The sequence below is a fragment of the Rosa rugosa genome, chromosome 4 (genome assembly GCF_958449725.1).
Source record: "Rosa rugosa chromosome 4, drRosRugo1.1, whole genome shotgun sequence".
Lineage (NCBI taxonomy): Eukaryota > Viridiplantae > Streptophyta > Magnoliopsida > Rosales > Rosaceae > Rosa > Rosa rugosa.
In genome coordinates this window covers 24,655,670-24,726,792 of record NC_084823.1, presented here as the reverse complement: position 1 = coordinate 24,726,792, position 71,123 = coordinate 24,655,670, and the positions used below count along the sequence as shown (strand labels likewise).

Below are 71,123 nucleotides of genomic sequence, written 5' to 3'. Positions count from 1 at the left end.
TACTGTACTCCATTGCTGGTATGAAATGCTTTACCCAGAAGAACATCGTGAGTAATCAAGGCTGGAGTCTCAAAAGGGCTCTATTTTTACCAGAACCCTTGTTGGTTTTGGAAAGAAATACCAAGGAGCCCGAGAATTGGCATTCTTTTGGTGCCATAGGCCTTTGGTCACGGGGGATCATTTCATGCTATCTACAGGAGTAGGTGGTTGCATTCTACCCTTCTCAACATTTTTTTTTTTGGATGGGGGTTATAATCATCAGTTGGGTAATGATGTAACTTGACCAGCATATGATATTTGTATGAGCTTTGCCTCTCTGTCTGCGCTATGTTTTCATTTATCGTATCCAATATTTTTTACTTATTTGAGACAGATGCTTGAACTTATTGCCACCATCATAGGAATTTTGAGGTTTTTGAGTTTTGTAGAGCTTAATTCAAGAAGGAAACATGTCCCATCGCAAGTTTGAACACCCAAGGCATGGCTCTCTCGGATTTCTTCCAAGGAAAAGAGCATCCCGCCACAGAGGAAAAGGTTTTCTACTGCAACTTCAGTCCTGATGTGATATTCAATTGTTTCTATGTTAGATGTTGCAATCTTTTGCTCTTTAATCTGTAAATCATATTTAGCTAATCAATTAGATATATGTGGGTGACATGCTAAGTAGATAAATATGGTTAGATTAGTACAAATTCTCGGCCCTTTACTGCTCTTCCTTTTGATATGTTAGTATATTGTGAGTAGTTTTTTGTATGGTAATTATTTGTGATTTCAAAGATCAATTTAAACCTTTTTTTTTTTTTTTTGGAAAAAAATTCTCAGTTTTGGTTCTGTTGTAAGAAAAGGTGAGCAAGAAGATTTTATGACTTATTTTTGGTTGTCTAGGTTCATTTACTTTTTCCGCCTCTAAACGATTGATCATGGCATGCAAATTCTTGTCGTAACCAGATAGTTGGTTGTGTGCTTCTGAGTTGTATTTATTCTGTCTGAATTATAGATTTTCGCGTGACAAATGGTGCAATTGGTGTTGAGTTTTGGATCTGATGAGTTGGTTTGGTTCCTCTCTTACGGGTGTTAGTGGGTGTTTATATTTAGACATAACATGAATGTCTGAAGGTGTCATATGTGAAGTGTTCCATATGTGTAAGGATTGGTTATGGGCCTTCCAGATGCACTTGTTACAGTGAGCGGATGCTCTTTTTATTTCAATGATGTGCCAAATGATAAATTCAAAAATCTGGTTTATGAACAAATTTCAAATTTATGTTTCAAGCATTGATGTTGCAGTACATGTCTGAAAGTTATATGAAAGTATTACCTACACTTTGATTAATTATACACTTGGGGTGTTATTGCAGTGAAGGCATTCCCCAGAGATAATCCAATGACATCTTGCAGATTGACTGCTTTCCTGGGATACAAAGCAGGAATGACCCATATTGTTAGAGATGTTGAAAAGCCAGGATCAAGTGAGTTCCCCTACCATATATGCATGTCATGTATGAAAAGATCAATTGGTGAAACTGGATTGCTGCAGTTTTTTGCTTTATTTGCATATGCAAAGATATATGCATGTCATGTATGAAAAGATCAATTGGTGAAACTGGATTACTGCAGTTTTTTGCTTTATTTGCATATGTAAAGATGTTTAGGGCCAATTATTTGTTTGGTTTAACTATACCTTCTTTTTTATTCTAGAGCTACACAAAAAGGAAACATGTGAAGCAGTTACAGTTATTGAAACACCACCCATGGTGGTTGTTGGGGTTGTGGGTTATGTGAAGACACCCCGTGGTCTCCGTTCTTTGGACACAGTTTGGGCCCAGCACCTGAGTGAGGAGGTGAAGAGAAGATTCTACAAGAACTGGTGTAAGTCTAAGAAGAAGGCATTCACTAAGCACTCGAACAAATACGAGAGTGAAAATGGGAAAAGGGACATCCACGCCCAATTGGAGAAAATGAAAAAGTACTGCTCTGTGATTCGTGTTTTAGCCCACACTCAGGTAATAAGATATCATGTACATCTTTTTGCATATGTATATATATTAGGGTTTAATATGTTTTTGTTTCAGACTAGATCAACTTGAATGCAACTTACTAGAGCTTAATGCAAATGCTTAAACCAACTGCTACTTTAACTAGATTAATCTTTGATGGCTTATTCTTTGTAGATTAGAAAAATGAAGGGACTGAAGCAGAAGAAAGCCCATTTGATGGAGATTCAGGTGAATGGTGGAGATATTGCAAAGAAGGTTGACTATGCTTACAGCTTCTTTGAGAAGCAGATTCCTGTTGATGCTGTTTTCCAGAAAGATGAGATGATTGACATTATTGGGGTGACAAAGGGAAAAGGCTATGAGGGTGTGGTCACTCGCTGGGGTGTCACTCGTCTTCCCCGTAAGACCCATCGTGGGCTTAGAAAAGTAGCCTGCATTGGTGCTTGGCATCCAGCTAGGGTTTCGTTTACTGTTGCCAGGGCTGGGCAGAATGGCTACCATCATCGTACTGAGATGAACAAGAAGATATACAAGCTTGGAAAGTCTGGGCAGGAGTCTCACTCTGCAATGACCGAGTTTGACAGGTTGGTGCCTCCGTTGCATCTTTCTTCCCTGTTGATATCTTGATGTTTGGTGACTTCTCATTTTACTCTTTGTATTCTCAGGACGGAGAAGGATATTACGCCCATGGGTGGTTTCCCACATTATGGTGGGGTGAAAGAGGATTATCTTGTCATAAAGGGCTGCTGTGTAGGTCCGAAAAAGCGAGTTGTTACCTTGAGGCAGTCACTTTTGAAGCAGACATCACGGGTTGCCATGGAGGAGATAAAGCTCAAGTTCATTGATACGTCATCCAAATTTGGCCATGGTCGTTTCCAAACTACACAAGAGAAGGCAAGGTTCTATGGCCGGCTCAAGGCTTGATCTACCTGTAGTGATAGAGATCCAGAATGATCTCTTTCAGTAATTTATCATGATTTTTGTTTTCGGATTGGATCATTAATTTCTTGAACTTGTTTGGATTCTTATATTTATGATTATTTTGGTCAGTCTTACCTTTTGAGTAAGCTCGGGTTTGCACTGGTGTAGTTCAAATAAAGATACAATTCAAGTTAACCAAAAAAGACACTTTTCTGGTAGATAGGGGCAGGAGTGAAATCTTTTAATCTTCTTTTTTGAAAAAGAAAAAAAAAAAATGTATGCGTGCCTCCATAGCTGAGCTATCAGCTATGATAGCTCCTCCCACAACCATCGCTGCTCACTGGTAACACCATTATTGCCGCCATGACAGTGTTTTTCAAGGCTCTGTCATCCACGATCTTCACTAGAGTACTTTAGTAGGAAAGTTTGATCTGTTCCGTCCTAGCTGCGACAACCTCACAGTCAAGATACCGCGACATCAACAAATCCTACCTGGTGCCACGACTCATAACCTTTACTAGTTGCTGTTACTTATATGCAAGCCACTAGGAGTGAGTTTTCTAAGCAGCGGAAAAAATTGCATTGCAGAGTATGAATAACAATGGAGGAAAATCAACAACCTGTAGGTCGTAAATGGGTTTATAACCAAAGAAAATTCAGATGGCAGTATAGAAAGGCATAAGCTAGGGTAAGAGCAAGTTCACAAGTTGGGTCACCAGGTCACCCACTATTCACTGCTTTTTAGTGTTAATTTCCACACTCTGGGTCACGGGCATAGTTTTCATGGTGACCTGGGTCACCAGATTACTTTGCAGGTCACGATGGTGACCCAAAAAGTGACTCCGGGTGACCCAGGGCACGAAATACAGCTCGTAACCCAAATGATGAAATTAACATTAAAAAGTAGTGAATAGTGAGTGACCTGGTGACCCAACGGGTGAACTTACTCTAATAGCTAAGGATTTTTACATAACAAGAAAGACTCTAGTCTCAATTCTCAACAAAAAGATTCTTTTAAAATGGTTATGGCTTTAGTAACTCATTTTGATCTAGAACCACTAAATGAATGTCAAAGACTCGAGACAACTTTCTTAAATGGAGAACTTTAAGAACATATATATAGTCTTTCTATGCTAAGGACCTCCTTAGATTTTAAAATCTAAGGATTTCCTTGAATAGACTCACTTTTCGATCACATATTTACATCTTAATCATTCAGTTTTTAGGTATATATGAGTAGATCATCTTTGCAAATTTTCAGCCAAAGTGATAATCATAAGGCATTCAAAACTGTAATTTACAATTATGAACATGAATAGCTCAGGTTGGACAGATTCGGTTCGTTCATTGATTTAATCTAATTTGATACCTCAACAATCATCAATTTGGCTGAAAATTTGCAGAAGGGATCTATACATTATGACCTAAAAACTGAACGGTCGAGATGTAGATATGCGATCAAAAAGTGAGTCTATTCAAGGAAATTCTTAGATTTTAAAATCTAAGGAGGTCCGATTGTGTGTGTGTGTGTGTAGCTTCAGGGTTTCATTAAGTCTAGAAGTGAACACATGGTCCATGAATTAAAGAAATCAATTTATGGACTTAACCGAGCATCTAGACAATGATTTAAAAAATTTGATATTGTTGTTATCTCGTTTGAATTCACTGTGTTTAATTGAAAATTGTAGGCAAGCATTTTATATTCTTATATTCTTGATTTTGTATGTTTTACGACATATTTCTTGCTAGCAGTGATCTGGACTTGTTCAAATCAACCAAGACTTTTCTATCTAAGAATTTTTATGTGAAAAATCTTGGTGAGACTTCTTTTGTATTGGGAATTGAAATGAAAAGAGATAGGAAGAATGGTTTGTTGGGTTTATCTTAGCAAACTTACATAAAAAAAGTCAAAGTCTTCACTAAGTTTGATATGCAGAAGCATGCATTTGGAGGGGTTCCCATTTTGAATGGAGACAAATTAAACGAGGATCAGTGTCCTAGACACGACTTGGAAAGAGAGGATAAGCAGACCCTATGCTAGACCCTTGTTGGTACCTTAATGTATGCATAGTGTGCAAGAGACCAAATTTTCAGCATATGCAGTGGGAGTTTTATCAAAGGTTTCAGTTAAATTCTGGTCGTCAACATTAGGTTAGAGGGAAAAATGTGCTTAGATACTCGCAAAAAACAAAGTAATGGGAACTTAAAAAATTAAAAGTACTTCCAGAATTATAAAATCTACTTTTGGATATATTTATATAATAGAGAGAGACTCTAATGATGAATTTTAAAATGAGAATTTCATGAGAACTTTCTAATCAATGGTTGTGAGACTCACTTTTTAATTATATTATGACAAATCAACCGTTAAATGTTTAGATATATATGCTGTTATTTTTTTAAGAAATTTAGAAATGGACACATGATCTTCCATTCCACTCATGCAGACATATCACAATTTAATAGTTTCTCATCGTTCTGCAAATGTTTGATCCCCCAATCACTTCCCTGTATTAGGCTCTCAGTATAAATGGAATGAAATTGGAAGGTTTAGAGAAAAGTGATGGATTATATGTCCCCTCTTGGACTTTACTTACAAGTTACGATAACATGAGTGTACTCCCAATTATATATAGGCCACACTGAGATTTGAGTGATCACATGATGATTTAGTAGGCAAGCCATTTATATGAATCACGTAGTAAAGGCCACAAAGACAGTGACCCTTCCGAAGTGTAGCAGGCAGGCAGGCAGGCAGGCCGGGCTGCCCCGGCCCTCAATAAGACAGATAGAGACACCTCAAAAAGAGCACGCTAGCTACCTCTTCCTTCTGCACATTGGCTTTGAGAGAGAGAGAGAGAGAGAGGTTTCATATACAAGTGCACTCTTTCCCACGTCTGAGGTGGTCATGGATTTTTCTTTCTTATGAGAGAGAAAGGAAAAGAGCTCGGAATGAGTTGTGAATTATGAATGAGATCGAGATCGAGATCATGATCATCAAGTTAATACAAGAGCGCTCTTTTCCATGTGAATATTGGAGGAGATAGCAGAATTAAGAAGAATGGTCGTGGCATGGACCGATTTGCATCTTTTTCTTTAATTTTGCTTTTTCTTTTTTATCAAAAGCAAGCATCCTAATTTGCATTTCTATCTCAGCTTTTACTTTTGAGCCCCCTCTTTAAGACTATCCCATCTTCTCCTATTAAAGAAAAAAAAAAATCCATATTTTACATGAGACTCATAGAGAGTTGGTCCCTGCTGCGCTCTCTACTGTATCTGTAGGGCAAAGGAGGAGAAGGAATAAAGCTGCATGCAGAGATCGATATCTCAAAAACCTAGATATCTAGCTATGCAACCTATTCAACAACATAATTATATATTGATGCATCATTCAACCACGACATAGTAATCATATATTAATAATCATCTTCTTTTACTTCTACTTACAACCACAGAATGTTGCAGGCACACGTATCCAACAATAACAGACCAGACCAGACCACATTAGATCGCAAATTACCCCCTTCTTTTTGTTCTTTTGTTAGTTTTCTTTTTTTGTCTGTGTGCTTAATTGCTTATGATGGATGTTACATCGATTAACAAACCTTAGACACGCAGCATTTCAGGTCTGGATCTTTAGCTTCTGCGCGCGGTAACTAAATTTTCACATGCTTTCATGAATTACTTTGCATTTCACTTCAAATACGTACAAATGCCCCACCCCCAGCACTAAAGTTCCTAGCATGACGTATTACATAGCAGTAAAGGAGGGAAAAGAAAAAAAAAACATAGTATTTCATCGATCAATGAGCTTCTATAGATTTGATTTACAAGTACACTTTTCTATAATACTAATCAACGTTTCATTGTTCAAAAGTTGCCGCGGGGAATTTCTTCTTTTGGCTATTGCTACTATCACACTGGCATCCTAATTAATCAGATGATCACGATCGATGAAGAATACAACAAGAGTTAGAGGGTACAGCAAGATTAATTATTGACAATATTAAACAGCAATGTTTGACTGCAGTAAAGTTAGTGCACAATTTAAAACCCATTAATGTAGTAAGAGTAAGTAGGGTATCGTTCTGGCCGGAGATTAAGAGATTATTTATTCCTAAAAAATAAAATGTTAGATAAGGAAAACAAAAATATATATTTACAAGGTATTTACGATTTTACAAAGAAAGGGATTTTAAGATTTTAATTTTAATCTAACAACTAAATAATATACAAGTGACTCACCAAAACACAAAATCAAGTGGATAATTATGAATGGAATGAAAATTGGATGAAGTCAACCATTACTAACACATTGGCAAGGTTTCAAAATTCAAATCATGTTATAGCAAGAAATCGATCAAGAACAGAGATGAACGCATACAAAGTTCTTCTTACTTCCCTTAATTAAATTAACTAGATGAACGCCCCATAGTTAACCCTATTAAGCATGCAATTACTAGTGGTAGCTAATCACTAACAAAAATATTTTCAAAGCATTAAGCACATATGGAAGTTTGATAAATTCAAGTAAAGATAACATGTTAGAACGCTAATCTCATCATGCAAAACTCATTGTTGATTTACCTAAGGAACTATATGTTTTTCATTTGAATTATTAAGACCTAGAACGCTAGCAAATCTTAATATAGATTCAATTACATGCTCATCAATCAAAGTATGCATCCAAAGATCAATTAACACATAACGATGGGATTGAAGCCAGTGGCGGATCCAGGATCGAATTGTTGTCTAGGCTAAATAGAAGTGCACAATAAATTTTTTTTTTTAAGGTTTGGAACCCAGTGGGAAGCTCATCCTCACGCCTTTATTATTTTGAATCAAAACATACAACGGAGAGGACATAAAACCAAACCCCGTAAATTAAAAACTACAAGCATACATTTGTTGTAAAACAACAATAAACTAAGTAAATCGTACCCTCTGAGGCCCACTCACTTCAAACTCAGCAATCGCAGAATCATTATCAATGCTATCGGCAAATTCTTTTTCGATGTAGAGTAAACAACAATCTCAGTATTGTGCATAAACCCAGACACTATCACCAAAACTCAAAATTCTCCAATCTGCAACACAAAATGCACATCTTTAAATAAAAAATAATCACAAGATAATCAGAAGCCAAAGAAAGCATCAAGAAATCCCAAAACCCAACAAAAGCTCATTCACTTATTGTTACTTTTTTTTTTCTTTTTTTTTAGCCAGTAATTTATCATCAAAGACATCAGTCGGTAATTCTAACTAAAAATACAATCATGAATCATCATAGCCTCATAGGCTATCCACCGACCATGATCAAGATCCTCAGCTAATTATCATCAAAGACATCACTACATCAGTCGGTAATTCTAACTAAAAAGGTAAAAATACAAATATACAATCATGATTCATGAATCATCATAGCCTATGAGGCGGCTATCCTCCGAGTGACCGACCATGATCAAGAATCAAGATCCTCGGCTAACATGGAATCTCTCTCTCTCTTAGTCTCTCAGTCTCTCTCTCTCTCTCCCCCAAACCTCAACTTATACACAAAAGCCCAACTCAGAACCAGTGGTAGCAAGCAGAATCGGCAAGAGGAGATCTGGGATTTATTTGAGGAAACCCCATCAGGAAGAAGAAGTGAAGAACAGAGATGTTTATAAAAAATTCAAAACAGGGGAGACCGCTAGAGCTTCATACCTTGTTTCAATCGATAAGTCGATAACCTCCATCGAAACACTAGAGACAGTGAGGCAGTGAGGCTGTGAGGTGCTGTGGGAGACTGGGAGCTAGGAATACACGCGAATCAAACATATATATATTTTTTTATTCTTTGGGCTGGTATGGGCTGAAGGTAGAGATATATATATACTTAAGGGTTTTTGGCCCAAAATGTTGTCTAGGCTTGAGCCCATAGAGCCTTCTACTTCGTTCCGCCACTGATTGAAGCAGAAAATCAACAAACATGCATAACATATATGAAATCACAATTTATCTTTTTGAAAACCTAAAACCTAAAACATGCTTCATAGTATTCTAAAATTAAACATCTAAAATCAAAACTTCATCCTCACATGAAATCACAACAACCAAAGAACAAAAACAAAAACCAAAATTGATGTTTTACAAAGTATCAAAGCTGAAAACACAATAGAGGTGTTCATGGTTATACTTTTGAATTATTCAAGGATGCAAGAAGCTTCAAAGGTGGTGGAGCTTGGATGGTAGCTATGGCAAGGATGCTTGAATGGAGGAGAGGATGCTTCACGACCTTGAACTTTGGACTTGGAAGATTGACGAAAACTTGATAGAAGGAAGGGGATTTGTTTGCATTTATGATTTTGAATTTTGTGGTGGTGAAAACGTCTCACAATGCTCCCTATATATAGTGCACGGCCAAGCCAAGAATCTTGATTAATTTCTACTTCAATGACATCATTCAACCAATCAAAATATTCCGTGAGAAGTAGAGAAGAATATTGATTCTTCATTGTAATCTTCTTTACCGAATTCATTATGCACTTTCCCTCAATTTGGTCTTCATTCAACTCGTATGCAATCTGAAAAAGTAAATTGATATTTATTCTCTTTTATTTTCTTTTCCATAATTCACACGAGATAGATATTCTTCCAAACTCCCTTTTTGTATTTGCCGAAATTCCCTTGGTATTTTCCATATAATTCTCACGGCAAAAAGCAAATATGGGATTAGGATTTCGCAATGACGCCAAGACTCTTCTAGAAGGTCACATGGAAGTCACATGCTTCAATATTTGGGCCAGACTTCTCCACTTGGATGTTTCAAAGCCTATCTTTATGTTTGTGACGCCATCTTTGTGTTCTGGAACATTCTTGCACATTCTTGAGTTATATTGAAGCCACAACATCTCCTAGCCGTCCCAGGTATCCTAGTATCATCAGGACTCCTAATGCCAACAGGTTTCCTAATCCACTTAGGACCTTCATTTCCGAGATATTTTGGAACCTTCCTGTGCTCTCCTTGTGTAATAAGGATTCCTAGTTATGTTACGTTTCCTTTCCTGGTAGGAATGAGTTTCCTTGTCCAACTGGAATTCTGTCATTTGTCATTTCTGTCATCATTTCCACGAGCTCACTTCTAGTTGACTCAAGATTCCTACTTCAACTGGAATTCCTTCTCCTAGTAGGATTGGGAAAACTTCATTTCTCCATTTCTGCGCTATTTAGGCCATCCAGTTGTTTGGGTAGCGGGGGGGGGGGGGGCTAAAATAAATAGTAAGGGCTATAATTTCTACTATCTCCAACCCTTAGGGCTATAAGTTTAAATGTCATGTTATTTTATTATTTTTTAATATATAGTATTTTATACTTATGCTACTATTTCTATCTATTCTTATATAATTATTTTTTCTGATCAAATCTTATTAATTTTGCCCAGTACCATTTGGTCTAGTGGCATAGTCTCCCCTTTGTAAATGGGAGGTTATGAGTTCGACTCACGAAAGACTAGTTGTACGTACGTAACATTTGAGTTGTTTATCTGATACAAAAAAAAAAATCTTAATAATTTTTTGGATATGATTTTATAGTACCACGTGTCAACTATGGGAGTGAGGAGGTAGAACAGAAATATGAAAGAATGTAAGATATGAAAATGAGGTGATATAGGTATTTATAGGATTTTGTCTTTTTCTTTATTATTATTTTTTAAAACTGTCATTCCATTTTAAAAATGAAAAAAAAAAAAAAAACCAATAGATACTTGTTTGTAACAGCTAGCTGACATCATGTAGCTGTATATTTGCTTCAATCTCAGCCATTGATCTGTTCAGCCATATTCATTTCATTTATTTGGGCCACCAATGTGGGCCCCACGAAAAAATAGTCCAAGGGCTATACGAAGGGCCACTTTTAGCCCAGCTTTTGGCCCTATAGCCCCTCAAATATCATTTTTGGTTTAGCTTAACTCCCAATTGGAGATGGAAATCTTCATTTTTTGGGCTATATCCACCCCTTAGCCCAAGATTGGAGATGACTTTACTCCTTGCCTTGCCTGCCATTTTAGACTCAAAAGTACCTAACACACTAAACTAAGTTAGAAATGATAATGTTAAGGAAATAATTAAGTAAAGGGAGCTTCTATTCATACCTCCAAAATTGGTATTTGGACCTCTCTCTTTTTCCAATTTATAGTTGACTTTGTCAACTCATGTCAAATTACTAATAAGGACACAAAAGAGGGAAAACAATCTCTCTTTTTTCTGAAAATATTTTTTTTTAACCATACCCCACCCCTCCATTTTCATGATGTCAGTGAGGTTTGAACCTGTGACTTCCACGATATCGGGTATCCTATATAACTAACAAGCCACAGCTCACTGACAAAAAAAAAAAAAAAATTCTCTTCTTACCTCTACAAACAGTATGTTTCGATGAGGCAATTCGCAAAATTCTAAGCTATGCATTGCCTATTATATTGTTGCTTGCGCTTTTTACCCAACTCGAAGCAATTAGTAAATATGTGTCTCTCCCCAAGCTAAGGAGCATTATGTTGGACCGGCTTTGGAACACCATGACCACTTTCAGTATGCGTACCTGCAATACGTAAACCATAATTAAGTGATGAAAACTTTGTATCCAAAAACTCAATTTAATTAAAAATTTTGAGAATTGGGAGTAATATCTAAACATCTCAGATAGTAGTATACTAACATGCTTCTATATGCAATTGATTTAATGAAAAAAAAAAAACTGTATTGACTACCAACTGGAGATTTTTTTTTTTTTTTTGGGTGCAGCTTAATTGTATCAATGGTAAAATAGGATTGTGAAATCTTCAAAAAATTGAATGAGGTTCAACTACCGATTTTGGAGGTATGAATAGAACGTAAAAAAAAAAGTTTTTATTGATTTTATTGGACGATGGGCGTTGTGGGAAAATTAGGGAGGTTTAGATAACAAATTGGTTATTTATAAAAGTAAGTTGGAGGTCTATTAAGTTGGGAGGTCCAAATGCCAACTTTAGAGGTATGAATAGAACCTCCCTTAAGTAAAATATAGAGAGAATAACATTAAAAACATAGCAAATATTGCTCTCATCAATGTTATACAAGGAAATGTATATATACATTGTGGAGATAGATGCACAAGTCTAGTGCTAGTCCTTCTTGTTAGTTGTTACGAACCAGGCTTTATGGCACATTCTTGATCGAGGCTAGGGGATAGAGAGCTGCATTCCTTGAAGAAGCTTTGAATAACGATCGTCGTATTCTCTCTCTCAAAGAAAAAAAAGATGGTATTCGTTATCCAAAAATAAATAACAAAGAGCTAAATTTCCAGACAATGGAACCATTTTTAATGATTGAAAGTGCAGCTCCATCGCCACTCTCATTCAAAGCAAAGCAATAAAGAGAACCCATCCTTTAATTAAAGCTAAAGGGCATTTTTGTCATACGATTAAAGGAAGAGGTAGAGCATCTGAGCATCATCAACTTTACTTTTCCTACCACAATCTAAACTTTAAATTTCTGTTATCGTAGGGCTTTGTTGATTTTCATTTTCTTTTCCTTCATATTCTTCTACTTCTTCTTCTCTAGTTTTTAAAATATTTCCAGCAACCTTCTTCTCTTCTTTTTCTTGTGCTTTTCTCACCTTTGCTTTTCTAAAGAAGGCCAACTGGGAGAGAGGGAGAGAGAGAAAGAAAGCAAGCTCATACACCAGTTCTCCTGGCTAGCAGAATTTCAGTCTCCTCTTCTCTCACAGAAAAGAGTGAGAAAGGAAAAAAAAAGAGAGAAAAAGCAGAGGCTTAGCTCTTCTTCCTGACTTGTATTTCAAGACTCTTTCTTTCTTTGAACTAATTGAAGAAAGATGTTTGATTCCTTCTCCTCATCCTCAGCCCACCCATACTCCTCACTTGAAGTTTCTCAGATTCCTCTCACTTTTCCTTGCACTATTACCACCCAAGTGCTTAAAACCCTTCAATCTATCTTCTCTCATACTACTTCCACACTCACTCAAATTAGCTAGCTTAATTCATCTCCAAGAAAATGGTGGTGCCTTTCATTTTCTTGACACTTTTCTCTGTTCTAGGAACCCCCTGTTTTGCTTCTTCTTTGGTCAGTGATTTTCATGTCTTACTCGCACTCAAGCAAGGCTTCAAATTCTCCGAACCAGCTTTAAGTAGTTGGAATTCTTCGTCTCCAAGATCAGTTTGTTCCAGCTGGGTTGGAATTCGATGCTCTAGAGGACGAGTTGTTGCAGTGGACTTGACAGGTTTCAGTCTCGCTGGTTCTGTTTCGCCTATCATTTCAGGCCTTGACCGGCTTTCCGACCTCTCTCTAGCCGGAAACAACTTGTCAGGAAGCATTGAGATTGCAAATTTGGGCAGCCTCCGATCCCTCAACATCTCCGACAACCAGTTCAGTGGGGGCTTAGACTGGAACTACTCCAGCATTGCCAACTTGGAGGTTTTTGATGTCTATGATAACAACTTGACTGCTTCACTTCCACTTGGGATTTTGAGCTTGAATAAGCTCAGGTACTTGGATCTCGGAGGCAACTTCTTCTATGGGAAAGTCCCACCATTATACGGCAAACTAGTCAGCTTGGAGTACTTGTCACTTTCAGGCAATGATCTTAACGGTGAAATTCCAGGTGCGTTGGGCAATCTCACTAACCTGAGACAACTTTACTTGGGCTACTACAATGTTTTCGAAGGTGGGATTCCGAAGCAGTTTGGGAAATTGGTGAATCTTGTTCACATGGATCTTTCAAGTTGCGAATTGGACGGACAAATCCCTCATGAGTTGGGGAATTTGAAGTCCCTTGACACGCTTTATTTGCATATCAATCTGCTCTCAGGCTCAATTCCAAGGCAGTTGGGCAACTTGACAAACTTGCTGTATTTCGACCTCTCCAACAATGCACTTACTGGTGAAATTCCATCCGAGTTTTCCAATCTCAAACAGCTCAAGCTCTTTAACCTCTTCATGAACAGATTGCACGGGTCTATTCCAGACTACGTCGCGGATTTGCCCGATTTGGACACCCTGGGGCTGTGGATGAACAACTTCACCGGCATAATTCCTCAGAAACTCGGCCAAAATGGGAAGCTGCAGCTGCTCGATTTGTCCTCAAATAAGCTCACCGGTAAAATCCCGCCAAACTTGTGTTCATCCAATCAGCTACGGATACTAATTCTGTTAAAAAACTTTCTGTTTGGACCAATCCCTTTAGGCTTGGGGACTTGTTCTAGTCTGACTAGAGTCAGACTGGGGCAGAATTACCTGAATGGTAGCATTCCAAATGGCTTAATTTACTTGCCTCTGCTCAATTTAGCAGAGTTGCAAGATAATTATCTTTCCGGCACCTTGTCGGAGAATGCCAATAGTTCATCACAGCCTGCCCTATTAGGCCAGCTTAATCTGTCAAACAATCTCTTATCCGGTCCTATACCATATTCGATTTCAAATTTCTCTTCCCTCCAAATCCTCTCACTCAGTGGAAATCAGCTCTCGGGTCCAATCCCAACATCTATAGGCCAACTCCATCAAGTACTAAACCTTGATCTTAGCCGGAATTCACTCTCGGGTGAAGTTCCTCCGGAAATTGGAAACTGTTTCCATCTGACTTACCTTGACATGAGTCAGAACAACCTCTCTGGCTCAATCCCATCCGAAATCTCCAACATTCATATACTGAATTACATCAACATGTCAAGAAACCACTTGAACCAGAGCATACCCAAATCCTTGGGAACCATGAAGAGCCTCACAACTGCTGATTTTTCCTTCAATGACTTGTCGGGTAAACTACCCGAATCCGGGCAGTTTGCCTTCTTCAATGCTTCCTCTTTCGCTGGGAACCCCCATCTTTGCGGTTCCCTCCTAAACAATCCTTGCAATTTCACCACAATCACAAACACACCCGGAAAACCTCGGGCAGATTTCAAGCTAATCTTCGCATTAGGCTTGCTCATATGCTCCCTAGTATTTGCTGCTGCAGCCATAATGAAGGCCAAATCGTTCACAAGAAAGGGCCCAGAATCATGGAAAATGACAGCATTTCAGAAGGTGGAATTCACAATGTCGGACGTGCTGGAATGCGTGAAAGATGGAAATGTGATTGGAAGAGGAGGAGCAGGAATTGTTTACCACGGGAAAATGCCAAACGGGGTTGAAATTGCAGTGAAAAAGCTTCTTGGTTTTGGGCTTGGTCTAGCTCCGAACAGCACCCATGACGACCACGGATTCAGAGCCGAAATCCAAACACTGGGCAACATTCGTCATAGAAACATTGTGAGATTGCTGGCATTTTGCTCAAACAAGGACACCAATCTGCTTGTTTACGAGTACATGAGAAATGGAAGCTTGGGAGAGGCATTGCATGTCAACAACAAAAAAGGCGGGTTATTCTTGAGTTGGAATTTGAGGTACAAAATTGCAATTGAAGCTGCCAAAGGCTTGTGCTATCTCCACCACGACTGCTCCCCATTGATCCTTCACCGAGACGTCAAATCCAACAACATTTTGCTCAATTCCAGCTTCGAAGCACACGTGGCGGATTTCGGGCTCGCCAAGTTCTTGATAGACGGCGGCGGAGCATCCCAGTGCATGTCAGCAATTGCAGGCTCTTATGGCTACATTGCGCCTGGTATGTCACTTAATAAATATTTATTTTTTGTTTGTCAATTTTGAATTGCATAAGCATTCCTTTTTCTTCTTTCATATTTGCTTAATGCGTTTGGCATTCATCATTAGTATAAGGAATATGCATGGCCGAATAATCATGACGGATTCGTTTTCCAGAGAATATTTATTAAAAAAATGACGCATTCTTTTTTTGTTGCTGGAGTAATCATTTTTTTTTATATTAGTTTTTGTTAAATAGAATGATGTTTGGGTCCCATGAGATGGTGGGTAAATTGATTTTAGGCATATTGTTAATTTTAAAATAGGGAGTATGGATGGGTTCCATATTATATACGAAGCATATATACTATAGGAGGTTGATGACATTGATTCTCTTTTAGTTCATCCGATTTTGTTAAATTAGCTAGCTAGTAGAAGAAACAAACCCGACCTTGAAACCAAAACAAAAACAAAACCCGACCCATCGACCCAATGAATGTAGATTGGAATTTTTTGGGGAACCAAAGAAACAGATGAACAGTGCCACGGGGGGCCATGCAATGCATGAATTGTTGTCTTGCAGCACGATCGAGTGATATGAATATGATAGTGGTACGTCGTCTTCGTCTCATATCAGAAGAATTTGAGAGGTCAATATCTTCTGACACGCAGGCAGGCACACTTAACTACACAGAGAGTGAGAGAGCTGCTGCTGCATTGGGTGTCGTGAAAGCTTAGCTAGCCTGACAGATACTCGTCCTCACTCTAATATATACTTAGGAAATCGATCAACGTTGATTTCGACGCTTGGATTTTTCTTGTGAAATGGTCACTTTCTTGATCAAAAGAGAAGAAAAAAATTACATTAATTCCTCTTGCGCTTTTCTTGTTTACTCTTTCATTGGGACTTGCTTATGGTTTAGCATTCTAACATTGGTGTTTAATAGACCCAATAGCATTACGTACTAATTAATTTATATTTGTTACTTTTTTGGCTGCAGAGTATGCGTACACACTGAGGGTGGACGAGAAGAGCGACGTATATAGTTTCGGTGTTGTCTTGTTAGAGCTTCTAACAGGGCGTCGGCCGGTCGGTGAGTTTGGCGAAGGCGTCGACATAGTCCAATGGTGTAAAAAAGTGACCAATTGTCGCAAACAAGACGCCGCAAACATTGTTGATCCAAGGCTGGCCATATCTGTGCCCAAAGATGAAGCAATGCACTTGTTTTTCATTGCAATGCTTTGCGTACAAGAAAACAGTGTTGAGAGGCCAACAATGAGAGAAGTTGTTCAAATGTTGTCAGAATTTCCTCGCGCCCATTCTCCCGACTCCTCCTCTTCTTTAATCACTTCCCAACAATTCAATAACAAACAACAAGACGGTAAATGTCCTCCTAAATTTAAACAACATATTTTAGTTTAAACCGAACTATATTGCCCAGTACTATTTGGTCCAGTGGCGTAAGTTTTCTCTTTTATAGGTGGGAGGTCGTAGACTAGTTGTTGTATATGAGTTGTTTATTTGATTAAAAAAAAAAACCATATTAACTTGTAATTTATTTTTCTTAGAGTTTTAATATATGGTCTCTATAAGTGGCTTCATTTTGATATAGCCATGTCGATAATGTGGAAATTAGATAAATTTTTCATCATTATTTCCCTCACTTGAACTTATTTATCCAACTTTTTTTTTTTTTTTTTGAAATTTTGCAAGTGCACAAAGGCAGATGACTTGTATATGGAAATGAATATCTTTCCCACAAATATTTTCGGAATTCAAATTCTATTTTAAAACTTGCGAAAGAAGAAAAGAAAATCAAATTTAACACTTGTATATTTTTCAGAAAATTACATATTAGCACATGACCAAAAATGTAAACACAGAAAACCCACTTTAAAAAAGATTTATACAAATAAGGACATATGCCCAGGCTTGATGTGCTCAGACTGAGTGCTCAAAATTAACCATGTTGTCAATTGTTAGTATATAGCAAGTAAGGATCGTTTTATCCAGGGATTGAGGGTACTCTTGTCAATTAAACGTCAAAGAAAGAATAACTATTCACAAGTATAGAGTACTTACAAAAATTACAAAGTAAAAGGGGTTTTGAATAGTTTGTATTCTAATCTAATTAACTAATTACAATGATCGATTCAAACCATGAATTAAAGTATGGGGAACGAAATATGCATGATGAAGTTAACAATCATTAACACGAAAACAGGTATTCTAATCATAAATTACTGATCAAAATATGTGAATGAAGAAATCAAATAAGAACAGAGATGAACGCATACAAAGTTCTGTTTACTTTCCTTAGTTAAATTAACTAGATGAACGCACCATAGTTAACCCTATTTAACACGCAATGCTAGTGAGAGATCAAGTCATCAACAAAACACATTTAACACATTAAACACTTAAAAAGTTTGATCGATTTAAGCCAAGAACACAAGTTGGAACGCCATACAAGCATGCAAGACTCTTCATTGATTTACCTAATGAATTATAGGTTTTTCACTTTGCAATTAAGACTTAGAATACTAGCATATCTTAATCTGGAATCAATCATGCAATTCAAATCCTAAGTTGGCCATCAAAGAACACGAAAACATGAAATGTGGGTTATTCGTACAAAATCAATGAACTTAAATCATCACATATTAAAATTGTAATTTATATCTTCTATAAACCTAGAACGTTTTCATGCTTCATGATGTTTGGAAACTAAACATCAAAACATAAACTCAATCATATCAAAGTATCGAAATTTCCATTTAAACAAACAAAACATTTGAATTGTTTTACAAGAACTAGAAACCAAAAATAAAGAATTTATGGTCATGGTTACACTTTTAAAGAACCTTCAAGAACGCAAGAAGGTCTTCAAATGTGGTGGATGATGATGAAGCTCACGGCAAGGATGGATGGAGAATGGTGGAACTTTGCTTCACTGCTTCAAGGCTTGCACAAGGAAGATGGCCGAAACTTTGAGAGAGAAAGGGGAGGTATACGAATTTTAATTCTAGGTTTTGAATTTTAATCCTCGCGCCCATTCTCCCGACTTCTCCTCTTCTTTAATCACTTCCCAACAATTCAATAACAAACAACAAGACGGTAAATGTCCTCCAAAATTTAAACAACATATTTTAGTTTAAACAGAACTATATTGCCCAGTACTATTTGGTCCAGTGGCGTAAGTTTCCTCTTTTATAGGTGGGAGGTTGCAAACTAGTTGTTGTATATGAGTTGTTTATTTAATTATAAAAAAAAAAAACCATATTAACTTGTAATTTATTTTTCTTAGAGTTTTAATATATGGTCCCTACAAGTGGCTTCATTTTGATATAGCCATGTCGATCATGTGGAAATTAGATAAATTTTTCATCATTATTTCCCTCACTTTAACTTATTTATCTAACCTTTTTTTTTTTGAAATTTTGCGAAATTTTGCAAGTGCACAAAGGTAGATGACTTGTATATGGAAATGAATATCTTTCCCAAAAATATTTTCGGAATTCAAATTCTATTTTAAAACTTGCGAAAGAAGAAAAGAAAATCAAATTTAACACTTGTATATTTTTTTAGAAAATTACATAGTAGCACATGACCAAAAATGTAAACACAGAAAACCCACTTTAAAAAAGAATTATACAAGTAAGGACATAAGCCCAGGCCCAAAAGCCAAATGATGCAAACCTGACTCCAAATTTTAATGAAAAATGACCAAAATGCTCGAGTTTCATCACAATTTACAGGCATTGCCACTGACCCAATATCCAATACCCAAAAACAGAAAACCTAAACCCAACGACGGAGCCAACACCAAAACAGAAACCCCAATTTCGCAGTAGTAGAAATTCCATGGGGCCAACGCAGCAGCAGCTACGATTCAAATCTGTGCTCAGCTCGAATTTGGCTTCAATGGAGGTCTATAAGGTAAGCCCTTACTCCAATTTCGCTGCCTTCGTTTATGTTTCTTTGAATTAGGATGTGAAATGAGTGAGAGGAGGTTGGAGTAGTACGAGTATTGGTCGCATCACGAGTATGAAGATATGTGCAAAATTGTGTATGATGTGCCCTACTCCCAAGTATAGGAGGTCAAGTTTTAGTAAAGGGAAAGTGAGAGTATCGTACCCAAGGGATTTAGTAACTTTACCCTAACTAGATCACCGTGAGAAGAAACCTAGAAAAAGCATGTAATGTCTATCTTTTTATAAATTCACAATCTTAGCCCTTTGGAAGCTTTATCACGAAGATGGTATTAACAATTGTAGTAGTGAACGGCTTGGTTGATTTTAATTTTTACGCAACAAAATAAAGTGCACAAAAATAAAGTAAGCAAATAAAAATAAAATAGAGACTTTGATCAATGAGATAAATAGGAGCATAGGTTCCACACCTAACCTTCCTCATGCATATAATGTAACCCATTTTCAAATAACAACGTGCTTTGATAAATTTCCCCTTAGTGCTTTGATGAAGCTACCAAGAAACCACTAGTCATGCAATTTAACAATCTCTTCCGAAGCAAAGCTAAATTACACAACCTTTATACCATTCAAATCTTCCGGATACTAAATGGCCTATGATGCCGTGAGCCTAAATTCTTCCGGAATCTAAACCCACAACATCATGCTTTAATTTCTAGATAAGGAACTCAAGCAATCTAGTTCTTCCCGTAAGAATAAGCTCCCTATTAGGTACACATGCTTCTTGGTTACAAAAGATTGTCAAGCTTAAGTTGCCGATTTCATTAATTTCTGCAACATGATTCTAGATTGTTAATGCTTGGATCCGTGGGGATCTAATTAACGATAAGTAAGGAGAGATAGAGAGAGTTGACACGAGATGTATAGTGGTTCACCTCCCGCCTTAGCGAGAGACTACGTCCACTTGAAAGCTTATACTAGTGTGTGTCGAGCCTTGCGGCCCAACGAGATTACAAGAGATGTAATGAATGTTTTGAGTTGTGGGAGGAGGCATTCCTTTTATAGATGAAGGAATGCCCTTCCTCTACTTATTCTTCGATGTGGGACAAGTTTCCACATATTTCTAGTCTAGAAAGCCTAGAAGCATGTAGAAAGCTATGTTGTGGAGGCATCTTGGCAAGGGCGGGAACGTGGCTTCCCGGTGGCGGATTTGTGATTTCCGGATACCGCCGCGTAGCTTGAACATAGGGCTACAAGATGCAAGTCTCGGTTGGGCCTCACCATGGCTTGTGGATGTCCCAAAGAGGGTGTTACTTATGCTTGGTGATGTAGAGAACTAGCTTGCTAGTGTAGGTATGAACAAGTCCCCGAAGTCCCCGAGTAAGAGTAGCTTCTTGGTTGGGGAGTTCAAATCATGAAGTCATCAAGCATAAGTAACATCCGAGAGGCGCACGGCCCCTACAAGTCCCCGAGCTCCGCAAGCAAGAAGGGACTCGCTATCCTGTATCACAAAAGACAAAAATTCGTATATGTAGTTACATCGGAGGTGCACAACCATAGACTCGTGGAGCCCGGAGGCTAGACCACATGTAAGAAAACGTGAAAAAGTGTGGTGCCCGGCGGCTAGACCACATGGAAGAAAACGTGAAAAAGTGTGGTGCCCGGAGGCTAGACCACATGTAAGAAGCATTGTGAACCAAGAGCGTAATTAAAGCATGTTGGATAAGTGTAGCGAGTTAGGTGTTCGAGCAAGTTAGGTGTAGGCGCTGTATGAGCGTGCGGGGCGTTGCCCAAGCGAGTCGCGGCCATGCTTTGATACCTAAGCGAGTCATAACCGTTTCGCAAGCATTTATCCGAACATGTTTAATTGAGCTATAAGTGTCACAAGGTTCTAGATGAATGTCACATGAAAGTGAAATTGAAGCATGTATGTGTGTAGCATGAACTTGTAGGAAAGCTGCTAATAACATGTTGTAGGCATGCTTAAGGGTTATAGAGACATGTATAGTCATGGTATTGGCGGTAGCTCAAATTTGCAAGAGCGTAAAGATAAGAGGAAGGCACTTATCTCGTGCCAATTTGGAGTGAGTTGGAGTTGTCCGAGTATGACGGTCCATTGCTCCGGCGGTATTCGGCGGTTGCATCCCCTTAACATAAGGTAAATGATTAGCATTCTGTCCATATAATTTGAACTGACCAAACATGTGCCATAGACATTCAATGTATACATGTTTTAGAATGTCACAGTAGTGATCATAGTGATATGCATGGCAGGAATTTGCAGTCACCGCCAGAAATATACATCACAAGAAATATATGATTTGAGAGGCAAGAAAATATTCTCAACCGCTAGTCTCCCATGGTGCACGTGTATGAGCTAAGAGAAAGCAAGGCATATATAAATGATATATATGGAGTATAAGCAAGGCACTCCAATTATGTCTCTGACTGCAGCACGTGAGTGTAACTGCAACAATGCATAAAAGGTGTGTGTGCAGGGGACTAGCACAATTAAATGATTAACTATGCAACTGCTGACCAACTGCACATGAAAGCTAGGCACGTGTGTACCAAGTAAAGAGAGAGAGACTTATCTCGATGGGTGGTCTTGCTGCACATGAACCCAGTGAAGAGACCGAAGATTCTCGGCGGAGGCTTTGCCGCTGACCCAGTGTGGCGGTGCCGCCGACAGCAGCCCAACCTTCAAATCAAGAGCCCAGCCCTTTCCGCTGACGGAGATGAGCGGAGTTGGAGTGCAGTGGAGGTGCAACTTGCAGCGGTGCTTGAACTCGAAGTTTAGCGAAGTGTTGGTCGGAGAAGTTGGACGGAGCTGCGAAGTTGGGCGGAACTTCGAAGTTGGACGGAGCTGCGAAGTTGGGCGGAACTTCGAAGTTGGGCGGAACCTCGAAGTTGGGCGGAACCTCGAAGTTGGGCGGAACTTCGAAGTTGGGCGGAGCGGAGGAAGAAGGCCGGCGGAATCAGTTCGGCGGAGGACCAGCTCGGCGGAGCATGTGCTGCGCTGGAAACAGCCGGTGCTGCTAGCGGTGGTCTGTGCTGCATTGCCTCCGCAGCATGTCAGGCCTGGCGGAGCTGCAGTTTTGCAGCAGAGGAGACAGAACCCGCCCCGGATTTCACCCTGAAATCCGAAGTGGACCTGCGGGGCCCACCTTAGAAGAAATTTTGCCAAAAATTTGGCAGAACTTCCCCTAAAGTGGACAACCCAAAACCTGTAAAAAGAAAATTTACACTTCTAAATCACCCATCCTTATTCTCCTGGAGCCACCCTGCTCCCCCAAACAACATTCCCCAACTCGCAAAACACAAAACTCAACTTAACAATATCCCAAAGGTTATCAGAGCAATACTAATTCACAAGGAAATAAAAAGGTAGAGTAAATGATCAAGGGATCCTACAATGCGGAAGTGGTGACAATTATGCCTCAAATGTCATGTACGCCCGACCTCCACTAATTCGCCTGCAAACTGGGCATTTGAAACCGAAGGGCCCAGGGGAAAGTACATAAAAACGTTAGCATGAGTGGACAAAAATAAATAATTTAATATGAATAAAACAAAATAAAACTTCATACTTTCCCACATTTTTTTGATATATAAAAAAAATCCGGATGCATGCAACATTTATAAAACACTTAAGAAAATAACCCGAAAAACGTTGAACTCCAGAAAACCGACTAGCCCCGCTAGTCACAACAACAGAGTAAAAGATTGAAATTTCAATACTCGAAAATATAAGTCCAGCCCCGCTGGTTAAGAAAATCTCAGACTAGTCCCCGCTAGTCAAAAATAGTATAAGTAGGGGAAGATGATAGCCATACGAATAAGCCACTCAGGCTTGGTTGGGTGATAGCCTCCCAGGCTAAAGAACTCCCATAACTCCCGTAATATACCCTTACGCCACTAAGTGTAGCGATAGGGTACTGGGCTACAGAATTACTGTCACAGAGACAGTAACCTGCGCCACAAAGGCGGAAGGGCTACGGTGATCCCATCACCGCGCCACAAAGGCGGAAAATCAATGCTAGCATGATAAAATCACCCCTCAGTATGGCACAGGGAAACATAACCGAAAATCCAGTAAATCCAAAATACATAAGGCTTCCTCCATCTCTCGTAAAATAATTTCCAACGACGTGTCCCACATGCCAAAAGTATCTCCAAATCAATAGCAAAAGCGAGAAATAATAATAAATCGTAATCCCCGTAAACCGAAACAAAACAAATTCTAAAATCATCATCAAGGCATTCCCAATGCCAAAATCGAAAGTCGATAAATAAATAGGAAAGATCAATAAATCAACGGCGTGTCCCACACGCCAAAATATTCTCGGGTCAAAAATGAATAAGCAAGGAAGTTCAATGATGAACTAATATTCCATTTTGAAAAATACCCTGGAAAATACTTTATTGAAAAACAACATAAATCATAATTTCGAATCCAAGCATAACAAAATTAATATCCGAAAGTCATAACCGAGATAATTCATAATCAATCTCAGAAAATCATTATTGAAAGTAATTCCTCGAGATAAATCGAAATCAGAAATCCGAAAACAATTATATGCTCAAAATGTAATATGATAAATAACTAGAGCATTACTTTAAGAAATAAATGCATGCATCATTATTTAAAAACAAAAGTCCACTCACAGTACTATTCCGACGATCACGTATACGCGTTCCTTCATCGAGCCAGGGCTCGGTACGACATCCTGTACACGATTATATTCCGTGAATAATTATTCAACAATTTAATATAATTCCTCATAATTACATCTTCCATTCTCCTAGGATTTAGCCCAAATTATACCACTAATACCAATTCGTTAATTTAAAGGTTCCAAAGCAGAACCGAGAGATATCCGACGGTCGGATTCTCGTAATTCGATAATCGAAACCCTAAACTTCAAAAATTCATAATTAAATCCAAGCTTCTCCAAAAATCACCAAACTTCACATACAAGCTCTACAACATTTATAGAATTTAATGGGCTAAAAACTGGAATTAAAACACTGCCCTACACGCCTCCACGCGCCACCCACAGTGGCGGCGCGTGGGGCTCACGCGCCGGTGACCACCACCTCCAATGACCACCAAATTTTGGCAGCACCACCTACTCATCAGACCTAACGATTTTCATAACTACAACAAGTTCCAATTTTACCTTGAAGAGCTCTAGTTCGGCCGGTGAAAAATTTTCCAGAAAATTCAAAACCCTAGAATTTGGGTTTTCCATGATTCTCCTTCTATGCTGCAAATCGAGGCTCAAGGCTAGGGGGGAAATGATCCTTGTCAAAAACCCTACCTTCGATAGTGGTTTGGTGGCCGGAAATGGCCGGAATCGCCGAAAACGTCAACTGCCACCGTTTGCTTCTCGCCGTCGATTCTCGTTTCTCCGGCCAAATCGTGACAATTCACGACCACCAGCAGGTACAGAAGGAGGAGGCGAGTCAGCAGCCACCTGGGTCTCGCCGATTGATGGCCGGACGACGGCCAATCGAAGGGGAAAGGGAAGAGGGCCGACGCGGGGAGAGAGAGGGAAGAGAGAGAAAATCTCGGGGGAGGGGGGTAGGTTTCCGAAAATAGAAACCTACCACAGTAACTTTCCATATATATAGAAAGTTACCATGAACAGTACCCCGTGAACAGTAAATTAAATCTTTCGCTCATAACTTTTGCATACGAACTCCGATTTTTACGCACCACATATGCACGCGCTCGGTTTAACGTCGTCTACGACTTCCATGAAGAACATTTTCCCAAATTTTGACCCGAACAAAAAGTCAACTTTTAGGGCCACTAAAGTTGCTGAAAAAGAGTAAAAGTAAAACAAATTACCGTTTACTGTCCAAATGACTAGTAAACCGGTGAATTTGGGTTCGGGACGTTACAAGAGGAGCTTGCTAGCGGTCCAGCGGAGGGAGTCGCTGCAGCAGTGTTGGGCTGGAGCGATCGGACTTGGGGCAGCAGAAGTCCAGCGGAGCTAGCTCAGCGGGGGCCAAGATGGGCGGAGGTCGGGCGGTATATTTTCCGTTGGGCGGTGGTGTCTCCGTGGAGGATGTTGGGCGGTGTTTCCCAGCGGAGGAAGTGGGGCGTTGGTGCCCTGTGCCCAGTGGTGATGGCCGGCGGAGGGGAGGTTTGGCCGTGAAGTTTTGAGTTCGGCGGAGGATTACCGCTGGGTTGTGCGAGCGGAGGCAAAGCGCTGGAGGGCAGGCCTGGCGGAGATAGTGCCAGTGGTGGGTGGAGCTTGGTCAGCTGATGACTCTACTTAGCGGAGTTGGGTGGAAGATGCCGGCGGCGGAGGAAGCTCAGGTCAGCGGTGGTGCTTGAGTTGGGCGGAGCGGTGCGGAACTCAGCGGAGTCCGAGGTGTCAACTTGGAGAACTGGGCAGAGGGATGTGTGGCGGAGCGGACTCGGCGGAGGCTCCGAGTTCGGCGGAAGCGCAAAGTGCCGCTGATGAAGATGGACGGCAGAGCTCTTGACCGGCGGAGCGGAGCTCGTCCAGCTGAGAAGTCCGGCAGAGCTCTGGAGTGCAGCGGTGGTTTGATGGCCAGTGTAGAGGGTTGCTGCAGTGTCGCTGGGTGCTTGACTGGCGGAGCGGAGGATGCAGCGAAGAAGGAGAGCTGGCGGAGCAATTGTCTGGCGGGAAATTTAGAAACTGGATGGGTGCCCAGAGAAGCTTTCTGGGTGTCCAGAGCAAATTTGCCGCCACTCTTTTTTTTTTTTTTTTTTTTTTTTTTTGAGTCCAGCGTTGACTTTTCTTGAGTTGGCGTTGACCGACTCCGAACGTTGTTGACCAAGCTAGCTCGGCGATGACCAAAGTTGACCATCCCCTTGGTGGGCGTTGACCAACCCCGCCGGGCGTTGACCAAGTGTGACCAACTCCGCTGGGCGTTGACCAACCCCGCCGGGCGTTGACCAAGCCCGATTTGATGTTTGAACGAGCGTTGATCGGCCAAAGCTCGTGGTAGGTGACGAAGCCTTTGTGTGCCGGCTTCCCACAGACGGCGCCAAATGTTAATGCTTGGATCCGTGGGGATCTAATTAACGATAAGTAAGGAGAGATAGAGAGAGTTGACACGAGATGTATAGTGGTTCACCTCCCGCCTTAGCGAGAGACTACGTCCACTTGAAAGCTTATACTAGTGTGTGTCGAGCCTTGCGGCCCAACGAGATTACAAGAGATGTAATGAATGTTTTGAGTTGTGGGAGGAGGCATTCCTTTTATAGATGAAGGAATGCCCTTCCTCTACTTATTCTTCGATGTGGGACAAGTTTCCACATATTTCTAGTCTAGAAAGCCTAGAAGCATGTAGAAAGCTATGTTGTGGAGGCATCTTGGCAAGGGCGGGAACGTGGCTTCCCGGTGGCGGATTTGTGATTTCCGGATACCGCCGCGTAGCTTGAACATAGGGCTACAAGATGCAAGTCTCGGTTGGGCCTCACCATGGCTTGTGGATGTCCCAAAGAGGGTGTTACTTATGCTTGGTGATGTAGAGAACTAGCTTGCTAGTGTAGGTATGAACATAGATGATAAATCCAAAAACACCTGTAAGAAAGCATTAAAGTAGAGTAGCTAAAGGATTCAAAAGATGCATGTTCATCAAAAACATGGCATCACATTTTTTTTATACATGAGTTTGGCTAAGGCTAAGGCCTAGCCCCAAATTTATTCTACTCACAACCCATAGTTATATACATCAAACCCATAAACATAATAACATCAAGCAAAAGAGAGGAAGAGTGGAGAAAGTGGTTGGTTACCAAACTAGCTCCCTTTGATGCAAAACTAGTGAGAGATGTTTCAAAAAATATGGAAATTCGGTTTTCTCAAACCCAAATCGCCATACAAATCCACAAAACTCTTAGAAGATATGAAGAACAAGGCTTGTATATATGGAAACTAGAGTGTGATTGATCAAAGATGTATAGACTATTCGGTTTTAGAACAAAACCTAAGAAGCTATACATTTTTCTCTACACAAAAGCCAAGAACTATGAACTACAAAATGAAGAAATAAGGAGAATGGAGAGGAAATGGAGAGAGAAAGGAGATGAAATGGATGAAGAAAGACATGTCAAACGTCCAAAGTGAGGGGAGGGTGTTTTTATAGGCCAAAAGTGATGAATGGAGGGTGAAGATCAAAGGAAATGAAGGGCTAGATGTAAACAACAAATGTGTAAGCACAAAATGTGGATCTAGTCTTTAACTCCACATGACAATGACTTAGAAAGCCCATAGATATTTTGGTGGAAGAGATAAAGTAAGGGTAGAAGTGTCATTGTGTAAGGGAACAAGGTAATAAATGGGAGATAAAGGTGTAAGGTGTAAGAATGCGACTATTTGTCATCTTTCAAATTTTGAATTTCAAAATAACCTAGACTTAAAGTCTTCCCACCTAAAATCTCTAATACTAGTCAGCTCTTCCTTGTCCTCCACACGTGGTCTTGGCCAAAAATGTCCGGAATCCGGCGTTGACCTCCGTTGACTTCTTTTTCGTCCATTTGAGCACTTTCTTCTCCTTTCTTCCTTCACTTAGATCTCCACCAAGACTTCCGAATTGGCCTTTGACTTCTTCATACCAAATGTTCCTCCATGAGTGTAGATAATCCTGGTAAAATTTTAGAGCTTAGTTCATGATGGTATGGCCGAAAATGCTGCCGGAATCCGTACAGGTCCGGTTTTGCAGTTTTTGTCTTCTAGTAAAGAAACTTGCACCGATCTTTTGAAGGCCTTCCATTCCGAACTACCTCTTGAAATCTTTATAAAAAATGATCCTTATATGTCTAGAATGGATATGGAAAGTTCAACTCATTTGGGGTTTATTTGGTCAGTTTGCCACTCCTCCTTTCTTGCCTAGCTCAGTTTCTTCTAGCCGGAGTAGGAAAATGTGCTAAAGTTGAGTTTTTAGGGCATTTCCAAGCTTTTCCATTATTTCCTAGCATCATAAGAAAAACATAATAAATATATATAAATAAAGACAAAGGTTAAACAAAAGTGCTAGATTAGGGGAATAATTACTAGGTAATTATGGACCTAACAAGGAGTAGGAGTAGAATTACTTATTGGGTTGGTTTCGGATAGTTGGGTTGGTGACGTACACATTTAGTGTATCAATTTAAAACCTTATCAATGTAGTAAGAATAAGTAGGGATCGTTCTCAACCGGGGATTAGGGCCTAATTAATTCCTGAAAAGTAAACGTTAGCAAAACAAATTAAAGAATAAATATTCACATTATTTACGAAAATAAGAGGGGGTTTTTTATTTGATTTATCTAACAACTAATTAATTATACACATGTGACACATCAAAACCAAGAATCAAATATAATTAAATGAATGGAACGAAAATAATATGTAATTAACTACTATTAACATGTTGGCAAGGTTTCAAACATCAAATCACGAATCAAAATATATCCAAGCATAGAATTGATCAAGAACAAACCATGAACGCATGCATAAGTTCTTATTACTTCCTTTAGTTAAATTAACTAGATGAACGCACCATAGTTAACCCTATTAATCTTGTAATTACTAGTGGTAGCTAATCACTAACAAAGACAATCATAACGCAGTAAACACATTGAAAGTTTGATCAATTCAAGTCAAGAACACAAGTTAGAACGCTAATCAAGCATGCAAGACTCATTGTTAATTCACCTAAGTATTTATAGGTTTTCCACCGAAATAATTAAAGCCTAGAACGCTAGCACCTTAATATGGATTCAATTACATGTTTATCAACCTAACTATGCATCCAAAGATCAATTAACACATAACAATTGGGATTGAAGTTCGAAATTAACAATCATGCAAGAACACTTTGAAATCGCAATTTATCTTTTTGAAAACCTAAAACCGAATTCATGCTTCATAGTATTTGGAAATCACATAACTAAATTCAATCTTTCATCCACCATAGAAATCGCAAGTCATAATCCAAAACAGAAAATAAAATTGCAAGTTCCATAAAACCCGAAATAGAATTCTCATACAAAACCGAAAACATAAGTGAGGTTCCATGGTTACACTTTTTGATCTTCAAGGACGCAAGAAGCTTCAAAAGGTGGTGGAGAGGATGAATGCTATGGCAAGGATGCTTGAATGGATGAATGGATGCTTCACGGTCTTGAACTTGGATTTCTTGAAGTTGCCGAAACTTGGAAGAGAAAGGGGAGTGTTTGTGGCTTTTGATTCTGAATTTTGTGGTGTCTAGAATGTCTTCACAAAGCCTTCCTTATATAGTGAACGGCAAGGGCTAGGGTTCCCTTGAATTTCTCTTTAATTGCATCACTTCGACCAATAGAAAAATAGCATATAAACTTGGAGAGCAAGTAATCTTCTATTGCCGAAATCTTCCATGTATTTAGACTTATTTTCGGCCTCCCTTGTATGTAGAGTCATAAATCAATACTTATTCCTCTATTTTCTCTAATAAAATCCCAAGAAAATCCAAAATAATCCCTTAAAGATTATTACCGAAATCTTTTATTCTTCCTTGTAATTCTCATGGCAAAATGCATGTAGAATGGGCCTATGACTCATCAAAAACATCAAGAAGGATCTAGAGACTCATGTGCAAGTCACATGCTTTAAACTTCGGGCCAAACTTCCCCAAATGGGCCAAATCGAAATCCATTATCAACATTGCCGAAATTCCTTTAATATTCTAGAACAATCTTGAACTATCTTGAGTCATCTTCAAGACCACAGCATCTCCTAGCATCACCAGGACTCCTAGTGTCATCAGGTTTCCTAGTCCAACTGGGACTCTGTCATTTCTCATTTCCGAACATCATTTTTCCGAGCTCACTCCTAGTTGCATTAGGATTCCTACTTCAACTGGGATTTCCTGTTTCAAATTAGGAAAGTTTCCATTTCTTTCCCATTTATGCTCCTCATTTCCTCCTTGCCTTCATTTCCATCATTTATAGCTCTTCTTAGCTCATTTCTTGCGTTTGAAGCTCAAATGTACCTATAAACACAAAACTAAGTCAGAAATGATATTGTTAAGAGAATAACTAAGTAAAATGTAGAGGAAATAATACTAAAAACATAGAAAATATTACTCCGATCAGTTGGATGTGAAGATTTGAGTTGGGTTTTGGTTTTCAGCTGCATTTGGTAGTTTTAGAGTGGAAATTTGCTTGATTTTGCTCTTTTTCTTTCGTGGGTACTTCAATGGTGTCTAGAGAGCTGTTAAATTTCCTACAGATTGTTCGAATGTTCGAATGTTGGAATTAGACGAGCACCACCACTGATTGTTCTTGACAGGACCCGCTTCGGATTTCACTTTCAGAAATTCGGGTTTAGACTCGGGAAAATCCGACCGTTGGATCATTGTGATTTTTTCCCTAGGTTGTTCAAAGTATTGGAGTGGTGAAACTATTAGAGTTTGAGGCGGTTCCGTTGTGATCACATATTATCAAGAGCTAAGACGAATAATTAAATTAGGATGTCGAGGTATGGTTTGAGTGCTTATATCATTCGTAGTAATTTCATTTCCGACGAGGGTGCCGTGTTTGAGCATTGATTATGAATTGTCATTACTTTGATTTGATTTTACTCGTGATGAATTATTTCGGTTTGTATGCTATTCGGGAATTATGTTTTCCTTATTCATATTTTTTTTATAATTTATTAATGTTATAATCATTTGTGGTCATTTATCGTCATGAGTCTAAATTATTGATTCTTGGATTAGTATTAAATTGTGGATGTGATAATAATTGTTCGTGAACTGATTAAATGTTTTATATTGTTGGAGACACTAGAGGAGAGGGGATGGACTAGTAGTCTCGATTAGTTGCACCAGAAGAGAGGGGATGAATTGGTGACTGAGATTGATATTGTGGCATCAGAAGAGAGGGGATGTACTGGTGTCCATCGATATGGAGACACTAGGAGAGAGGGGATGTACTGGTGGCACCATGAGAGAGGGGATGAACTGGTGGCTGTGTTGATTCTCGTTCTGTGACATGCATGTAGTGAATGTATATTTTAAGTATGGTTGAACTATCTGGATCGACTAATACTACGACATATTGAGAATTATATTCATGTATATCGAATATGTGTCGAATGTGTGTTATGATTTATTACATTTATAATTCACGAAGACTGGAGCTGGTTGTGACCCTGTCATATTTAAGTGGGTGGGCGGATGTGGTTATGAAGAGCATGTAGGCTCCAGGGGTTGAGAATTGATTTGAATGATTAGAATTGTTCAGTTGTCTGCTGTAGGGATTGGGTAGTCCATATTTAGGGGAAGTGCTGCTGAATTTTCGATAGGATTTCTCCTAAAGTGGGCCCCGCAGCACTACTTCAGATTTCATGGTGAAATCCGGGGCGGATTCTGTCAGTTCCACACTGCTTGGGGATTCATTGTTCTATGTTTTGGGAATGTGTCAAGTAAACTGCTTTTCTATTATTGAGAAGGCTAATAACCACCATTTTCTGGTTACAGGGAGGCTCTGCTACTATTATAGTTAAAAAAGAAACATAATTGAGCTATAATTCCCAACCACTACTTCGTGAACCTGGATAATAGTAGCTATGGAGAATCATTTATATAAAATTAGTTTACTCTCTGTTTCTTAATCATGTATGAGCTCCTTCTTTAGTTGCTTTCTTTTAGCATGCTTGATATCTATGTAACTAAAAGACAATCCCTAGTATTTTAGTGTGTAAACAAAACTGGTAGTTATTGTTGGTTTGGGTTCCCTTTTATCTTCATTCTAGCATTAAGGTAGTAAGAGGTTAGAGCTGTTTGAGCTCTGGATTAACACTTATAATTTGATGTCAATCGTTGTTTGGTAAAGTTAAAGGTGTAAATTGTATATGACCTCAGCCAATGCCTATAACTTATTAAGGTAGGGAAATTAAACTGTGGTGTGCAACATGTCATTGCATTTGATAACGTTGAGTTTTTTTTTCTTTTTTTAATCAATGTTCTTAGCTGGGTATTTGAAAGTAGCAATACTAAACTGCATGAAATAACTCCAGAAGGACTAATCTGACATGGCTGTATGAGAATTTTAACTTATCTAATCTGTTAGAGATAACACATCTTGGATCGTTGTCTGCCATATATGTGCAGAAGAAATCTCTTCTCCGTGATGCTTGTATTCTGCACTTTTGATTAGTATCTTTAAATTGTTTGCTAAGGAAGTGTGGGAAATTAAGCAATACATGGTATATATAGTAGTAATAGTACAGTGAGTTTTTTTGAGGCTTTTTCTTTTAGTTACATGGGTTGCTTGTGAGATTCTTCAGTAGAAAGGATGAGAAAACTATAGCTTATACTGCTACTGTAAAACAAGATTGATTTGTTTTGGTTGTGCTACTAGTTTGAGGTTCAAACCAAACCAATTTGAACCATTCTGTTATCCGGATTCATGCTTTTATTAATACAAGATGTACGAGAACAAAGTAATGCATTTTGAGAGAGGTAGGTAAACTTTTTAAGTTCTAGTACCACATAACTACTTGAAAATGACCCTCAAGTTTCTTGTAAATTGTCGTCAACTTCTTTGCAGTCTTATTTGACATCTCTCTTTTGCTCTATTGCAAATAGTAGAAAGTTTCATTCTTTCTAACCATGATAAAATCTATTATTGATCTGCTACTATTCAAATTGAATTGATATGATACTATATAGTTTATAGTTTATGTCAATGATATGCTCTGCTACTGTTCAGTGATATGATCTGCAATTTGGTTCAATGATATGATTGACTACTGTCTATGATATGATCTGCTAGTGTTCAAATTGAATTGATCTGTCATTCATGGATTGACAGATCTAATTGCTCCTGCTACTATTATTGCTCTTACTACTGCTACTGCTACTGCTCCTGCTCCTGATACTGCTACTGTTACTGCTCCTGCTACTGTTACTGCTACTGTTACTGCTCCTGCTACTGCAAATGAAGCTGCTACTGAACCAAGGACACGTTTAGCAATGAAGAAGAAAAAGAAGTTTGACGAAGAGCTCTGAGATTCTCTCTCTTAGCAACGTGTAAAAGAAAGAGATTTTTTTTTTTTTTTGCTTTTGAGAAGTAACATAAAGGGATTATTCTCAGGAAAAAAAAAATAGCATAAAAAAAAAGTCAAAAGAAGTACTTAACGGTAAAAAAGTAAATTAACTCATGACATGTGGTAAGTGGAGAGGAGGTTGTCCTTATTTGTAAGATACTGTTTAATTTAATCTTTAAATGTTGTATTTGTTAAGTCATCTTTTGTCAATAACTTCTATGTAATTTGTTATATATTTTTCTACATGAAAATTAGTTAAAACCGAGACAAAGAAGCAAAGCCAAAGATAGCAAGTGCTCATGAGCAAGAATATGCACAAAGATCGAGAACGGTTGTAGGTGTTTGAGCACAGTAGGATTTTACGTGAACAAAAACCCTAAATAAATTGTGAGAATCCACACAAGTTAAAGCTTCGCAAGTGCACAATTCAATCCATGGATAGTTGGTGATGAGACATTATTTAATAATTGTCCAAATTAGCAAGTAAACGAAATTGGGGATTGGAGATTGTAAGGGGTTGTCAAATGGGGTGTTGTCAAATACGTAACGTAAGTTTTTCCTTTAGTTTAACTTTGCCATTTTATTTTTTGGGTAGAAACATTTTTAGTAAAATTCTAAGGAAGGTTCTTTGTCGTAGCTCACATAAGAAACCGTTTCTTGAAGGACTGTATCAACGACATGTAGTAAGTTAAATTTCTGAGAATATAACTTCATTTTTCTGTGCTTTTTATCTCAACAGTTGGATTCATTTTTCCCTTGCATTCTCTCAAAAATTGTTTCGTAGGTGGGCAGGAGTCATTCGGTCAAAATTAAATTTAAAGCAAAATAGGATTTGTGGCTCAGTACATACTGAACTTCTCTCATTCCAAATATAATTAAAATTACAGAAAGATCTTCTCTTAAAATATCACCTACTTCATAAGCAAGTTAATAACTGCATGAATTGAACTAGTATGAGAAGTGCGATGCTGAACAAGTGAATGAGGTCCACTCCAGATAGACTTGCTATTCTTGGGGAAGAGAATCCCACATAGATCCACAAGCATGGGATTTTCAAATTGCAAGTTTTCAGATGCCTTAACTTTCTTATGTATTTCTTGCGCTTCCTGCAACAAAATTACCTTGCTGAATCAATTTCCAGATAAACAAAAACTCATAAAATCTAATATGAATAACGTGCACCTTTTGAGGTAGGAGCTTCCTAAACCACTCAGGCGATTAGATTGTTAAAGCAATAAAGGAAAAGGTGTGGATCCACTCTGAGCTCAATTCTGTTAACTGATTGCATTTTTTGTGCTTATTTGAATGTTCAACAAAAACCTCAAACCCCTGTTTTATCAACTCTCCTCAATGAAAAGATCATTGGCTTTCTAACGATTTTAACTATAAGATGAAGATGGGGTAGGGTTGAAGTTCTCCACAAACTTGGTGCTAGTTAGTGTTATGTAAGGATGATAATTTAAAGTTTTTATTTTCTCATTTTCTGTTTCCTCTCATTAGCTTTATAAATCCTATTTTTTTCCTTATATGATGACACAACATATGGCATTACTATAGCTAAAAAATAGTTGATTCCAAAAAAGAGAAAATAGTGTACCTTCTCTTTATTATCTGCTTCGATTCCTCCTTCATGCTGCGTCAAAGTATTCATTTTTGTATCAGTTTGCATCCCAGCATCAAGCTTTTCAGTTATCATTGGTTGCAATTGTTCATTAGGCTCCTCTCTTGATTTGTCAAGCTGCTGTAGCCCCTCACCATTACCTTCATCTTTCATCTCCATCTCACTCTCTTCCTCCTCATCCTCTTCATCATCATCATCCTCCTCCTCCTGCTTCTCCCTTGATGGGCAATCAAACTGCTGCTTGGATACCCCCATTTTCACCTCTTCTGTTTCTTCCACCGTAGCATCTGCATTCGGGTCCAATGATCCATCCATATCCGAAGAAGAATTTTCACCAGAAGGACTCTCCGCATGTGAAGATTCCTTTAAGAGAGAAAAGAGATTTTATTATCCCCAGAATATTCAGAAGTATGATAATAACACCAACAATAAAAAAAAAATTAATTACAGTGGCACATGTTTTTCCACAAGTATAACATCAATGTTCTAGGAAGTCTGTTTCTATGCATCATCACCAACTTTAATCTTTGTTTTTTTTTTTTTTTTTGGGTCAGGGAGTGGAAAGCTTCCGGCTATCAAGTAGCCAAACTAATGTAAAGGGTGGAACCAGCCCACAGAAATGGCGCGATCCCAGACTCAAGGAAATAGAAAAACTGGGAAGAAAGTCACACTTGCAGGTGTCACTTAACACAGGAGCTCAAAATAAGAATTTTTACTTTGTTTCTGTTAAATAGACGACAGGAACTTACTCTCCAATAAATAGTCTTTGTACTCTTTATCAAAAGAGAGCTAGAGAACTCATCTAAATAAATTACCTTAGGCAACCAAATAAGAAGAGGACCCAATCCGTTCTTTTTCCCCAAAAAATAAATAAATAAATAAATAAATCTCACAAAAAGTACCATACAACTTTGTCAATAGTTATTCCTCTGTTCTTTGTTTACTCATAAACTTTTTTTTGTGTGTGTGTACAGAATGAGGTAATCCAAACAATATCAGCTCAACTGGTTGTGCTAGTATTCTCATGAACAAAAAAAAAACCAGTTTCTCGTGCAAAAAGTACTGTTAAGACAGCCTATTCTAAATTCATTTCTTCTATAAAGAGCATAATTCTATTTGAAATGCCTATATTGTAGGAAAGTGAAAACAACCACAAAGAGCACATAATATCTGTCAAGATAACACTAAACCAAACACAACTCTGATCGGCAAATGTGATAAAAGGAGCTCGCAATGAATTAATAAGGATCTATTGGCTTATGTCAATCTTTTCATAGCAAATCTCATAGCAGGTATTCAAATTGAAATTCAATCAGTCATTTCAACCGGTGGCTAAACCTTCAATTTACCTCTTGCCTGAACTCCTGGGAAAGATTATTATCACTAGCTCCAAGTGGGCTTTTAACAATATGAGCATTCTCCTCACGCTCCCTTCTACGGCGTTTTAGAACACAAATAGCACATAAGCAGTCGGATTTGTGACGCCTTCTGCAAATGGAAGGAGCATAAGAAAATAAGAAAAGATCTTTTGAACACTAAACAGTGAGAGAAAATGATACAGTAGCTACAGCCTACAGCTTCCATAGGAGAAGTACCCGATTTGGGAGCCAAATAAGCTCACACAACATTTAAACTAAAGCCTTTTTGTTGCAAAAATAAATGTCCTATGTATAGGAGTCGAGCAATGAAAGATACATAAACAGAATAAATCAAGAATCGTTCTAAATTAATATCAAGTTATACTAAGAGCGTGGCTAGTGGTATCAAGAGTTTATTTGAGTCCTAGTCGAATACTATGTATTTAGTCATCTATGGGTGGTGTCTTGTTTAGGGAGTATTCTATGGTGCTTTAATTAGACGTTGGAATGAATGAAAATTAAGAAATAGCTATTTCATTCATTCCAATCTGTTTCTCTGTTCTTTGTTTATGCATATTTTTTTTATGGTGTCTCGTACAGAACAACGTTAATATATGCTATCTCTTGTACAGAAAATCAGATTGCAATGAATGAAAATGAGTGTTGTTGAAGGCTTGGTGCTAATGATATCTCCTGTCCGGCCTTGTAAGTCTCTCTTGTCCCTTCATTCTCTTTCTCTACTGTTTCTTTAAAGCCATAAACTTCATTTCTTTTCTTAAACTATTCCATATATTAACAAACCTATCATTCTAATCCACCATAACCCTACACAACAGTCCCCTTATGTTGTCGTACATGGTACCGATGAGACAAATAATATTCTAAATAGAAAAACTACAAGTTCAAACATACAACATGTTTGTCATTTTGATATGAAACATTAACAGCAATTTATTTCTGGTTGTGTTGATTGCATGGGGAAAAACTATAGTATAACAATCATGAGTACAGTACATAGTTGCCTACATAGACATTGATGGCAGAAGAAAATCAACTATAACAGTTTTGATCTACTTTGCCTGACACTTGTATTGAACATGTTTTCCCTGCAAACAATCTCATTCCTTTCCAAACCCCATAATTCTCCCCACCAGAAAACAAAGGGAAATTGATGAAAGTGTCATGGGCTCATGGTATTTTTTATTTTATTTTTTTATTTTTAAATTTGACAATGAAGTCAAATAATGATTATATACATAAGCTCCTAGCTACTGTAATTCCAGCTAAGTTGATTCAACCATTCACAAGTAGAACATTGCTTGACAACCAAAACAAAATTGAAAATAACGTAAACTAGACAGTGTTTAAGGAAGGGTATGTTGGCATTAACAATAACGTAAACTAGACAGTGTTTAAGGAAGGGTATGTTGGCATTAACAATAACGTAAACTAGACAGTGTTTAAGGAAGGGTATGTTGGCATTAACAGGAAATAAAAAAAAATGTTGTTCCACAATAGAAAGGTACTCCAAGGCTTCAACTTAACAAGGGCAAAGAAGCTATTATGAGCTGATGAAGGGCTTCAAACCTACCCATATATCAGACAAGGAGGCTATTACACTATGATTTTAACTATACTAGTTAACGAGGTCTGAGAATAGACTTCCCCCAACACCACAATGGTGCTTGGTTGCTGCACAAAAGCCATTCATTATGACTTGTTTCTATTATATTATATTATATAAAATCCAGATCCAACACCTCTCTTCTCCTGATTTATGTTTCTATTATATAAATCCAGATCCAGATTTCCTCACTTGAATTTGAACAAAAACAAAATGCAAAAACACAAAAAACAAAAAGAAAGGTGTATGGTATTGTGTAAGCCCCCCTTAGGATCGTTGTGTTTTACTACTTAAGAAAAATCAGAATAATAGATGAACTGAAAACAGAAACAAACACAGCAGTTTTGTAGTGGTTCAGCCAAAACTTTAGCCTACGTCCACTTCGTGATCTCTCTTGAGAGATTCACTAGCACTATGAAGAATTTAGGTGTTTACAAGTACTTATTGCAGATCCCTCAAACCCCCCAGACCAGTTCTTATCTCTCTATCACCTTGACTCTAAGTTTTCTGCACTCTCTGTCTTAGTTCTCAGAAAACCCCCTGCAGCTCCTATTTATAGGGCATAGAAGCTGCTGATACAACATGCAATTAGGATTCCTAATCCTAATATACTAAGCCTTTCTAAGCCTATATTACAAATCCTAGCAGAATCTGAAAGAATAACTTTCCTAGAACTTATAGAAAAGCTGCGCGCAAACCTCTTTCCTTTCTAGACTTGGATTTGACTTCTGAATCCTACCTTTTCCAGATTGTATCAAGGAGCCAAAAACACAACATATGGAAAGCAATAAACTCAAACAAGTTCCAGATCATAGGTTTGAAAGTTGCGAGTTACAAAATAAGGCAAACCAAGATGCAGAAACATACCCATGACCTTTTCGTGTCTTCTGTTTTATTTGGCCACCTTTCATATGTACTTTCCCTTGATCAGATGGTGAGATATTCTCTTGACTGCTTTCAACACCTAAAATGAAGAAGACTAACAATGCTTAGACTGCTGTGTACTAGCATTTCTTAAGTCTGTAACAATAAACAGAAGAGCACGATAAGCCATAAAAAAAGTGCTGAACAATCTTTATAAGCACTCAAGTCCAGATAATAATCTGATATAACCATTTTGTGACATGGTCTAAGCAGCATATATTTTATGCAACAAAAGCAGAAAAGAAAGACTAACTATATATAAATTGGTCAGAGCCAGAAAATGAACATGTAACAACTGGTGAAAAAAAGTATAATTTAGGAGACCCTCACCACTAGTTCCCGTCGACTGTCCACTATATAACCCAGCTGCTGTCCAATACTTTGCAAAATTCTTCTTCACCCGCCTCATAAGATCCAAAATGTAGTCGCCCTTATTGTTATACTTATAACAGTTGTCCCAAATATACTGAACATCTTTGTATACGTCCTCAGAATTTCTATATTTAACACCCAGTTCAAGGTTGCTGCATATTGTTCCAAAGTCCATTGGTGTATCTATCACATCAAAATAATCCTGGTTGAAGACAAAACCCACCCCACGCCACCCCCAAAAAGTAAAATCAATTCAATTAATAGGAATATTCAACAACAATACACGTGTCTGAGCAGAATCATATTAGTTTTGGAGTATGCAGGTGTTAGTTCCATACTTACAGGTATTCCTAAAGCTTCAGGATTGACAGGGACATTAAAAGGTTCAGCAGCATCCATTTTCATTACCTTCTTTATAACCTATGAGTTGGATAATAAAGACAATATAAGTGCTAGTATGCAAATTAAACACGATATAAAAAGAATCCCATGACAACAAGTTAAAGACTTCAAAACAAAAGATTTTATCAGAGCATACCGTGAGTGCAGTATCTAACTCTTGCTTATTGTATCGAGATTCTAGATGAGGCCTGTGTAGTTCTTTTTCATGTGGACTCTCACTCCGTGCGGGTACAGGATCACTATGGCTAATAGTTGACCCAAGTGACTTGGATGGTTTAATCTTTATACTCCCAGCTTTCTTTGACACATTGCCAGATTTCATTTTAGACAACGAATTTGCACTATCCTCCATTTTCTCAGACAGCACACCTTGTCTTTCCAAACCCATTTGTTGACTACTCTTATCTGTATCACTTTGTGTGTATGCCTCAGAAGAAGTGAGCTGAGATTCCTTTGTTTTGGGAGTCACAAGCTTCACTTTAACTCTCCCCACTGATTTCCCAGCCCCCCTACCAATTGAACCATCGGGATTAATATTGGCAACATTGTAGTGCTGGTGCTGCTGCTGATCCGTCCCGGTTGAAGAAGGGGTATCAACCTCCATTCCAGAATCATCTATATTATCATCATTATCGCCGCCGCCCCCGCCCCCGCCCCCAGACTCATCCAAATTTTCGTTCTCCTCCAAATTTACAACAACCGGCACAGAAGGACCTTTAGGCTTTCCTTTCTTGTTCTTGTGCCCACGCTTCCGCTTCATGTCTGACCTGCTCTTCTTCCACGCTGCATAAGCTCAGTTCCTTAAAACAAAGATTACAGCATGCAATTTTGAAAAACAAGAGATTACAGATTCAGTTTTTGAGCAACAACTAATAACTCATTGATGGCGCACAATAACAGTTGCAGATGTATCCAATCTCCAATACTAACACAAATTGTAAAATTTTACTAAAAGAATTTCAATAATGTAAGCAGGAATACTCCTACTTTGAGTCAAAACATATACACAGTCTGCTCTAAACACAAGAGAACGAACCAAATTGTCTTGGAAACAGGCGAACGAAACAAGAGTTGAAAACCCTAAATTAAACCTTGCTGGACGAGAACCGAGCGCTCCGTCAAAAATCGAAATCACAGTCAATTACATAGAAAAGAAGAAGAAGAAGAAGAAGAGCGGATATCGGAATACAGTACCTCTGAATTTTTGAACACGATGATATCCTTTACTTTTTCCTCTTTCTGTTTTTCTCGTTCTTTTGGGTTAATATGTTTCCCTTGTGTATTTAGATTTCTAAAGTGTTTTAAAGATTTTTTTTGGATTTAAAAAGTTTTTTGGTATTCAATTATGATTTATTAGCACTTTAAAAAAGAGTTTTTCGAAGTATTAAAGTATTTAATTTGGATTTGTAAAGTAAAATTTTAATTCTATAAACATTTGGACGTATAGAATCAGGGGTTTGTAGAGTTTGTAGAGTTTTTAGAAGTATTATTGTAATCAGGGGTTTAGGCTCAATGTCCCAGGGGTTTAGTTTCATTAATCAAGGCTTGAGGGCAGCTGTACCAGCCATTCATTCACAAAAAAAAATATTTGGACATATTCAAAAAATCTATGAATTCTATAGAATTTAGAGAAAATGGTTCGTAAAGTACATGACGTTTTAGAGCGCGTCCTGTAACGTTTTGCAAAATAATTTTTTAAAAACTGTTTTTGTAGAACAAAAACAGGAAATTAAATTATGTATTTTCTGGATTTGAGAATACGTTCGGTGGCTAATTTTCAAAATAGTTTTCTAAAAATAAAAAACAGAAAACGCGTCTGGTATGGAAATTTTAAATGTGACAAATTTACTTTAAGAAATAAAGTAACTGATTAATTTAAAATTAATTCCTCAAAATATTCAAAACAAAGTTGTCATATCATCATACAATCCAAACTTTGTCAAAAACAAAGCCCCACAATTTGCACACACTCTTCAATGCAAGGACTTAAAAATCGAAATTATCGCCGAAATATCGGCGAAAATTTCGTTTTTTTCACATGGCGATATTTTAGTTACCTCCCAATTAAATTTCGTGAGATTTTATCGAAATTTCCCGAAATCTCGCCAATATCGACGAAATCCCAATAATTTCGAGAAAATCTCGCCAATATCTCAAAAATTCCGATAATATAGGGAACTTTGCCGAGATATTAGCATTTTTTTAGAAAATAAACCAACCAAAATTTCAAGGCTGGGTTTCAAACCTGTGCCAGCACCAAATAAGTTGAAAGCTTTTACCATTCCAACCAAACTGACGCTCAGTATGCATGCACCTTGGTTTATATTTAAACCATCAGCTCTTTCTTTCTTTGCTTTACCACCATGTTAGTTTCTTACTTAGCTAAGATCTTATCACACTCGTACTCGATATTTCCAAAACGAAATTAAATTAGTTAAAGCTTCTAACAATTAACAAAACCCAAATTTCTTGGTCAAATTTTGACCAAAAAATAAAAACCATATTAGCCAAACAATTATTTATCTCTGTAAAAATAAATGAAAATGTGTGATTAAACCTGTCTTTCATTCTAATTAGATTAGTTTTACATTAACATGTTTCGGTAAATAGACGTAATAAATGCGTATTATTTTCGATTATATTACACATAAACTAGGATGTATAAAAGACTATAGGTGTAATTTCATGTTTCAAATTGTGTTCCAATCCATATAACAACAAAAGTTGAGAATTGAGATGTATTAAGTTAAATGTCAAATTTTTTTATTTTGTCAGCGCATATGAATTTATCTTATTTCACTACAAATCCATATGCAATGAGTTTGCTCAACATTTTATTGATATAAATACAAGAGATAATTGATCAAATAAGCATTTCTTAAAGCTTCATTTCAAATTTCCATATTTTTATATAGATTTCCGTTGTTTTTTCAAATATTTATCGAAATCGATATTTCCGTTGAAATTTCCATTTCCGGGACTATCAATATTTCCTCGAAGCTCGATATTTTAGTCCTTGCTTCAATGGAGTACTTCTCCTTATTCTCTTCAGCATTTTTTTTTCTTTTCTTTGTTGTAGCTTTTCTTTCATCACCTCACCACAAATTCCTAAGTAGGCTTCCATTTTGTCCCATTTCTTTGTACGACGCTCTGAAGCTGGAGCCTCTGTCATAGCCTTTCTTTTTCCTTTTGTCTCAATTTGAGCATTATTAATATTGAAATCCTCATCAAGATTGATGTGAACTCCATTATTGAGAAACTTGTTCTCTAACTCGCGCTCTTCATCTGAATTGGGAGGGAGTTGGCTAGAGGCATAATGTAGTTGACCCGTTGCAGTAGTAGTGTTAAATATTTCCCCTAAAATTTCATAATGTTCCAACCCTTTCTTACGATATGGCTTCACTCCTGGCACTCTCTACAATGAAAAATGCATATTACATATAGCAAAATAAATATTGAAAACTCAATAAGCAAACAATGGATTAACACTAAATCATTGTTTAATACTAAATTTACCTTAATATATGTAGCCCATACTTCCTCTGCTAGTGTTTTGTTTTAGTAAAGATGTCAACCCACATTGAAAATTAATAAATATGTTTCTACCTTGTAAGGGAACGGCAGAGTCCATAAAAATCATGAAACAAATATACATACATTCGATGAAGCCAAATGCATAGTTTCCATCAACCAAGCAATCTCATAAATTCATAAGTGTCCAAATTACATATCAAAAGCACCTTTTTGAATAAACTATCTTGGGGATTAGTATTGTCTGACACATTTGACAAACTGAAGATCCTTGGTTTTGTTTTGTAACATGCTGGGCTTAATCTAATAACAGAAAAATCTTGCTCTTGACACACTATGTCAGGAACTAAGAGATGACATAAGGACGAGTGTTCACATATCAAATAAGAAGGATTGTAAGCAAATAAGAAATAGTATTATTGCTATCCAATCAGATTATTATTGTGAGGCATATTTCTGGGCAAAGCTTTTTCAATGAATAGAGAGTAGCCTTTCAGAATCAACATAAACAATGACTTATAACTTGGCACTAATGAGACAATATCAAAATAACCAAGCAGAACAATGACAAGAATCAAGTACAACTAATCAAATGTAATTCAAAGCTCCAGCAAAGACCAATATATATAGGATATATAAACTAAATCAAATGTACTTCAAAGTTCCAGCCAACGAATCAAATGTACTTCAAAGTTAGTCCATAATATAAATGGTAATCATATGATATATATCCACTTTGAACAAAAGAACAGTCAATAGAACAAAAGAACAGCCCAAGAAAAATCCAAATCATGTTCCAAGCTATATAAAAAACGCTTAAACAAAAAGCAAAAGAATACCAGGAGCAGTAGCGTCAAAACGAGTGTGGGTAGAGATGCCGCCCTTGCTTCTGTCTTCCTACTTGGTTTTGGCAGTAACACATCAGTAAATTCATAAAATTTAACAAAAATTGACATGTTTTCGACAGCAAATTCAGAATGAGGGAAAGATTGAAGTAAATTCAAGATTTAGGAGAAGACTATCATACCTAGAGCAGTAGAGTCCAAACGAAGCTCTGCTTCCTGAAGAAGATGAACGCGACTAGATATGGATTGTCAGAGAACAATGAATCGATGAATATATAGAGCCTTTGGGCAAAAATTTGCCGCGCTCTCATCCCGCGCTGCAATCTTTTACGGAAACAAGAAATCCCGCTCTTCTCTTTCAGCATCCCGCGTTTCACAAATTTAGGATTCTGTTTTCAAAGAATGAAGGATACGCTGATATATCGTTTTGGAAAAGATAGAGTAAAATTGATTCTGTATTTAAGATAGAGTTTTCATCGGATTAGGAATTCAATCTGCCAGACGCGTTCTACGGCTGTTTTAGGATTTGTAAAACAGAAAACTGTTTCCAAAAACAATACCGAACGCGCCCCTTATTCTAAATTTTCGTACCTCAAGTTTGAAAAATATCAGTATGGTATCTGAGGTTTTATCCCCGACCAATAATAGTACCTGAAGCCGTTAGCTCCGTTACGGAGGCTGTCAGGTGGGTTGCTATTTAAACCCAAATAATTTCCTAGTGTACCCAGCATTTTAAATATTATCCTATATTTCCTGTTTTACCCCTGTTTAAATAAACCCAGCAAACATTCATTATCTCGATCACCATCTTCAAGGTTGAGACCAGACTATTGTAGAAGAAATGAAGAAACCCATTTAAGGTAATTGAAGAAATGAAGAAACTCATTTCAGGTAACGTAAAAGAAGAACAAAATTGACTGAAGTCTCCCAATCAAATAATTGACATTGTAGATGACTATGCAATCAATCACAAAATTTCGATTGAAAAACCAGAGGCTCAAAGCAACAATAAGAAGGTATCAGCCCCATATCCCACTTTAGCCTCCTAAATGGGGATGTCGATTATGCTCACAATAATGAAACACATTGTCGTTACCATTTCTCTTCTTCTTCCTCCTCCTCTTCATAGCATGCCTCTGATCCGACTCCAAAAGAAGGATTTGTGTATGCTGCTGGGTTTATTATATCGAGGACAAAATTGGAAAATAAAAAATATTTTTTAACCGCTGGATTTACTAAGAAATTTGCTGGGTTCAAATAGATATAAAGATATTTTCATCTTTTCGTGGCAGATTTTGTTTGAACACCCGCAGCAACGCGCGGGATTTTCCATGATAGTAATTGGGCCTACAAGATATCTTATCTTTTTAGGATAGTCAGGCCCAAAGTGATTTTAGAGTCCTCGATCCACGCATCAGAACCGCTAGAGTCATGCCACGTGGTAATGTGATGAGACGGACTCTTTCCTTCAAAAACCGAAAAAAGAAACCCGTCTCCTCTGATCTCACAAATTCTGGAAGCCTGAGATCGATCATGAAGCTCCAGCCAACACAAGTCGAAGAGAAACCCAAATCCGATGTGGGATTCGGATCAGGATCCGACGGCCAGCGAAAGAAGCGGCGTGGAGCTGTAGATGTGGAAGTCTATATTGGATGTACGTATTTATGAATGCTTTTGATCTTTGTTTTAGGGTTTTCTACTCTTGAATTTTTGTGTGAACATTCTCTTTTTATGGGCCTTGAATTTAAGATTTCCTAGAGGGTATTTGTTGTTTCTCTTCAATGACAGAATATTATATATATTTGTTAATAGCTGGTGATCGATTTACATGAAATTGGCTTCTTTGACGACACCGTGTATCCCTTCGATATGGGAGGTACGCTTTTCATTTTTGTCCTAGGGTTTTGAATCTGAAATTTGCCTGAGCTCCCTGTGGTTTGAGGAAAAGGAACATTCTGGTTCTGCTCCTTTGGTTTGGTTTACTTGTGGTACACTGGTATGTAGATGAATTTTGTTCACCTAGTACAATATCCTTAAAATAGTTGAGGAAATTTTATTTTTCGTCATTTGGTTAATTGAGTTTAATTTCTCAACAAAGTTTCATGATTGTAAGTTGCACTTATTCTTGAAAATCTACTGCTACTAATCTTTTCAATTTCAAAAAAAGAAAAAAGAAGCTCTTTTCTGGAGTATTTCAATTTGAATTGACTAAGCTATACTTGGATTGAATGGTTTGTAGTAACTGAAATGATCATTAGCTTGAACTTGAACAACTACATTCTGTTTGCATTTTTTAAAGTTGAAACTGCCAACACGCCCGATTAGTATGGGAGGTGGTACCTAAGATAGTTTTGAGGTTTTTATTTATTGATCAATTTCTTTCTGTGTTTGGCCATTTTTGTTACTGATCATTAAATTCATATTGATAGATATTTGATCCTTAAGGTAGTGTATAAACAAAATTTCTGATGGTTGACAAATGGCGGACTCTTTATAATAGTATATGGATACACAAAAGGGATTATAAGTATTGTGTCATTGTTTGGAATGGCTTCCTTAATTAATTGTAGCATAGTGCTTGGAATAGTTGCCGTGTATTTGAGTAGTTAGCTTAATGTCTTATAACTCTACAAGTATTTTTCTGTATAAATCAGCTATGCCTACTTTTCTTTTCTTTTAATTCTTTTCTTTATAACAGATGAAGACAGTTATCCACTTTTAGAGTTTGAACCTGATGAATGTCTGATATGCGGTCAGATCACTACACACGGCACTCCATGGTGTCCGTATAAGGAATTCGTCCCACATGATGCATCTCTTCCTCCTGGCATTCAAAGAGTTTGCAGGTGTTGCGGTAAGAGGGATGGCCACCCTGGTGAGGATTGGGAAGCCTGTGCTATTCTTAAGAGGTGTACAGATTGTGGTACCTTAGGTGAGCACTGGAATGGGGACTCAGACTGTCCGACCAAGACTGGTAAGCCCCGGTGCACCGAAGAGACCGAAGAGGAAAAGCCAGATAGCTATAAACAAACTGGTCGGATCTTTCTGTTTCTTGACGAGGATGAGGACTAGTTTGGTGTTCTGCACTTCTGCTTTTATGAAAGATCAGTTTCTGCTTTTCTGTAAGAATTAGTGACTGAAGTAAAGTTGTCGAGTTTAGGACTAGTCTGGTGTCGTGGTGGTAAAAGACTAATTACTTTTGTGGTAAAGACTAATCACTGAGATGTGTATTATGACACAAATGAGAGGAAAACTGAAGGTTCACTTTGGTTTATGCTTTCCTTTTTAATATACTAGAAATTTTGCCCGCGCTTTGCTGCGGGATTCACCGTTATCAATGAGTAATGAATTAGAAGTATGTAATGGGATATAGAACTTATTACATATGATTGGAATAACTGAAGTTTATTCATCTAGTAATTGTTTTTATACCGTTATCAATGAGTAATGAATTAGAAGTATGTAATGGGAAATAGAAATTATTACATATGATTGGACTAACTGAAGTTTATTCATCTAGTAATTGTTTTTATACATGAGAATATCGTTGAAGACTAATTGTTTTCGTCAAAATGTACAGATGTGGTTTGATTTGAACTTTTTGACTCTGGTGGAGAAATTTGGCTTGGTGTGTGAGAAGCTTTTGATGGATGTTGGCTTGAATACAGGTAGCTGATGAAAAAGTAATTGTTCCTTCATAATCAACTTTAACTCGATTGCTAGATGTGGCTTGAACACAGTCCAACTGTTTGTCCAGAAAAACAATTTCACTGTAATTTGACAGAAAATTAACTGAATCAATGAAACTGGAGAAGGCAATATTAGTACTGTTATCATTAGAGGTTCATGTAAAATGAGAATAAAGTTGAACATAATATGATTATAGATAGCAAATACGATAATGAATTTTGATACGCGAAAGATGGTTCATTTTTCAAGTTCAGTGCTTGAATTCAAAGGAAAAAAAATTGAGTATATACAGTGAGAAAAGAATGAAGCTTGAAAGGAATAAACTAAATTAACTAATTCAAGAATATGAGATTGTTTAGTAGAATGTAGTAGACAAATAGCACACCTGAAGATTTTGGAGCTATGATGCTATGGTGTTCCAAGCTTGACAATTCTACATATTTTGGAGCTATATATATGATGTTCCAAGGACCACACCTGCAGATCAAGATCAAAGGAAGGAATAAGAGATCAAGAGTAACTAAACTAATTAAAACAGATGTAGTCATTATAGCAAGATTTTCTTTATGTCTCTTCTGATATTCTTTGACCTGAATGATATATATTAATTCTTGTTTGCTTTGTACTTCTCCATCTGTAGATTATAATATTTATACAATCAAACTACGTAATAGAAATAAATGTATCAAACTAACGAACGATGCATTAAGATGTCAATGTCTAGTAATGAATGTGTTGAATGAAATCAGGAGGGGAATTAAGTCTATCCATATAACATACCTTTTCATACTGTCAAGCCAGTCCTGGGTGAATTATTATGATCTGAGAGGGAAACAATGTGTTGTTGTTTCAAAGGGGGACTTCGATTCAGCGTTTCCATAGGGCTGACTGTCATTTTTCCTGCGAATATGATAATTATAACAAATACATTAATTAGTAAGCTTCAGAACAGAAAATATCATAAACACTTTTCAATATGTATAGAAAAGAATAACAAAATTGTGTAACTATAAAGAACTAAACTCTAACAAATGTTCAAGTTGAAGTAAGCAAGGCAAGGAAACATCGGACCAGAAGAAATGCATACTGATTGTGCGTTTGAAATGCATACCAAGCAAGCAAAGAGAGGTGAATGGATGCGGGTGGGCCTGTGTATAAAACTGGTAAGCTTAGACCGTGAGGGAATGAGGATAGAGTGTAAACAAAGACGAAGAGCAGTTAACCGACTTTCTTTGTTTGGAGTGCATGGAGTCATGTGTGCAGTCCTGCAAAACATTTAAAGAATTAGAAAGAATTGCATTATTACATTAGAGGTTAACTTTTATTAATCATAGAAACATAATAGTTTGAGGAAACTCACTAAGGGAGACATGAATGGAATGAATTATGGAAAGTTTGGAAGTTCAGATTTTTTGCTGTTTGGTTAATATCCTGATTATCTATTTGCACCATAATCCACTTTGTTGTCCCAGTCAAGGACTCAACCAAAGATAATACTGATGGTTAGCCTTTGACTCCAGAATCTGGTTTATATATTTTAGGAAATTTTTATTCTAATTAAGAACTCAGAAACCAATTAACTTAGAACTACATGAACTTAATGTTGGATGGTGATAGGTGGCTTACTCAAATCAACTTCTATGTGCTGACATTAATGGCATGGTTCATCTAATGAGTTCATCTATTATTCACTGCATAAATTAATGTTGGGTCTGTGCAAACCCACAGGTTTGACATAATGTTCCAAAATTTAGACTTCAAAAAACCCAACCATGGCACATAAATAGGTATTATTCCCTTATCATTCAGACCATAAAGAAAACCCTTCAAGAGGTTTTAAGCACCTGCTTTTGTTATTTTTTTGTTCTCCTGCGGAATAAAACTGCCAGCAGATCAATTCTAAAGCAAGAGATATGGTATAGCCTAGTTGGATTTGTTAACTCATTCCAAGAGAAACAGAACTTTTGTTTGCTTTTGCAGTGCGAAATACAGACATTATCCTCTTTATTGTTAACAGGTATACAAAGAATCATAATGTGACTATAAGATGTACTATTATATCAGTGGAAGTATTGGAATAATACTGATACATCAATTTCCAAACCTTACAGCTGAGTTTCCCAATTTCTTTATCGCAACTGATTGAAGAGAAAACAAATAGTAAACAAAGTTACAAAGTAGTATTTCAGGAATTCTGTTTCGTGATATAAGGGTGCAGACTCTAGTAATATATATGTAATGTCATCAAACTGATTCAGTTATTATTCAATGGCATATAAATTTAAGTACAAACCAAATGAAATAATATTGAATGTTTTAATTACCTGGTTGAAGCTCAAGCTTCAATCCAATTTGAAACTGTGGTTGGCAAATTGATGCACGACAATTCTGAACATGTGAAAAGAACTTATCAATTAAACCACAAATCAACAATAACGAAATATGTGTAGCTTTAGTGTATCTCAGAAAAACAAAGCAAAGATTCAAACGTGATTGAGAACAGATGTTACAAATGTAATACAAATAGAAATCTGATATAAGAAGCAAACAATGATTGGAAAGAGCCATAATCCGAAGAGTGGATAATGAGTGTCAACAACTGTGAAACTACTTGCAGTTTTATAGGTTCAAATCTTTCCAATTAATCAGTCAGATTTCAAAGTGGAAAAGAAACAAAATTTGTGAAAGATAAACATCCATATCAATTCGAAATCAACAACAACAAAAAACCCAATCAAAAGGCAAAGTAGATGAAAAGTAACAAAAACGATAGAAGCGAAAAAGTTTGAAACCTCGAATCTTCACCCATACGAAACAAACTAAAAGCACAGATTAATGATGCGGTAAAACTAATTGAATACTGTAACAATCCAGCAAAAAAAGAGTTAAAAGACTTGAATCAAAGAATTTGAATCTAGTAAATGTAAAATCTTACCAAGCTTTTAGCGATGTTGATGTTGATGTTGATGGGCGATTTCGATGTCGGCCAAGAGGAAAGAGTGATGTTGATGGAGGCTTCTGGAAATCAAAAGGCATGAGAGACTTTGATCCTAAACTAAAGTTAATCCCTTTTGAGCACATGACGTGCAGTCCTAGAAAGACGGTCAATAACTATTAGCTCTGCAGCCTGTGGAGACAAAACCCGACCCCGAATTGAAGTCTCCGATGAAGAAGTAGTTGAAGAAGGTGGCGTTAGAGGAAGAGCCGCAGTTGAAGATGTAGTCGTCTGTGGGAGTGAAGGAGATTTCTAGATAGAGGCTTCCAGATTTGTAGATAGGTCGGTGACTCGGTGTATATAGAAATCGGCTCGGCTCCAGCCGACACACCAAAACAGCTCACAAACAGTAAACGGCTTATGAACAGTTAACTGACGTTTTATATATAGTAAATTTGTCTGCTGGGCCAAGAAAGAAATAGTGTGGTTTTGTTTCTGTTGAACGACAGAGTTTTTAGGTTGGTTTGTGGCGTGGCTCATTTTTTTTTTTTTTTTTTTTTTTTTTCAGAACTCAAAAATTCTGAATATGGCCTCGGGGAAGACGAGTGATAGACTCAACTTAAGCACCAGAGGGAGAATAGAGAAGAAGAAAGGCTAAAGAGAATGCATAATTTCATTGATGTCCCAAAATGGAGAGCCATTACAAAATATAAGGGAGTTCACATCAGCTTACATTCTGGACCACTGGTGCCAGCTGTCCTAGTAACACTAATGGATCCTGAAGATGGCTGCTCAATACATTCAAATGTGCTAACTAGCTAAGGCCTCTAGGGGTTGGACTTGATCTCAACAACGAGCCACTCCTTAAGCCTTGGCATTGTCCTCTTTTATGGCCTCCAAGAAGTCGGTGTCTGCGTATTACACGTCCGCTTTCTCACAAATTTGTTTAGACCGAGACAACTACAAGGAGGACCCTTTGTCTTAAATTATTTCTTTGGCCGTTGTCTTTTAGCTTTAATATTTTCTTCTTCTCTTTTTTATTTAAACTTGGATCTCATTTACACTTGTACAGAAATATATCACTGGCCAATTCCAGCTCAACTTGTTACAAAAAGTCTGAATAAAAAAAAAAGAAAAACAAAAAAAGAAACTTGTTACAAAAAGTATTCTTCCGTAATCAGATTTTTTTTTAGAAGAATAATCAACTAATATTGAAATTCAACAAAATTACACATAATAACTCGCTTAATAGAGTTGTCAGATAGAGCCATTACCTAATTAATTCAAACTTTTTAGTCTAGCATACTGAAGCACATCCAGTCATACACCTTACACTAAGAGAATAAAATGATAGAGATACGGTAAGGCACCTTGTCGACATTCTCCTCAAACCTGAAGACCTATGAATTCCTTCTAAAAAAGAAAAGAAATTCTTACAAAAAATAAAACATTTAGTAAATTTGACGTAAACCTTGTTTAATTAGTTTGTTCACTTGTTGTGAATAACCGGTGTTGCAGGCCTCATACTCCATAACATTTTTTAAAGCCACGTCAAGGGTTTGTTCCGGTCTGATGCACCCTTCTGTCCGGCAAAAGTTGCCTTCCTTCAACTGTATAATGTAGTGACTGTACGTTACATGTCACGCCCCGAATTTTGAAAAAAGAAATTCAAATCCAAAACGCGAAAACTCAACAAGCACAAGAAGAATAAACATAAAATTTTTCATTTAAATTAGGGAAAAATTCACCAACGGTGTCTGGACACTTAGGGGACTTTCAGAATGATACCTGAACTTACAAAGTTATCAGTGTGATACCTGGACTCATTTTTTCGTATCAACATCGTACCTATGACCAATTTCCGTAACGGCTCCATGACGGAAATTGGCCGTAGGTATCACATTGATACGAAAAAATAAGTCCAGGTATCACATTGATAACTTTGTAAGTTCAGGTATCATTCTGAAAGTCCCTAAGTGTCCAGACACCGTTGGTGAATTTTTTCCTATTTTGCACGTGCGATGCACGTGAGTCACTTAATGAAGACAAAAGGACCGATTTACCCTCAAATTCTTTCTTTCTTTTCTTTTCTTTTTTTCTTTATTCTTCTTTCTTTCTTTCTTTCTTTATTTCTTTCTTCTTCTTCTTTTCTGGTTTCTTCTTCCCCTGATTTGAATCATCAAGATTCAAATCATCTTGCTCGTCCGATTTCCACTACCGATCGCCGATCAAACACCGCCGCTGCGTCTCAATCCACCTTCATGCACCACAGATGTTTCTGGTTCCCCCAACTTCAAATCCTATAGCAAATTGAAATTGTGCATTGAGGCTTCACCGCTCACTCCGAGTTCATCCCCGCCGCCGCTGCCAATGACTTGACCACCACCACTCTCGTTCTCTCCTCCGACCCCCTTTTATACACCATTGATCAGAAACTCAGACTCTGCCAGCCCTCTACTCTCAAATCACAGCTCCAATCCCACCCCTCCATCCTCTCCTTCGTTCCTGACATGCAACACCACCTCCACACCATCCTCACCTGCAACTTCATTGGTTTAGCCCAACTTCGATCAGAGGCAATTTTAGACAGATAAAGATTAACAACTTCGGCCTCCACACCATCCTCACCTGCAGAAAATTCGAGCTTTTCTTATTCACCAGCTTCGCCACTCCGCTGCTACCCACCATTGTACCTCGCCGATTAGTAGACAAAGAACTCGGAGCCTCCACCATCGAGAAATTGAGGCTCACGTTCTGCGTGTCCTGCGCGGCGGATATCGGCATCGTCGGAGAAAATGTTGTATGAACATAAATTTAGTTTGGGTTCCACGGTGGCAGCTAGTCAAGCTCGTTGATTGCGGCCTTGGCTTTCTTGATTAGCCAATCGACGACCTTGCTAGGTTGGTCGTATCCAAGCCGGTCCTGTATGTCTTAGAATTGAATGGCGGTGTGGGCGACGAGCCGGATGCTGCGGTCCCTGGGGCCTTTGGTGGTGCAAACCTTGCTGTGGCGGTCCTTCCGGTCGGTGGCCCTTAGAATGTGGCATTGAGCCTCCCCGATTTCGCTAGCGGTGGAGGAAGAAGCAGTCCTTATCCCCAAACCCAATCGAGAAGCAGCGGAGGACGACGTTGTTGTGCGGTGGTGGAGGTTGTTGTGGTCTTGTCATTGGCGACGACGGCGAGGATGAACTCGGAGTGAGCGGTGAAGCCTCAATGCACAATTTCAATTTGCTATAGGATTTGAAGTTGGGGGAGCCAGAAACATCTATGGTGCATGAAGGTGGATTGAGACGCAGCGGCGGTGTTTGATCGGCGATTGGCGGTAGGAATCGGACGAGCAAGATGATTTGAATCTTGATGATTCAAATCAGGGGAAGAAGAAACCAGAAAAGAAGAAGAAGAAAGAAAGAAAGAAAGAAAGAAAGAAAGAAGAATAAAGAAAAACAAGAAAAAAAAGAAAGAAAGAATTTGAGGGTAAATCGGTCCTTTTGTCTTCATTAAGTGACTCACGTGCATCGCACGTGCAAAATAGGAAAAAATTCACCAACGGTGTCTGGACACTTAGGGACTTTCAGAATGATACCTGAACTTACAAAGTTATCAATGTGATACCTGGACTTATTTTTTCGTATCAATGTGATACCTACGGCCAATTTTCGTCACGGAGCCGTTACGGAAATTGGTTATAGGTACGATGTTGATACGAAAAAATGAGTCCAGGTATCACATTGATAACTTTGTAAGTTCAGGTATCATTCTGAAAGTCCCCTAAGTGTCCAGACACCGTTGGTGAATTTTTGCCTTTAAATTAAGCAACTAAACAAACTGAGCTCACAATGTCAATACCGACTCGTTCTTTAGAGTCACATTACCGAGAGTTTACAAATTAAACTGAATAACAATTCAATAAGTAAACGCACCCACCACACTCACTACATAGCGGAAGACTAAAACCAATACACTTCTATGTCCATGCTACAGAAAGTACACCTCATCCTCGACGACGATTATTCGATATTCTAACCTGCACAATAAACCTTACACCATGAAATAGTGCACCGGGTTGAAACAACAAACCCAGTAAGCTTTTGCAAGCTCGTGTGAGTAAACCCAATTAAAATGACTCACGTCACACATGCTTATAATTTCTCAACTCGTGAGATAAATTAAAGCAACAACATTTAACTCCACAAATCACAACAAAACTTACAATCACACTCGGTAAAAATTAGTAATCCCTGCATAGAGAATTAGTTCAGGAGATCACCTAAAATCACACAATTTAAAAGACAGTAATCCCTGCATATAACTTAGTTCAAGAGATTACATTTAAAATCACCTCCACAATTCATTTGAAATCAATAAGAAACACAAGTCCCTCAAATGACTATAAAAGAAAGAACCCACACGAACTCTCTTTAAAAACGTGTATTCAAAGGCTTCATGTAACCCCCGTGTTACTCCCCTGAAATACAATTTAAAACGTGTATTCAAAGGCTTCATGTAACCCACGTGTTACTCCCCTGAAATACAATGACAGACAGACTAGAGCTCTAACTGAATCGTAGCCTGTCACCTCGGCCGAGGTTCAAACCTACGATAATGATTGCCTCTATCACTACTTGTGACCCGGATCCGTAGATCCGAAAACATTTAAAGTCCCACGTGACTCAAAACTTTACCGAACTCGACTACTCATTCAACACAATAAGCAACAGTTCAAAACGATATTCTGAATAAATCACAATTCACTCATATCAAAATGTCACGCCATCCAATATATATATTCCACCTAAACCCTATTTATATACGTAGTCATTCACGCAGGAATGACCACTAATACCAACTACAGTTCATACGTATTAAAACCAAGAAATTCATTTTATACTTAAATTCATTTTTTTACCTGTGAGCCGTAGCCCTATGAACCGTAGTCGACCGAGTTCATATTATTTCAAACAAATCTTTATTTTCGAAAACGATTTACAATTATCAATCAATTTCAACAATTAAATAACTCGGTTAGTAAATGAACCACGTGAGATTTACTCACCTCTAACTCCTGCTGCGTCTTCTCACCGCAAATAAGGGATCAAATATGCTCCATCAATCACCTAAGTACAATACGATCTTAACTTAGTCCACGAATCGAAAACGATTATATTTCAAACTCCCATTTGCCCTAAAATTCCGAAAGTAATGCCGATTGAGGCGAAAGTTCAACCGAGACCACCCGAGGTCTCCATAATACTTATACGATCAACATATCAAAACTACAAGTTAATCGGACGGCCAAATCCTCTCGGATCGAAAACCGATCGAACCGAAAACCCTAAAACTTTGAAAATTCATAACTTGCTCATACGATTTCCAAAAATTACAAACTATATATCGAAATGATCGTATCGATGTGTAGAATAAAAAGAGGAACAAAAACTGTTCCAGGGGTGGCCGGAAACCTCCACCACAGTGGCGGCGCCGCCGCCGGCCCAAAGTCAAAATTTGACAAAACTTCTAACACAAAAGATCTTCATCTCAACTCCAATTATAACTTTCATAACTTGCATAAAGTCAATATCAAAGCCATTTGGCCGGAATTTACCTCGTAAGTTTTGAAAACCGATGAACCATAGATTCCCAATCTTCTAAATTCGAGCTCCACAGGTTGAATCGTTGCAATCCACCTTGGGAGAATGCTTCTACATGCTTTGGGCTTCAAAAGCCCCCAAGAATCACCGCCTGAGGTGGCCGGAATCGTGAGCTCCAATCTTGGCGATTTGCAGTGTCGCCGCCAAACTTCCTGGCCTTGTTGCGTCGTGCACGGGCAGACCCACGTCGTGAAACTTCACAGGGTTGTAGATGGGAGTGAGGCGAAGAGATAGTGACAAGAATCTCGGCCTATGGTGGCCGGACGGCGGAGAACGAAGCCGGCAAAGGTGGCTGGCGAAACTAGGGTCGGGAGAGAGGAGAGAGAAAGAGTTTCCGTTTTTGGAAACTTTCCAATTTTCTGATATTTTCGGATTTTTTTCCTATTTAACCAAAATGGAAACTTTTTCCGAAAACCATAACTCCTTCATACGAACTCCAATTTTTGCGTTCCGCATGTTCACGAACTCGTATCGACGCACTCTATAACTTTCATGAAGGAAGTTCTCACAGAATCTAAACGTATAAAAAGTCAAACTTCGTAACCCCCTAAAACGTGTATTTCGAATAATTAATCGTCCGAAACAATTTCGCTCTATCTTCGAACCACGAAATCGTACTAACGAACACTTATTAATTCCAGAAAATTCTGAGAAATTAATAACGAATTTTCGGGGTATTACATTACATGCGAAAGGGTACATACATAATCAGTTTGTATGCATCCTAGGCAAACGTTGTAACCCTACACCAAAAGATACCATGAACATTATATATACACCAACGTCCATGGGATTCCTCATTCATTCCTTTGAAACTTTGATTCAACATACATTGTTTCAAGTTTGAATTTTGAAGTTCAAAGTTTAAGGGATGGATAACCAGAGTGACTGCAGGCTGATCGCGATACTGCTCGCCTTAGTGCTGGCTGTTACAGTCTTTTTTCTGTCACTGCTGATAGTCCTGTGCACCCACCGTCCATTACTGTCCTGATCATAATTCTAGTGGTTCTAATAGCTGCTATAATCTTCCTCCACCATGCGTCCAAGTGACACTGTTGTGATCTTCCTTAAGATTTATGATCTATCTACTGATGTTGTACGTCAATGTTTGAACTCAGGAGAAGAACTATAATCAGAACGTCTTAAGTGTGATTAGTTTGTCAGGAAAAGTAAATAAACTTGAGCCATGCTGCCAAGTGCCAACTGCGTGCCGAACAAACATATTGATTGTAGGATGTGTTTCTTTGTTGATCACAATGATATGATTACGGGTAGTATGTTAAAACCTGCAGGAAGGATAATGCAAGTCTATTTGGTCAAGAAATAGTTGTTCACATTTAGCAATACCATGAGGATGAACTTAAATTGGAAGCTGCTTACTCCTAGTTTGAATAGGTTTAGATTTTACCATGCAAGTTGCTGAATAACTCTCGGAAGGTTACAGGTAGCGGGAACTACCTAAAACCCTGTAGTAAAAGTACTAGCATGTTAGGTCCATAATTACCTAGTAATTATTCCCCTAATCTTGTACTTTTTCTTAACCTTTGTGCTTATTTATATATATTTATTATGTTTTCCTTATCATGCTAGGTAAAGCTTGGAAATGCCCTAAAAACTCAACTTTAGCACATTTTCCTACTCCGGCTAGGAGAAACCGAGCTAGGCAAGGAAGAAGGAGGGGCAGACTAACCAAATGAACTCCAAATGAGTTGAAACGTTTTAGATATATTCTAGACATCCTAAGGATCATTTCTTATGAATAGTACAAGAGCTAGTTCGGAGTGGAAGACCTTCAAAAGATCGGCCCAATTTTCATACTAAAAGACAAAAACTATAAAACCGGACCTGTACGGATTCCGGCAGAAGTTCCGGCCAAACCACAGTGAACTAAGATCTGAAATTTTACCAGGATGATCTACACTGATGTAGGAACATTTGGTATGAAGAAGTCAAAGGCCAATTCAGAAGTCTTGATAGAGATCTAAGTGAAGGAATAAAGAGGAAGAAAGTGCTCAAACGGAAGAAAAAGAAGTCAACGGAGGTCAACAACCGATTCCAGACATTTCCGGCCAAGTTGGCCAGCCAAGAACATGTGTGGAGGACAAGGAAGAGCTGACTAGGGTTAGAGACTTTAGGTGGGAAGACTTTAGGTCTAGGTTATTTTGAAATTCAAAATTTGAAAGATGACAAGTGGTCCCATTCATACACCTTACACTTTTGTCTTTCATTTATTACCTTGTTCCCTGACACAATGACCCTTCTACCCTTACTTTTTCTCCTCCACTAAAATATCTATGGTCTTTCTAGGTCATTTAAATGTGGAGTTAAAGACTAGATCTACATTTTGTGCTTACACATTTGTCAATCACATCTAGCCCTTCATTTCTTTTGATCTCCACCCTTGATTTGAATTGCCTTGTCCTTTAAATATCCCATTCTCTCTCCCCCAAAACCGTGCATCCCCTTGGCACCCTTATTTTGGAGCATCAAAATCTCTCTTTTCTCCAGTTTTAGGTTAGTTTTTCATACCTTGTATATAGTTCTTAAAGTTTGTGTGAGAAATAGGTGTGTAGGCACTTGGGTTTCACCAAAATCGAAGTTTCTACACACTCTAAATCAATCACAACACTTGCTTTCACATATTCAAGTCCTTGTTCTTGAGCTTTGTGGATGTGTATGGTGTTTTGGGTTGTAAAAATCGAAAATCCCATACGTACCTTGAAGCAATTCTCTCATCATTTGACGTCTTTGAGAGCTAGGTGGGAGGTTGGGTAGTTCTTCTCGTTTCCCTTTCTCCTCTCTTTAGTTTGATGTTCATGACTTGTATTTGTAATAACATGCACGTGATCTTCAAGCTGACTTTAAAGCAAAAAATAGCATTTTCACTGCTCTCTCTGAACGTGAAAAGCTGAGGATTAGTCACTGCGACACTGCAAAACAAGCTTGGGATCTGCTGCAGACTACATATGAAGGAAACAAAAAGGTACGTGCACAAAAACTACAAGGTCTGATATATGAATTTGAAACTATGACCTTGGGAGATGATGAAACTGTGGATGACTTCCATGGTAGAATTCTAAAGATTACTGGTCAATGTCGTAGTCTAGGTGCCCCTTTTGATGAAGATAAGGTTGTCAAGAAAATACTTAGAGCCTTACCAGAAAAGTTTCACTCTAAAGTCACTAGTATTGAGGATTTTTTTGACATTGATGAATACCCTTTGGATGAACTCATTGGAAATCTAAAAACTTATGAACTAAGACTAAAACCTGAAAAGAAATCCAAAGGTGTGGCTTTCAAGGCTGTGAAAGGGAAAGAAGAGGAAGATGAACCACTTGATCTTGCTCTTCTGACCAAAGAGTTCAAAAAATTCCTTAGAAATAAATCCCCCTCCCAAAATTTCAATGCTCCCAAGAAAAATTTTGTTAACAATGATAACAACGTTAAAGGGAATTTTAGAGCAAATAAATCTGGAAAAATAAAATGCTATGAATGTGGTGGCTATGGCCATATTTCTACTGATTGTGGTAACATGAAGCATGGAAATAGCAACAATAAATCCCTCCTCTCGACATGGAGTGATGATGAACATCAGGAGGTCGAAAATGTTGCCTTCGTGTCGTCTCTTTCACTTGAATCTGAAAGTGATGAAGCATTCTCAGATGATGAGACTAATGTCCGCTGCAAACAACTCTATAAAGCGTGAAAAGCCACATTAATCAAAACTGCAGGTTTGGAAGATGAAATTGTGATGCTGAAGGCTAAGAATGAGAAGTTGGAGCTTATATGGAGGACTTCTCAAAACACTTGGGAACAAGAAAGGAACAAACTCATAGAAGAGCTGCAGAACTCACAAAGTGACAAAAGTTCCCAGACCTGGAAGATACAATGTGCTGAACTGAAAAACAAAATCAAGATTCTTGAACTTGAGGTAAAAGGACAACATGCTCTAAACTTAAATCTGCTAACTGAAAATGAATCATTGCAGGAAGAGCTGAAGTCCACTCAAGAGAAGTTCACAAAGTTTGAGATAAGCTCTGCAACAGCATCTAGGTTGTTCAGCTTCGGAAAAGCCCACCATGATACATTCGGACTTGGATATTCTGGAGAAAGCTCCAAAGGCACACACTTTGTGAGAGAGTCCAATTCAGAAGTGGAGAAAAGTGATCCAATCACCCAAGTCATCAAGGACACTATAACAAGGGTTGACAAGGAACCAAAACCTTCTCAGAATGTCACTCAGGTAAGGATGAATCAAATGCTTCCGACTGATCATAACAGGTACTCAACTTTTAAGTCTTTTATTCCTACATGTCATTACTGTGGTAAATTAGGACATATCAGACCGAGAAGTAATGAGTGACATAAGTCAATTCCATCTGGTGAGGAAAAGCTATCTGTAAAATCTTTACATTGTGAGCTTAAAGAGCAGAAAGAGCTTATCAACAAATTGGCTAACTTGATTACTAAAGCAAACATGCAAAATAGAGATAAACCTGTCTGGATTAGAAAGGATTTGAATAATCATCGTTCTAATCACTCTGATTCTACTAATTCTATTAGTGATATCTGTCTCATGACAAGTGTAAGTACAGATAATCCTTCAACATATATTGAGGCAACCTGCCTGGTAGCACTCACTGCATTGGCAGACAAGCGAAAGGATTTTTGGTATGTGGACAGTGGTTGCTCCAGACACATGACTAGAGATAAAGCTTGGTTCACCTCGTTCGAAGATGAAAGCACTACTGGTTCAGTTACCTTTGGTGATGGAAGAAAAACCAAAATTCTTGCACGAGGAACAGTCAATACTCCTGGAATTCCTAATCTAAAAAATGTTTTGTATGTTGAGGGTATAACTGCCAATCTAATAAGTGTCAGTCACTTGGCTGATGATTATGAGGATGTTTGGTTCAACAAGCAAAGATGTGTGATTCTTGATAAAAAGGGAGAAAATATTATGAGAGGTAAGAGATCTTCAGATAATTGTTATCACATTCAATCTAATGAACCTCTAAATGTACAGGATTGCTTGTCTGTGAGATCTGCCGAAGAAACCTTTGAAATATGGCACAGGAGATTGGGACATGTAAACTATCAGGATCTACTCAAATTATCCACTAAGCAATGTGTCAGAGGTCTACCAGCACTAAGTGGTAAGACGGACAAGATATGTGGAGAATGCAAAACCGAAAAGCAAGCCAGATCTCCTCATAAAACAATAAACTCTGCCACTACCACAAGAGTATTGGAACTGCTACATATGGACCTTATGGGACCAGCTCAAACAGAAAGCATTGGAGGTAAGAAATACATACTTGTGATAGTTGATGACTTCTCCAGGTACACTTGGGTTAACTTCCTAAAAGACAAAGCTGAAACTTTTGAATCATTCAAGGGTCTAAACCAAAGAATGATTGTTGAAAAACAGTCCACAAACATGTGCTTAGTAAGAGTAAGGTCAGATAATGGAACTGAGTTTAAAAATGCTGCTTTTGCTAACTACTTTCATGAGTTGGGTGTTTCCCATGAGTTTTCAGCCCCGATCACTCCACAGCAAAATGAAATAGTTGAGCGCAAAAATAGAGTGCTGTTAGACATGGCAAGGGTAATGCTGCACTCTGCTGGTCTAAGCTCGAACTTCTGGGCTGAGGCAATCTGTACTGCATGTTACACCATCAATAGTCTTTTTGAGACCTGGAACTGACCAAACAGCTTATGAGCTGTGGAAAGGTAAGAAACCAAACATAAACCACCTTCGTGTGTTCGGAAGTCCTTGCTACATATTGAGAGATCGAGAGCAACTCGGAAAATTTGATGCTCGAAGCGATGATGGTATCTTCCTTGGATATTCTATTAATAGTCGGGCATATAGAGTCTATAACAAACGAACTAGAATTGTTATGGAATCTATTAACGTGTCTATTGATGATTACTACATTAGACAGGAGGAAACTTTTACAGAAACATCACCTACTCTCAGATCAGAATCAGAAGACACATCAACTACTGATGAACAGGAAGAGAATGCTGACAACATCTTCGAGCCAGCTGCTCAAATGAAAAGAGGGTTCAAGGAAGTCCAAAAAGATCATTCTCATCAAGATATTCTTGGAAAAATCTCTGATGGTCTCAAAACCAGAAGCCAAACTGCTCCACAGGTAAGTCTAGATGAGGTAAGTCGAGGTAATGCTTTACTTTGTTTTATCATAGAAAATCAAATAGCGATGAATGTCATATCTCAGTGTGGGTTTGTTTCCCTAATTGAACCAAAGAATATCAAGGAAGCTCTACTAGATGATGATTGGATTAGTGCTATGCAGGAAGAATTAAATCAGTTCACTAGGAATGATGTGTGGTACTTGGTACCAAGACCTAAAAACTGTAATATAATAGGCACTAAGTGGATTTTCAGAAATAAAAGTGATGAAAAAGGGAATGTAATCAGAAACAAAGCTAGACTAGTGGCACAAGGTTATTCATAGATTGAAGGTCTCGATTTTGATGAAACTTTTGCCCCTGTTGCAAGATTAGAATCAGTGAGATTGCTTTTGTCTGTTGCTTGTCACCTAAGATTCAAACTGTTTCAAATGGATGTCAAACTACCTTTCTGAATGGTGTGTTGCAGGAAGTGGTACGTGCAAAAGCATCGCCAATTTAAACCCTGAAAATGTCGAGCGTTAGTATAGAGTAAGCAGGGATCGTTCAAAACCGGGGATTGAGGGTGCTAACATGTGAGAAACAAATTAAAGAAAGAATATACAAGTCACGAAATTAAAGAACAAACATATACAATTTCACGAAAATATTTTACAAGTTTACAAGAAAGAATTATGAAACAACAAAGAGTTAGAGAGCACACATACATGTTCACACGAAATTAGAGAGCAAGAATTATGAGAGAAACAAATATACAAGTCTACATATATATATAGGATCGAAAATTAGAGAGAAAACTAAGTTAGAAAAGGTTTTGGAAATCCTACTCCTATTTATACACAATTTACAAATCCATATCACATAGGGAAAACCATATACAACAAGGATACAAAAATCCCTAAAGAACACCACCAAAAATCCCTAAGAAACACAATTCCTAAAAAACACCAAAGAAATCCCTATTTTTTAGCAATCCCTAAAAAACACAAAACAATTTCCTAAAAACCACCAAATTAATTCCTAGAAAACACTAACACAAATTTACTATTCATGGAGTTACTATTCATGAATTTTTAAAAACATTTTTTATTTATTTTATTTTATTATTTATATTAACATGCTACCTAAAAACTCTAAGTTAATTTTAATTATTTACACAAATATACAAGAGCACAAAACATAAAAGATAGGGGGGTTTTGAAGATTTAAACTATAGATTTTCGAAAACATTAAAAGATTAAAAACGTTTTATTTACATAGGTGGGAAAAGAAGGATTTTCGAAAACAATTCATCAAGAACCTTTCAAGAACAACATATTCATGCATCCCTTAATCTTGTTAATTACCATGGAAAGATATCGACCAAGAAACAAAGTTACAAGCGCCCAATGTCCCTTATATGACTTCCCTTTACACAATTGACTAGAACAAGCGCCTAACCAATATACTTTAAATGCAAGTATCACACAATCAAAGCGACTCATAATCTCATGCATTCAAATCATTAAGAGCAAGTGAAAGTTTAGTCAATAAACATGCAAATTCAAGTACTCAAAGCAAGTCTTTTCATTACATGCATAATCTGATCTCGACCTTTGTACAAAGCCTTTACTACCATATTGAATTAGGATCAACAAGCGTTCATCTAATTACTAGCTCCAATTACATGCAATCATCCTAAGTTTCGAACCAAAGAACAAGAACACACAAAAGTTATCTATAAAACAAAACCAGATTATCAATCCATATTTCGGCAATCAACAAATATCAAGAACACATGAACACATCAAACATAGAAAAGCATATCAAAATTGCATCCAAAAATCAGAAAGTTAACTCATGGTTTCGGTTTTACACAAAGAAAAACAAAAACAGCAATTATATCTAACAAGTTACAAAACCGAGAAGAAAACATGATGAAGATGGTATGAACAACCCTTGACTACGTCCCAAGGTCCAAAGCAGATCCAAGGCAGCAACACAAGGTGAAGATCACGGCAAAGGATGGAGGATGGCACGGCAAGAACTTGCAAGATGCGAAAACCTGAAACTCAAGAGCAAACCGGTGAGAATCGAAATTGTGGAGAATATTGTAACCCCTTGAACGTCTAATACACAAGGTATATATAGTAGAACGTCCCAAGGCACTCCCAATTCGTTTCTACTTGGTTTCTCTTAGTTCGTGTTGATTTAGGACTTCTTTGGCTCAAAACAGATTTCCGGCAGGATTGACCTCAGTGCACTAAAACGGCCATAACCTCTTCTAGAAAATAGATATCACTGAGCTGTAAAAAGTTCTGGAAACTAGACATCTGTAGATTTCCAACCATATAAAGATCATAATTTTCTGAGCTCTGAGCGATTTATGACACTCCGTTGAAGTTGATTGATCTGCACAGGCAGTAATCCGAATCTGTAATGGATTTGACTTTTAAAGCACAACTTAAGTCCAACTCGATTTTCCTTCACATCACATGCCTCTCACATGTCTTCCACGCCTTATTGAAGAATGAAACGTCAAGAACTCCCTAGAACCTTCAAGAATCTCACGGCAATTCCAATCCATAGTCAACTAGAAATCCAAACTCCACATTGCTTTGAAATCCGAATTCCTTGTTGCTTTCTCTTCCATGTGCACGGCATATGATCTTCTTGAGACTTCTAGATTCTTCATGAACATTCCAAGGCTCTCCTAGTATGAGTAGAACTCCATATGCAAGTAGGTTTCCTAGTTGAATACTGCTTTCTTTTCCGAGATACTTCTACACTCTTCCGGAACCTTCTTGAGTAATCCTTATCCCACAGGGAGTCCTTATCACACTAGGTTTCCTTATCTGAGTAGAATTGGGTTTCCTTGTCCAAGTAGAACTCCTAGTCCAAGTCAGCTTCAGACTCCTACTTCAACTGGGATTCCTTTTCCTAGTCAAACTGGGAAAACTTCCATTTCTTCATTTCTTTCCATTTCTGCGCCACTTGTGCCTTCCTTAGCCATTTTTGGACTTTGAGACTCCATTTACACCTGTAAAACACTAACTAAGTTAAATTGATCAAGATAAAGGAAATAACTTAGCAAAATATAGGGTTTAAACATTATAAACGTCGCATTTTATGCTCCTATCAGGAAGAAGTCTATGTGGAACAACCTCAAGGTTTCAAAGATCCACATAGTCTGAATCATGTTTATAGACTCAAGAAAGCCTTGTATGGTTTAAAGCAGGCTCCACGAGCCTAGTATGAAAGGCTATCCACCCATCTGGTGGAAAAAGGGTACACAAGAGGATCAATTGATAAAACATTCTTTGTAAAACATGTGAAAAATGATCTTATCATAGCTCAGGTGTATGTTGATGACATTGTCTTTGGCTCTACGTCTAAATATCTTGTCAATGAATTTCAATCGGTCATGGAAAGTGAATTTGAAATGAGCATGTGTGGTGAGCTAACATTTTTCCTTGGACTGCAAGTAAAGCAACTTAATGCAGGTATCTTTCTCTCTCAAACCAAATATGCTGAGAATCTCATCAAGAAGTTTGGGCTTGAAAAGAAAGTCGTTACAAATCCCATGAGCACCACTACAAAGCTGAGCGAGGATCTAAATGGAAAATCAATCGACTCAACTCTCTATAGAAGCATGATTGGCAGCTTACTGTATCTAACTGCCAGTAGACCTGATATTTCATACAGTGTGGGAGTGTGTGCTCGATTTCAAGCAAATCCCAAAGAATCACACTTGGAAGCTTGATGCGGCTAAAATAGCCTCACAATTTAACCCTGCAAAATGTAGTTGTCAGTATAGGATAAGCAGGGATCGTTCAGTCCGGGAATTGTAGGGTACACCTACACAAAAAGGTCAATTAACAAATAAAAAAATAAAATGGGGGTTTTGAGATTTGGTTCCTAATCTACTTAAAATAAAAACAAAACAAATAAACCTATATACAATGATCGACTTCCCTAACCTAGACCAATACCACTCAGAAATTCATTTCAACATGCTACAAAACTGTGCCCATCTTGAATGCATAGATAAGAGCCCAAATGAAAAGCCTCAGCGGATCAATCCATTTATCTGATTCGTTCTAATGTAGGCTTGGATCGGAAAAGTCCTTACCGAGCCTAATACTACTAATTTTTGAAAACACTCAGCGTAATTCTCTTAACTAGTAGTATTATCTAACCCTTAAATCAACTCACACGTGCAAATGAACCATTACACATAGAATTTAACATGTAATTTCCAGAATCGTTTAATCATTAAGACATGATTTTTACCACCTGTTAGAATTAATTACTACTTGTTTAACTCAGCGCCTTAACAAATAATAATTACTCTTGGCAAATTAAGCAAACACACAAGAACTCTCACCACACTACTAGAATAGTGTCATTAGACATCACCACTATTAAATCGGTCAGGATTGCACCTGATGTTAAAAAACATGTTAACATTAGTTTGTGAAGAAACCGATTTCTATTGTTATTATAGACATCAGTCACCAAATAAAACGATGAGAAAAATTTTGTTCGAAAAATTTAAAAACACACGGAGGGACTAAGTTTTAAAATTTGAGAACGCGGGGACTAATATTTCACTTCCCCCCCCCCCCACACTTGGTATTTTTTTCCGCTTTCTCTAAAACTGTCGAACCCTATCTAATGACTGCAGCAGCTGACCTTGTCGACCTCATCATTCTCCAAGCAGAAGTTCATTGAGTCCCCGACCTCCTTCTCAGACCCAAGCCGACTGGAGCCGCCTCCAACCTGACCCCGAGTCCCCGACCTCAGTCTCTGACCCCGTGTTCCCCTGCCTCGCTCTCTGACCCCGAGTCCCCGATCTCGACCTCCAGACCTTGAGCTTGATCTATCATCATCTGCATTCGCAGTCCGATCGATCGATGTGTTTGCCTCTTTCTCTCGCCAGTCGCACTGAACCCAGTCCAAATCGCTCTCTCTCCTCTCGAATCAACAAATTTCTCTCGATCTCCTCGCACAGAAATACAAAACCAAAATCTCAAACTTGCTACTGCTCTGTTCATAGCACTTCAAATCTCTTCCCTTACACCGGGCTGTGGCACTTTCTTGCCTTGGAGCTTCAAGGCCTCTGGTGGCCTGGCTGGATGGTAATCCTTACTGGCTAAGTGATCCGATCAATCTTATCTATGAATTGCTCATGAATCTTGTTTTGCATTTTGTAGGGCAGCAGCAAGTAAAAGGTGGAGAAAGTTGTTTGCAATGAGAGCACCTCAAGAATTTTGATCTGGGCTTCTAGTTCTGGTTTAAGGTATTGTCTGCTTAAGTAATTCCAATTACGGTGCATTGATATGCATTCTGTTTGTTCTGCCTTTGATTTCGATTCCTTGCTTTTAATTTGTGAATCTGGATTTGGTTGCTTCTTTTCTTCTCACCATCTTCTCTGATTTGGATTTTGTGATTGGCTTCTGTTGCAGTTTTTGTTGGATCTTTTGGATTGATTGCTTTTGGTTCAGACAGTTTTGTGATTGGTGGGTTATAGTTTGAAAAGGTTTGTGATTTTTGTGCATGAATTTTGGTTTGTAGAGGTTTTACTTTTTTTATTTTTAACTAATCGATTGGAATCTAATTGATTTTCTTTTTGCATCTTTTCAGATACTGTAATCGGTTTTCCAGGTTTCATGCTTTGTGCAGGTGAAAGTTTTTTGCTATGATTTTTGTTTTTTAACTTGAAACTTTTGATTGAATTGTTCATAGGTTGAATCTGGTAATAGAGAATGAGCATTTTGATAGTGAACCCATAAAGTGTTTTGTCATTTTGGTTCAGGATCACAACTTCTGGACCTTCATAGAGTGAGTTCATATCTACAGAAGAGTATTTCTGTTTTCAGGTATCTATTTGATTCTCTGACCCTTTTTTCTTTTGGTGCCAAATGTTGTTTAATGCAACTGATTGGGGTTTTTCAGAGTTTGGATCTCATTTAACCAGAGTTATCTTTTTCTTCTTTGTTTCGGATCTAGCTGTTTGGGAAAAAATGATGTAGCTTTGCTGAATGCTCATGGTGGAATGTTCATTATGAACTTGGTGTTGATAAAAATCCCTACTTTAAGGAAGTATAGACTATTGTATATTTAAAGCAAAACCATCACTACAAAGGGTAGGTAGCTTTGATTCTGCTGGAAATGCAAAGGGCAGTTTGAAGTTTGGATCTTTAACGTTATTCATCTGGGTTATTGTGCATTTTTCGGTTCTTGTGGAAGTGTTTATTATTGCTTTGATGACATATTTCTCTGAAAATCTTGTTTGGTATAGTCATGTTAGTTATTGCAGGAGAGTAATCGATGTGTCAGGTAGTTATAAAGGTTCCAGATTTAAGCCCAGAAAGTACTGTAATGCTTATATATAACAAAGCTGCAGGAACAAGTTAACATATTTTCATAGTGATGAAGGTATAAACTGTATAAACTATGTTATTAGCGTATAGTAGTTGCTCCTTTTTGTAAAGAATTCTTTCAAGTCATTGTACAAATGGTAGTTTGCGTGTTTGATCAATGCAGCTTGATCAAGACTTGCATTCTTGCGGCATGACATGTGTTAGGTTTACATGTTATTTTTTTGCTACTTGTGGTTAAATTATGTCTATAAAGTCTTCTACATTTGGAGGATATCTGCATCATATAAGTTGTGGTTGACACCACCACCCAGCTTTTAATCAGAGTCGTATCGTCAAGTGGAAGGTCTTTGGGACTGTGATGGGAATTGGAAGAGTGAAAAGGCCACGCACCTCTTCACTCCTGTGTGTGGCCAATGACTTATCATCTAATAATTAGAATATATATTGTGGTAGTCATAATCTGGCTGACAAAATGTCAAAGGAAACGGATATTTAAGGAATGTGACAGGATTTGAGTGTTTGATGCATTGGTTTTTATCACAATGATTGACAAGGGTGAAAATTTGGGTTGTGCTTTTGGTTTTTAAACTTGATGTTTTTTATTGAATTGTTCATATGTTCCGTTTGGTTTCTTTATTTTGTAGGGTGCGGTGAGTCTAGAATGGATGTGCCTAGCTTGTAGATCTATATACCTCGATTTAGCGTTGCATTAAGTATCTAACCTTGTCGTCACGTCTTTAATGCTTTTCTGATGCAAGCAATCTTTTGCTAGTGCGTGTGTACTCTCTAGGTAGTGGCACATGAGTGGTTCCTAGTTTTGTAGTTCCCAGAAAATGAAATCAAATTGTATGCAAACTTTAATGGCTTCAAGGGCTTTTAGATTAGTTGTTTGCATGATTTTGTATTTGGTTCAGTGTGTGGCATTGTTGGTCTATGAAGGTACAAGGTACATACTAATGATTTCATGTTAGCTTCTTGCATGATTTTGTATTTGGTTCAGTGTGTGGCATTGTTTATGCTGCTTAGCTTCTTTTACCTAATCCTTTCAGCTTGTTGGAGGAGTGGATAGTCCAACAGACTATTTTGCTTGCAAAGCGGCCACACATTATTGTAAGTTTTTATTTTTCTAGTATGGGTGGCTTGTTTTCCTTAACATCTGTACTATAGTTTACGTGGATTTCTAGGTTTTTTAGAATCTTGGCTTAACATTACTCATAATGAAGGTATAGTTTAATAAAGTCTGTATTCATGTTATTCTGATATTATCCTATGAAGAGTTTTTAATAAATTTTTAAATATGATACTAATTTATTGATAGAAAACAGAAATTTAGTTTGTTATAGATGTGTACGTATTTCTGTTCCAACACGTAAAGGATATAGAAATTTCGGTAAGTTGACAATTGTATCTAACTTTGTTAGGTACTTATTGTTGTTTTTATTGTTATATTACCTTGAAGGTTGCTACACCTGGACGCCTCATGATCATGTATCCAACACCAAAGGATTTTCTCTTTGCACGTTTAATTATTTTGTAAGATCTCATTGATCTAATGATTTTCACTCTTCTATTGTAGATGCAATTTCAACTTAGATGGAATAGGTATGAACATATTCAATGTAGATAGCTATGAACACATTGCTGCCTTTTGTGGATGTATGTGATCTGCTTGTGTTAGTCCAGTTCTTTGTTATTGCAGCAGAGGCAAACACTCAGGAATGTAAGTTCTCTTCAATTGCTATGTTCTTTCTCAAAGTGAAGCTAATCAGTTTTCCTTGATGGTATAGCAGCAGACATTGGTTTTTCTTCTTTAGCTTTGTTAATTAATAAGCACCTTTTTGCATCCCCTAGTTGTACAAAGAGCTTTATGTAACTGTTTCTGCTTTACAAGCTTCTTGTAAGTCACTGACTGGATTGAAGCATTAAACATGATTTGAATTTTGGATGCAGATGGTTATATGCAGATTCTTATGGATGGGTGGAATATAAAACCTCCTAGTTGGGTGAGTGTCGATCTTTGTGACGGCTGGGAAGATATTAAGTGCACCAATTCACGCATCACTACCTTGTAAGTTCTTGGTCTTCACCTTGTTAGTGCTCCTGGAAGTTGCTTGCTTCATATTTTAT

At 37.8% G+C, this 71,123-nt stretch overlaps 5 protein-coding genes and 1 long non-coding RNA gene across 14 annotated transcripts in view; 4 read left to right on the top strand and 2 right to left on the bottom strand.

The window, feature by feature from the left end:
* The window catches only part of LOC133707211 (large ribosomal subunit protein uL3y), a 3,593-nt gene extending 529 nt beyond the window's left edge, over positions 1-3,064 (top strand). For both annotated transcript variants that reach the window (XM_062132767.1, XM_062132768.1), the window contains exons 2-6: positions 429-534; positions 1,359-1,469; positions 1,699-2,003; positions 2,172-2,581; positions 2,663-3,064. In XM_062132767.1, the coding sequence (XP_061988751.1) occupies positions 450-534; positions 1,359-1,469; positions 1,699-2,003; positions 2,172-2,581; positions 2,663-2,921 (1,170 nt within the window). In that variant the 5' untranslated portion in view covers positions 429-449 and the 3' untranslated portion in view covers positions 2,922-3,064. The remainder of the gene's footprint in view (positions 1-428; positions 535-1,358; positions 1,470-1,698; positions 2,004-2,171; positions 2,582-2,662) is intronic.
* Positions 3,065-12,457: 9,393 nt separating this feature from the next.
* LOC133745377 (leucine-rich repeat receptor-like serine/threonine-protein kinase BAM3) lies at positions 12,458-17,139 on the top strand. The gene is made up of 2 exons (XM_062173437.1): positions 12,458-15,551; positions 16,531-17,139. Exons 1-2 carry the CDS (start codon positions 12,947-12,949, stop codon positions 16,950-16,952), a joined length of 3,027 nt encoding a protein of 1,008 aa, XP_062029421.1. The 5' UTR covers positions 12,458-12,946; the 3' UTR covers positions 16,953-17,139.
* Positions 17,140-34,321: 17,182 nt separating this feature from the next.
* On the bottom strand, positions 34,322-41,131 carry LOC133745389 (uncharacterized). Of its 2 annotated transcripts, none has more exons than XM_062173448.1 (8): positions 41,019-41,131; positions 39,961-40,607; positions 39,765-39,842; positions 39,381-39,624; positions 38,994-39,090; positions 36,494-36,632; positions 35,121-35,507; positions 34,322-34,629 (listed from the first exon to the last, which is right to left on the bottom strand). In XM_062173448.1, exons 2-8 carry the CDS (start codon positions 40,582-40,584, stop codon positions 34,435-34,437), a joined length of 1,764 nt encoding a protein of 587 aa, XP_062029432.1. In that variant the 5' UTR covers positions 40,585-40,607; positions 41,019-41,131; the 3' UTR covers positions 34,322-34,434. The 2 variants fall into 2 exon arrangements, with proteins under 2 accessions (XP_062029432.1, XP_062029431.1); XM_062173447.1 differs by lacking the exon at positions 41,019-41,131 and adding an exon at positions 40,861-41,011.
* A 4,552-nt stretch (positions 41,132-45,683) lies between these two features.
* LOC133745760 (uncharacterized) lies at positions 45,684-47,538 on the top strand. 2 transcript variants are annotated; one of them, XM_062173879.1, is made up of 3 exons: positions 45,684-45,854; positions 46,013-46,076; positions 46,899-47,538. In XM_062173879.1, exons 1-3 carry the CDS (start codon positions 45,834-45,836, stop codon positions 47,270-47,272), a joined length of 459 nt encoding a protein of 152 aa, XP_062029863.1. In that variant the 5' UTR covers positions 45,684-45,833; the 3' UTR covers positions 47,273-47,538. The 2 variants fall into 2 exon arrangements, with proteins under 2 accessions (XP_062029863.1, XP_062029862.1); XM_062173878.1 differs by lacking the exon at positions 46,013-46,076 and having other exon boundaries at positions 45,688-45,854.
* Positions 47,539-47,689: 151 nt separating this feature from the next.
* On the bottom strand, positions 47,690-51,160 carry LOC133745761 (uncharacterized). 5 transcript variants are annotated; one of them, XR_009863761.1, is made up of 7 exons: positions 50,826-51,157; positions 50,215-50,278; positions 49,251-50,028; positions 49,002-49,155; positions 48,671-48,790; positions 48,276-48,367; positions 47,690-47,970 (listed from the first exon to the last, which is right to left on the bottom strand). XR_009863761.1 is itself a non-coding variant. In XM_062173881.1 (3 exons), exons 1-3 carry the CDS (start codon positions 48,676-48,678, stop codon positions 47,768-47,770), a joined length of 303 nt encoding a protein of 100 aa, XP_062029865.1. In that variant the 5' UTR covers positions 48,679-48,792; the 3' UTR covers positions 47,690-47,767. The 5 variants fall into 5 exon arrangements, 1 of the variants encoding a protein (XP_062029865.1); XR_009863764.1 differs by lacking the exon at positions 49,251-50,028 and having other exon boundaries at positions 50,826-51,160; XR_009863763.1 differs by having other exon boundaries at positions 47,690-47,945; positions 49,002-50,028.
* Positions 51,161-67,475: 16,315 nt separating this feature from the next.
* LOC133706520 (uncharacterized) lies at positions 67,476-68,737 on the top strand. Of its 2 annotated transcripts, XR_009844581.1 has the most exons (5): positions 67,476-67,751; positions 67,827-67,912; positions 68,079-68,152; positions 68,257-68,295; positions 68,429-68,737. It is a non-coding gene; the product is annotated as an uncharacterized LOC133706520 (long non-coding RNA). The 2 variants fall into 2 exon arrangements; XR_009844580.1 differs by lacking the exon at positions 67,476-67,751 and having other exon boundaries at positions 67,763-67,912.
* The last annotated feature ends 2,386 nt before the right edge of the window (positions 68,738-71,123 follow it).

Bases quoted from the DNA above. Each gene is read 5' to 3' on its own strand.
- LOC133745377 (XM_062173437.1), top strand. From the start codon at position 12,947: ATGGTGGTGCCTTTCATTTTCTTGACACTTTTCTCTGTTCTAGGAACC. The intron at 15,552-16,530 runs GTATGTCACTTA...TTTTGGCTGCAG, and splicing joins TTATGGCTACATTGCGCCTG to AGTATGCGTACACACTGAGG.
- LOC133745389 (XM_062173448.1), bottom strand. From the start codon at position 40,584: ATGAAGCGGAAGCGTGGGCACAAGAACAAGAAAGGAAAGCCTAAAGGT. The intron at 39,625-39,764 runs GTAAGTATGGAA...GTCTTCAACCAG, and splicing joins CTGAAGCTTTAGGAATACCT to GATTATTTTGATGTGATAGA. The intron at 34,630-35,120 runs GTACACTATTTT...ATTTTGTTGCAG, and splicing joins AAGCAGATAATAAAGAGAAG to GAAGCGCAAGAAATACATAA.
- LOC133745760 (XM_062173878.1), top strand. From the start codon at position 45,734: ATGAAGCTCCAGCCAACACAAGTCGAAGAGAAACCCAAATCCGATGTG. The intron at 45,855-46,898 runs GTACGTATTTAT...TCTTTATAACAG, and splicing joins TGTGGAAGTCTATATTGGAT to ATGAAGACAGTTATCCACTT.
- LOC133745761 (XM_062173881.1), bottom strand. The intron at 47,971-48,275 runs GTGTGCTATTTG...GTCAAATTACAG, and splicing joins CATAGCTCCAAAATCTTCAG to TGAAATTGTTTTTCTGGACA.